Here is a 66,234-nt window from a genome sequence, read left to right on the forward strand (position 1 = left end):
TGGGCCATTCCTATTCCACTTAAACACTTTTTGCACCGTTATCAGAGCAAAACCAACACCAGTCGTCTCCTACGTGGATTAAGTGGCCAATTAAATTGTGCCAACTGATTTAAATTGTGCCAACTCAATCAAATTATGCCGAATCATTTTAATTGTAAATGCACTAATTTGTATATTCGTGGAGTTTGGGCTGGTTGGATGTGCAATGAGGTGGCGCCCCCTTTGGTGTTGGTTTTGCTCCGATAACGGTACAAAAAGTGTCTAAGTGGAATAGAAATGACCCACCTGAAGTGTCTAAATGGTACAAGGGTCACTTTAGGTGCTCAAGTGAAAGAAGTAGACGACCACAGGTGTCTGTCGATGGGTTTGGCCTAAATTCAACAAACTACAAAGCGAAGAGGTTTAGTAAACATATTCCATTCCATCTATCCTCTCGAGGCATTTGTTAAGGTCAATAGCCCATAGTGACTTATATGTTTTCCCGCGTTAATCATCGGGTGAGGTCTAACTTGCCAATATATAATGGTATTACATGTGTATACATATACGTGTACACATCAAGCTCATCCCATAGCTCAATCTTTCGAAGACATATAAAGGTTGGTTAACCTTTTCCGATTTGTGAACTTCTTTTGGGGTGTTTATCTCTTTAATTCTCTTTTGATACATAAAATTTCTTTCTACCCTAAGCACACATTTTTCCTTCACATTATTATATCCTATCCTCTCTCATCTGTCATAATATCTCATTATTTCCATTTATGATCTAATGCGTGTCTATTAAACTTGTCCCATAACTGACTGTCAATTTCACCTCTAATTACTTCACCGTTGTACCCTTTCTTTCTTCTCGTAATAATCCCACTTAAAAGTTTCCACAATTTTCCTTAAGTTCTCGGGAAATTTCGGTAGAGTTTCCTCTATAATTGTAACAATCCCAAACCTGTACACAGCCCAGAAAATACATCTCATGCCTTACAAGGCTATATATAGAAACATATATGATATACAACTCAACCACACAGGGCTGATTACTACAAAAGAATGTAAAATAATAAAGATCGTCTCATAATTCGTACCTGAACACTCTTCCTAAAACTCCATCTTTCCCTTCTACATCTCTTTATCAATCGACCCCCTTCAAATAGGTTTACGTACTCGCGAATCATATACAACAACAACAACAACATCCCCAGTTGAATCCCACAATGTAGGGTTTGGGGAGGGTAAAGTGTACGCAGACCTTACCCCCACATTGGAAGGAAGAGAGGCTGTTTCCGAAAGACCCTCGGCTCAAAAAAAAAATGTGGGAAAATAAGGGAAAGAAGTCAGATACAGACAAGCAAATCAAAACAATGCGAAAATGAGAAATAACAAGAGCAAGGAAGTCATGATAAAACAACATGGATACTACTCGCAAATCATATATTCCTCTTATTTTTCTGGTCTTTGACACTTTATAAGTAAATCTGTATTTACAACTATAATTAGTACTCACATTACCTGACTTACCTATAGCATTCCAAAAGTGCCTAACGATAAACTTTACTTCCTTATATAATTACTCATCTTCTGAAGTTCCACAACAGAAACCCTTACCATAGCCCTACTCGGGAACTCTGATCCGGTACAAATTGGTCCAATGGTAGTTGGGGAAGTTTTTCTTCTAGTTGTTCTCCCACAGGCTGTTCCATGGCGTCCATACCTTCTACAAATGTACCAATTATACTGACTCTCCCAGAATTTCCATTGTTCTCATTTGAGCCTCGTTCTGCAGATACCATCTGTTATATCCCATATTTTTATACATTGGGACGTCATAAACCAAACGTGACAAGTTAAAGACAAGACTATTTTAAGATACGAAGTAGAGACTTTAACTTCCGGTTTCATTTCAAGTCACAAGTTACCTACAAATTTCGTTTGGTATAGAAGCATTAATGGAAAATTGGAATTAAATTAACCATGGTTAGATTATTAAGTGGGATTGGGAAACAAAAATCAGTCCACTAAACAAGCTATAGTGGTCGTGTAAGTCATAGTGGGATGGTCAATAAGCATTGACCCAAAATAGTGAGTGGGACACATGTCCAAATCATGGAGTGAATATATATATTAAAATTCTGATTCATTATCAATTAACTACATCATTTCAACATTCACCAAGTCAAGAAAATATAGTGATAGAGAGGGAAGCTCTCGGCTACAAGCTGGCCGAGAGTGAGGTGTTCCAAATTGATCCAAAAATCCAGTTTTCTTAATCAATTCAACTCCTTACCAAGTGCATAAGAACGTGTAGTAGTTGTTGGAAAGAAACAAGAAGGTGTAGCATGTCAATAATGTTGAAGTTCGACCAAGGTTGAAGAGCAAATTGTAAGGTAAGAATGATCATTTTTCTTGTGTTGTATGATGATTTGAATGTATAATTCGTGCATGTTGTTGTTGGATTGTTGTTGTGGTTGAAGTTGAGGTGAACCGTGAGCTTGGGTGAAGCCATGTTTGGTCTCATTTTGCATGTATTGTTGATGGATTGAACGTGTGTCAACATATGTAAATGAACAAAGATTGTAGAAGTTTGCTTATGATGTTGCATGTTGATATTGGACTGTTTTTCTTAAAGTTGAAGTGGGCCGTGTGTTGTAGACTTAAATGGAATCATGCTTAATCTTATTTTACATGTATTGGGAATGAATTGAATGTGTTGTAGTATGGGTAAATGGATGAAAATCATGAAGTTGTTGTAGTTGTATTGGAGCTGTGTAGGGGGCTGTTTTAGAGGAATTTATGGACTGTTTTGTGTCATGTTTTAATTGTTGTTGTTATGGACATTGTGGTGTATTGTATGCATTACGAATATGTGAATTGAGATGTTAAAGAAATGAATCATGTTGAAGGGGGAAAACAGTCCAAACCGTGGACTGTTTTAATGAAAGGAGTAGACTAGTGCATTTTGAATGTTGGTTGTTGTTATGAATGTATAGTGAAAGTGAAGTTTAATGATTCAAGTTGAAATTGAAATGGGTTGTGGGCTGTTGTAAGAAGTAATATGATGCTAAAACAGTTCCAATAATCGTATAAGTAATGTTGTAAACGTGTTGTTGTCGTTGTAGTTGAAGTTGGAAAATTTCGAAGTAGAAATGGTAATGTTGTGTGTGCTGTTTGGCCGTGAGTATGGGACAATTTTGAATGATGTACAAGCTGTCCAAAATTCCCTTAAGTCATGTTTAAACAAGTTCGGATTGATACATGAAAGAATGACTAGCAATATTGGCTTGTAGCACTAGTTTGTTTGAATGCGAACGAAACGTCGTTTAAATGTTAGAAAGGGATTATTAACGTTAAAATGCGTATTGAATTCCCTCGTAGACTAATCATAGCTCCTAATATATTGATATAGGATAAGTACCATTGGGCAGCAAGTACAAGTATAATACGACTAAACGCTAAAGGTATGTAAAGCCTATTCCTTCTTTCTTTTGGCATGTCCTAGACGTAAGTATGAAATGATATGAACCTTGGGGTAAATTCTACTCTCTAGTTCCAAGCATGACTTATGATTCTATTCATTCCGTAATGTTATTTTCACGAGCCTACTATATGATTGACCAATGAATGATGTATAGAAGCTCCTACTCTTAAAGAATTGCACAACTAGAGGCATACTTGACTTTCAAAAGCTACACCATGTTAAATTGATACATGTACATGAAATCTGAAACGTTTCTTGTTATAGTTGGTTATGAGATTTAAAAAGAATTGAATATGATTATTATCCCAACACTTTAGAGCTGGTTAGTTGTTTATCTATTGAGTCTCAAAAGGGTGAATTGCATATATGTGGTTGCTTATTATTCTGCTCGTGCTTACCGCTATATCCTTCACTGAGTCCCGGGCCAGGACACGTCTTCGTGCGTATATTTACTATATTATTCACCGAGTCCTTCACTAGAGGGCTGGGGCACGTTATATATATATATATATATATATATATATGATATGATGATATGATGATGTGATGATATGATGATATGATGATATGGAGATGGTGGCCAGGAGGGCATATATTCCTTAATTACCGAGTCCCTCACTAGAGGGCCGGGACACGTATATGTTTATGTTTATGATGCTATGATTTTAATTACCGAGTCCCTCACTAAAGGGCCGAGACACGTTATATATGCTATATACAGAATGATTATGCAGCTTTGATTACAAAACTCTAGATTGATATTGATATGAGAACGATACAGATGAAACATGTTCAAAGGTAAGTTTTATGATATTATGATTGTTGCATTGGGTCCTACACACCTTGTCTTAGTATGAGTCTTTTGCTATGTTTCATGCTTTACATGCTCAGTACATATTCCGTACTGACCCCCTTTCTTCGAGGGGGCTGCGTTCATGCCCGCAGGTACAGACGCTCGTTTTGGAGATCCGCCAGCCTAGGATATATATTCAGCTACTTTGGGAAGCTCCTTTGTTCTGGAGCCTAGCTTGTGGTATAAATCCCTTTTGTTGTATATATATGTGTTTGTTCGGGGTACGGCGGGGCCCTGTCCCGTCATATGATACTGTCATTACTCTTAGAGGTCTGTGGACATTTGTGTGGGTCTGTATATAGTTGTTGTTGCGTTGTATGAATATGACTTATGTTTGGGGCGTACCCATTCGTAGTGGCAGCCTTGTCGGCTTGCATATATATATATATGTTTGGGATGTTGCGTGTAGTGGAAGCCTTGTCGGCTTGCGTAGATAAATATGTTGTCGTTGAAAATTTTAACTCCTTAGGAGACAGGTGCCTATGACATACAGAATTGTGACAGCTTTAAAATAACGTCCTGCCTTTTTATACAAATAAGTTCACGATATGCTAGCTGTAGATAATTATAGTTAACAGGTGATATGAGTGTCCAACTCGGGCACTAGTCACGGCCTACGGGGTTGGGTCGTGACACCATCAATCTGGGATTACGCAAATGGTCATCTCCCAATATTTGTCTATCCCTCACCTGTTCAGTGAATTCCCCTAGATATTAGACAGATCTATCTCTATAGAGGACATAACTTCCAATGGATCTGTCTCGATAGAGGCCACATTCTCCAATGGGTCTGTATCCTAAAAATGACTGACTCTGGAAGCCCCTAGACCATCAGCCTTCTTCCCCATAGAAGCCATCTCACAACTACAAAACAATCAGGGTTAGGATTGGAAATATTATATCCTATGACTTAGCTATCGCACGATCTGGAATAAAAAAGAAGGTAACCATCCTAAATGTCCTGCAGCCTCCTATTTGTAAGTGTGGCGCGCAACACACCCATAAACAAGACTCTACTAGACATGGTTTGTAGACAACCCTAGGACAGAACTGCTTTGATATCACTTTTGTCACGACCCAAACTGGAGGGCCATGATGGGCACCGGACCGTACTAGTCAAGTACCATCCGACATACATATGCGACATTAATATAAACATAGGTAGGCTAATAGGGCCATCATATGACTCTCAATAGACTCATAAGGAAAGCATGCCTGCATCGAATAATCTGTAAGACTTATCTGTATGAATATGCTGGACATACTGTATGAGCCGATAACGCTATCATAACTATTTGTGACAACATATGAACTCCCAAGTCTGGACATCATCTGACTGTATATAACTGTCTACAAGCCTCTACTAGAAAACATAACATAAAGTGACCGGGACAGGGCCTGGCCATATCCATACATATGTGCATACATAAATATACATAAGACCATGCTGACTCCTGGCATCTCCGGAACAAATGGAGTGCATCAACCTCATCTAATGAGCTGACATCCTAATAGATGGATCACCAACCTATATCTCAGGACCTGCGGGCATGAAACGCAGCCCCCCAAGCAATAGGGGAGCCAATACGAATAATATACCGAGTATATAAGAGATGGAAACAGTATATACATAAGAATCATGAAAGGAATCTGAGACATGAGAATCAATCTGTGGTTCTGAATGTATCTGTATGACTGTATGCCTGAAAGTGTCTATATAACTCTGTATAACTGAAAGTACCTCTGAGGGCGTGTGATATGCATGCTTTATTTCAAAAATCATATACATATATCATAATATAACTGTTAGTGTTGTGGAACGTACAACCCGATCTATAAATGTTAGTGCTACGGAACGTGCAATCAGATTCATATATCATATCATCCCGCTTCTGGGGTAACATCATAACGTACCCACTGCAGTGGTGTGCACATCTACGTGCCGTACCCGGCCGACTATAGCCAGCTCGGTGTGAGAAAACAGCTATACATATATATAAATGCATGAAAGACTCGTGAAATACCACTCTGAACTCTGGAACTATGCCTGAATGTACATACGAAGCCAAAGGTACGAGTATCGCTAAAGCATTTAGGAATAGAATTCTTTGGAACTTGATCGTTTATTTCTTTCGTTCGTATCATAAAGATGATGCCAAAATGAAAGAAAGGGATAGCCTTAACATACCTGGTCTTAGCTCAACGACTCAAGAACTCAACTCGTATCTGCTCCACAATCTATATATAACAACAATGATACTGTTAATAGTAAAAACGATTCTCTTAATCGTATAACGAAAATTTAACTTATCGTAAAACAAAACGGGCAGCATCTCCCCCGTTCTTCTCATTTTCCCAAAATCCATATATCAACAACAACAACCAGAAGAATCCAGCAAGTATGTACATCAATAACAAGTTACCATGTAGCAACAACAAGTCATAAACATTTCACGACGAGCGACAAGACCGGATACGATTATCAAACACACTTCTCCGATTTTTCTTTCCTTCAAAATACAAATCAATGAAAACAACAACAATATACTTAAGTTACTCCAAAAATTTCCAGCCACAACACAACCCAAAAATATACCTCAAATCAGCCGACACAACAACAATAATAACTTATCTGATTTCCCGCAATTAATTTTGTAGTTCCCATCTCACAATTTATCTATGACCGGGATGAATTTAAATATACCTAGGAGAGAATAGCTCTTACCTTATATTCCAAGAAATGATCTTCTTTCACTTTACTTTTCTTTAAAGAAATCCCGAATTCAACAACACAATAAAAAGGAACAACGAGATCGAAATAGTGAGCAAAATCCGTATGTTGTTCTCGACGAGAATTGTACTTTGTCCTCATGAAATTTTCATGTTGCTGCCTAGAAGGAAAACCATGTTTCTTGATAAAAAGGGAAAGTCACTTTAGTACCAGTACTATTCGTTGCCTATGTAAATTCCTAAAGAACAAGATTGCTACATTTGTGTGCCTTTCCCATGGAGAAAAATAAAACGTTACTGTGTATACATAAATTCCTTGTGAAACCTTTCCATTATATTGGTATATCTATATCCATCCTGTTTTTAGTGGGTGTGGAACCCACTTACACATAATGATTCCATGATAATTATCCTCCACCAAATGGTGACACCCAACCTATGCAAATGCATATTCATTAGTTTCTTGCCTCCTACTGCCACGTGGAAGGATGGTGACATACTTATCTAGTGGCTTTATTTAATTCTTTATCTCCACTACAATTCATCATTCAGCCAATTATACACGTAATTAATTTTTTGATCTCAGTTCACTCAGTATTGATCACTTCTAACACACTTCATTTACTCATTCTAGTCCATAGCCTCACTTGCCACACATAAAATATTATTCCAATCACTGTCATTCCATTTTCAAGTCTCAAATAATTTTGGGACTTCGTCCTTTTATACACCGAGCTCTTGATTTGCATGTTTGAATATGAACAAATCCTCCGGGCTCGGGTAAATTTGCTCATGTTGGACGGTTCATTTTCCTAGTCCAAAAGTACGGGATATTATAGCTTTGACCGTATTTTATTCAAATAAATTTCGAACCTCGACGAAACTTATTTTCTTCAATTTTTTTAACTTCTAATCCTTACGATACATTTGTACCATCACTCTAACCACTTATAAACTTGGGGGATAACCTCGTTTCCATTACTAATGTCATTTAACTCTCACGCTTTCCAACACATGAAAACACAAGTTGTAACAATACTAATATTAGTCGTCATATAATATCTACCGGTACTTAGTGTTTGTATTAATGCTACCTTCCTAAACCCTTTTTAAGTGCAGATTGCGTGCCGAAGACTTCTTCCAGACCTCACATTTAGCCTGAGGCCATTTCCGATTCAGATCAGAGTGTGAGCTCCTAGCCAAGCATGCCGCCTGAAGATCTTTCCTTAGTGATGTCCATTTCATTTCTAGAAACTTATGCTATTTCAGACAATTATTTATTCTTAGACAGCTTTATGTTTTAAAGTCGTTATGCGATGACTTTCAGATCTTTGGGATTGTAATAACTTAGATTTCTGCACTTTTATCTTATTATACCATGGCTAGATAGTTTATGGTTATTTTCATTATTGATGGTTTATAATTAATTTAAGGAATGAGGAATTGGTTAAGTGGATGGTTCGCCCGCCAGGGGGTTAGTGTGTGCCATCACAACGGGTTGGGTCGTGAATGATATGATACTAGATGGAACAAAGGGCACAAAGATACTTGGAAGGACATGGGACGTTTGGATGATGGCTTGGGAAGAGATTGTGGCGACTTCTACACCAAGTGGTTAAAAGCGCAAAGGGCTAAAAGTGCAAATTATGGCTATACGATGCAAATCAAGAAAAATTAGGCTACGATTGAAAGACAATTGGTGTTTGGAAAATGAAGATTTCCACATGAGGGCTATTTTTGAAATTCCCAAAGAAGACTACCAAACAAACAAGGCCCTTGCCTCATTAATGATATTTTTGTAATAACTTGGTCTTCTTTTAGTCTAGGAGTATAAATACTAGACTTAGTTCATTTCATTAGTTAGATTGGATGAATTATCTATTGAATACTCTAAAGGAGTGATAGTTTGTTTGGCTTAATAGCCTTTAGAATTTAGGATAGTTAATAGTGGATTCCATTGTTGGTTTTGAACCTCATTTCCATTGATTTCATGAAGAGTTGTTCATTTGTGGATTTCATTTGAATATCTCTTGCCTTGATTTCAAATAGCTTAGGTTATATTGATTGAATCCAATTGGAAGGGTCTAGGTTTCATATACTTAGTTTTGTCCATAGATTCATTATCCTTAGGGTATAACTTTTATCCTCTATTTCTCATCCCCTTTTCTTCAATTCTCATCCCAATTTCTTGTTATCCTTTAATTTCGCATTTTTATGATTGATTTGGTGTTTCCCCCAAATCGATTCGTTATCATCTGGTATCAGAGCTTAGGCTAAAGGATTGTTCCTGCAATTCTTAATCCTAGGTGCATAATTTGAAAATCCAAAAAAAAAAAAAACTGAAAACTTCAAAAATCCCAAAAAATTGTTGTTGTGTTTTGATTTGAGTGTTTTTGAGATTAGATTTGAGTTCCTTGATATCAAATCTAGCTAGGGTTCTAATTTGAAGGTATTTGGACAAGAATTGGGTCAATCACAATTGAAGATCTCAAGCTTTTGAAGAACACCAATTGGGTCTTGGTGGTTGAGATTGAAATTGACTTCAATAGACATTCGGCTTTATTCTCCTAGCCAATAGGAGCTTAGATCTAAAAGTTGGAAGGAAAACGAGTTGAAATTAAGGTACTTGAAATTTTGAATGTTCTTCATGTTCTTGAGCACCTTCATAAATTCATGTTGAGGAAGAAGACCAAAAAAGAAGGTTTGATAAAAGAAAAATCTAAGTACTAGTGAAAAGTTATTTGTTGGGCTCAAAAGGGTAAGTACTTGGTCGTGTGGGCCCAGAAACATCACTAGATCCAAGACATTCGGCCCAAATTTTGAGAAGAATGAGTTCAACACGAAATCACTGAAGCCATTATACGGTCCAACATACGAGCCATATAAATTTTACGGTTTGTAAAATTGGAGGCCACAAAAGTAGCATTATGTTCGTGATTTACAGTGGAAAAATACGGACCGTAAAAAATTTACGGCCCGTAAATTTTGGTCCGTAGATTTGAGTCCCAAATTTTGAGCTTCTGTTCTTCATTTACGGTTCAACTAACGGCCCGTCAATATTATACGGACTGTATAATAAACAACTCCAACCGTAGAATTTGAGGTACATTTTCAAGTCCAATTTTTATTACATCTCAATTCATTTCTCAAAAATTTCTTGGGCCTTGATTGTTGGTTTTGTGTCCCAAATCCTTTGGTAGGGAGCAAAAAAATAATAATAATAAAAAAATAGAATATAGAAATTTAAAATTTTTAGTGGTTTCAAATTGATTCCTTAGATCAATTGGGGCTTCACGGCCGCATTTTCAAGTTATCACCTACCCGGGCCCGAAATTTTATTTATTTCCCAATTTTAGCATTCTATTTTCTTATGTCTCTCAACTAGTAGCCATTTAGTAGTTGTTCCTATTTGTATTTACTATTTCTTGTGTCCGCATTTCTTTCATGCTAATTTCTTTTAAGCTTTTCTTCGTTTTGTTTCGTTGAAACTTTATTCGCTCTCGTCTGTTGGATTTGAGTCATCCTTTATTCTTTTGAATAAGAATTTATTCTTTTACAAAGACAAGCAACCTTGTGAAATTGATTGGATAAGTTGTTCGTGTCCAACTTTGTAAGAAGCTTTAGGTTGAGAGGTAAGTTTGAGTGCAAATACGAGTGACGTGAGGAACTTTACCACTAATCTTGTTTGCTCGTTTTGTAGGTACAACAAGAGGAGTCATAAGGAGAAGGAGAGATAAGGATGTCATCCCTATCCTCGGGATCTTGTGGTGACAAATTGGAGAGTTATGCCTCTAGCAATGGAGGATATGACTACGATAGCGATGAAGGCTATGACGGAGAAGATATGACTCATGGAGATGATGGTGAGCATCACTATGCTTACAATGATAGTGAAGATGATGGTGTTCATGGGTCTTATGATGGTCCATATGATCATAACCAAGATGAAAGTGAACCTTACTGCTCCGGGGGTAATTATGAGACGAGTGATTCTCATGGGTCTTATGAAGATAATGAAGGAGTAGAGGAGTTTGAGGATGAGTCCTATGTTAAAGAAAAGAGCTATGAAGAGTCTCATGATACACACCATGGACATGGAGGCGACTTGAGGTATATCCCTTCCTCACACTTATGTTATGAGCCAATTGATGGAGGCTTGCATGAAATGGGAAGTTGTGATGAACATGAGCCTTATGGTTATGTACTTTGTAGTGAATATGCTCGTGAGGATAGTGAATTTGAACATGAACCTTGTGAGGAATCCTCTAGTAGATATTCACATATTGAATTGTGATACTTCATATGCTAAGCAAGATGGTATAAGTGTATGGATTGGAGAAATTAGAAGTCGACCTAGGAGGAGAAAAAAGTGTACATTTCTGATGTGCCATGAATTTCGGCACATTTTATGTCTTTTTCACGAGAAGCGTTGGTTGTTTTTATGTCATTTCTTATGTTATTTTGGTCCTTTGTAGGGTTGGTTGACTAAGGAACGAAAATGATAAGAAATACTGAAAAACGGACAACTTGGAGCAAAAGGACGGTCCGTAACTCGAGTTACGGACCGTAACGTGATCCGTACCCTGAGAGGAAGATCCAGTTACGTGCCGCTCAAAAGGGCAGTACGTAACTCATGTTACGGGCTGTAATGTGTACCGTAATCTGAAGGAAATTTCCAGTAAGAAGCCTAAGTATTGTCACATGTTACGCCCAGAAGGACGGTCCGTAACGCAGGTTACGGGGCGTAACGTCATGGCGTAACGCATTGACCACTGAACACTGAAGCCATGATCCGCTGAAAGATACGGACCGTAACACAGGTTACGGTCCGTCGCAAGAAGCCGTAACGGTTGACCTAATATCAAGCTGACGAAGGACGGAACCGAAGGATGGACCGTAACCTATATTACGGTCCGTAACGATGCCGCGAAGGGTGTTTTTGTCCAGAAATTTGGCGCGATTTTTGGCCCTATAAATACTTACATTTAGGTTTTTAACAATTATTCTAATCTTTTGGGAGCATTAACTTAAAGCCTTGGATATTTGTGAAGTTGTTGGAACATTTAAAGCATCAACTTCACCCTCATTCCACATTGTATTAGTATTGTAAGTACATTATGTTAACTTTTAAGCTTTCTTTGTTAAACAAAATTATGAGTAGCTAATTTTAGTTCTAAGGTTGTGGACCCTATGATGGATATTATGTGAATGGGTTTCTACTATTGATATATGCATAATGGTTGGTGGTATTTATTCAATCTTTGTGTTTTAGCGTCGGGTAATGATTGCAAGCATTAGCCTAAGCCATTATACTAAGTTTTCTTGGGAAAGAGAATTAGCATTGGTAATATTGAATAACAATGACTCGGGGCATTAACCCTCGTTTAATAGACTAACTTAGGAATAAGAACAAGTCTAATTAGCATTATTGGTCGCTCTTCGATTTCAACTCTTTCGCATTTGGAAAAATCACAAAGAGGAAATACAGCCTAACTGTTGGGAAACATTAGAAAGTCCTTAAGAGATCGAGTGCATACTCTTAGAACAACCATTAGAAGTATATCACATTGAAACCTGAAGCATAATATCTAATCAAAGCTGGAAACACAACCTTAGTCTCTCTCTCGCATTAATTACAATTCAAGTCAAAGTATTCGTTTACATTACACAACAAATATTTTAAACTATTCGGAATAGGATTAAAGCCTTTAAAGACTAGTATCGCATACAATTATTACCCTTTTCTCTCCATATTCCCTGTGGGATTCGACCCCAACCTTGTTTGGGTTATTATATTTGACAACGACCGCTTAACGCTACTCATAGGTGTAATTTGAGCGTATCAATTTCCTACTTCATGAAATACAATAAATCACTCTTCTTATCCTAATGTAAATATGCCATGTTCTCAATATGATTATGATGTTGGAGGTAGGAGGGAAGTATTGATAGATGAATGAAGTAGAGAAGGCGTAAGGCCTCAAGTAAGAAGTGATTCCCTTCATTCACAACGGGAAGAAATAGATAAATGTATCAAAGTGATGACCGAACATCTACACCTAATAAAGGAACGCTTACTTAAGAAGCAACACATGAAGAAGAAAGCCAATCCTTGTTAGGCTAAAGAAAAGAGTGAAGTGGAGGGTTTCCCTAACCCTTCCCAATGAGGACTTGACATTTGCCCAACTCCCATGAAATTGAGAGGGAAAAGATTGAGAGGAGTAAGGGAGTGAAAAGTGACAGCCCTAGAGTGGAAAAATGAGAGGTTGTGAGGAGTGATGTGAGGGAGTTGTCACGACCCCATTCTAACTCTTGTAACTTTTCTTTCTTCTCTAGTTATTTTGATAATGGTGCAGGTATTCTTGGAAGCAAACCGAATGATGAGCCTCAAACTTTGAGAGTTCATGAGGTAGTTAAAGGCTTCCCGAAGGAGCAAATGGGCTCCAAAGTTGAAAATCATGGTAAAGGAAATACTTTGTGTGCAATTCAAGGTAAAATAGCTAAACTTGACACTTTGAATGATGTGATTGATCATGTTGTTAAATTGAGTGTGAATGATAGCTTGTCCTTACTTGAGCTTAATGAGCCTTTACCTTGTGACAATCTTAGTGAGTCTTCATTGATTGTTGACAATGTAGTTGATATAGGTGGTCCGACACTAGTTGATCCTATTGATGACCATCTTGATTCTTCTTGTGAGATCAATTTGTGTCCACCTAGTGTTGACCCATATGATTTGTATGTTAGTATATTATCACGTGATATGATAGCTCATCCACTAGTTGATCCTAGCGATGACCGAATTGATTCTTCTAGCAAGATCAATTTGTGTTCAACTAGTGTGTACTTGTTTTGATCAATTTGCTTGCCACGATAATCCACTATTTGAGGACCTTTGTGACGTGCTTAATGAACGTCAATGTAGTGATGATATTGATGTAATTGATCATGTGAATAGTAACATTTATAAAAATGCTTTGGTAGATGACCTTTGTCTTTTTGAGAATAGGATTGCATACTTTGACTCTTTGTTGTTCATTGAATCTTTTTCCCTTAAAGATAATGTCTTATGTGAAGTTGACATGACTTGTGGAAATAATGTGCCTAGTGGGATGTATGGTAATGTTGAGCATTTAGTTTCCTTTGGAGGTTATAATGTGTTTTGTAACCCACTATAGGATGAAAATGAGCTTAATCTTGATGACAAGCATGGGGTGGGTGAAGTTCTTGACACCATCCCCGGTGACGAAGGATCCTTCTTGAGGGTTTGTAACCCACTTGATGGACCAACGTCGAATTTGGAAAAGGCTTCCGGAAATAATGAGTGCTTTTTAAAGAAGGGGAGCAATTTGAAGGGATAAAAGCACACTTCTTGGAAGGACTATGCTAGATCGTCTAACCTAAAGGGTGGGGAGATGCTACTCTTAGTTTGGCATAGGTTCAAAGATCCATTTGATGCTTGGCTATATCATAAGAGTGAGCCGTTTAGTGTGTTGATTGCATGCTATGCTCACTTTAGGTATTATCATTTTCCATATAATGATTACCTTTGTATGTTGTGCGAGGATGTGTACTCATACTCTTCTACGTTTTTGCAAGGTTCGGATTCGAGGATGAATCCTTTTGAAAAAGGGAGGATGATATAATCCTAGATGGCATAAAGGGCACAAAGATGCTTGGAAGGACATGAGACGTTTGGATGATGGCTTGGGAAGAGATTGTGGTGACTTCTACGGCAAGTGGCTAAAAGCGCAAAGGGCTAAAAGTACAAATTATGGCTATACAATGCAAATCAAGACAAACCGGGCTACAATTTCAAGACAATTGGTGTTTGCAAGATGAAGATTTCCACATGAGGGTTATTTTTGAAATTCCCAAAGAAGACTATCAACAAAACAAGGCCCTTGCCTCATTAATGACATTTTTATAATAACTTAGTCTTCTTTTAGTCTAGGAGTATAAATACTAGACTTAGTTCATGTCATTAGTTAGATTGGATGAATTATGCATTGAATACTCTAAAGGAGTGATAGTTTGTTTGGCTTAATAGCCTTTAGGAGTTAGGATAGTTAATGGTGGATTCCATTGTTGATTTTGAACCTCATTTCCATTGATTTCATGAAGAGTTGTTCATTTGTGGATTTCATTTGAATATCTCTTTCCTTGATTTCAAATAGCTTAGGTTCTATTGATTGAATCCAATTGGAAGGATCTAGGTTTCATATACTTAGGTTTGTCCATAGATTCATTATCATTAGGGTCTAGCTTTTATCCTCTATTTCTCATCCCCTTTTCTTCAATTCTCATCCCAATTTCTTGTTATCCTTTGATTCCACATTTTTTTGATTGATTTGGTGTTTCTCCCAAATCGATTCGTATCAGTGACAAGGGTAGATATCAATTTTTTTGATGATCTTAAAATGCATTCTAAGTGTTGGACTAACATATATCATATGCTTGTGATGATTTTCCATCTCAACATATTATAACATAAATATGTTGCGTGTAAGATCATGTGGAGTTTAATTTCAAGTTGTGAAATGATATGAATTATTTAAATTGGGAGGTTACATTTAAATATTATCTTAAGGTTTGTGAACCTTTATGATAATTTTAAAGTATGTTTGATAGCTGAAAATTGTGAATTTCTATAGATTTTAATAGATCATTATAATGAAAGCACTCTTAATTCTGTTTATATTATTGAGTCTATTTATTTGTGGCGGGGTAGGCTATTGTTAATATTGATTCTATTAAAAGATTTAGAAAATGAATTTAATTCATGCGATGAATTTTGATGAGTTTTCTAAGTGCTTAGTTTGTGTAGAAGCAAAACATAACGAACGGTCTTTTAAGACTGTCACTAGTAGAAAAATAAAATTGGTTGAACCAGTGCATTCGGACTTAGATAATTTCAAGAACACATTGAGTAGAGGTGGAAAGATATGTTACATTTCTTTCGTGGATGTCATGGTGATAAAGAGTTGAAAATCAGCGGATATCAAAGTTGAAGTTCTATACTAGCCCTGTTGTGAGTTGAAAAGGTAAAACATTTTTCTACCTATCAACCTCAAGAGATGAAAAGGTAAAATTATCTTTTACCTAAAACTTCTTAATTAATGTGTGATATATTTTCATGAGTATAAAATTTTATTCTCAAAATAGTGGAGATTAATGAAATGAGAAAAATATTCATCATGATAAATGTGATTTGCATCTTTGAGAATGCCTTAAAAAGAGTGTTTCAAGTGCATATATTAGTCCTGAAATAACTCACATGTTATTATTTGTATATGATGATTTTTATCTCCAATATTGGTAGATGTGCCATTGTGGGGGAAGAAGCTACACTAATTTCTTTACATTGTGACTCACAGGAGGCAATTGAAATTGCTAAGAGTAGTGTGTATAAACAGAAAAAAAAAGCCACATTTGCATTAGACATGATGTTGTCAAGCAATTGTTGAAGCTTAGAATTTGTAAGGTCCGAGATAAATATGTCGGATCCTTCAACCAAAAATTTGGCAAAGAGAATAATTTTTGAAACGTTGCGGGGGATAGTGCTAAAGCCCATGAATTGAGGTAATATGGTGGATACCCGTTTGTGGTCAAACGAATCCATATAGGCTTTCAATATACACTAAATATCCTATCCCTATGACGTGTGGTAGTGTTTTGTAAGGTTGAGTTTTACTCTTAATGTTTCCATAACCCGTTGTGGTGGTGCTATTGAGAAGCACTTAATGGATTCACCATTTGATATGCGAAGGTTGAGCTTATTCTGCTCCTAATGATTCCATAATCTTAAGGTGGGATATTTGAGATAGACTTGATGGAATCACCTACGTGAGTGGAAAGGTGTGGTCGCCTTTTATAAAAGACTTGGGCCGTCTTTCTAGAGCACTCATAAGACCCAAGGTGTCTGCCTGACCATAAAAAGCACTTTGTTAGTATCGCAGAGTTTGCATAAAATTAAGAATATCGTATGTGTTGTGGGGGTTATGTCCATTTAGTTCAAGAGTACTTCACTTCGTGGATATTAGTTGTTGCCTCATTTCACTATGTGTTAAGTCAAATGGAAAGATATTGACACTTAAGTACATGTTTCTTCCTTTTTCCTAGAAATTAATTTCGTATGATTCTTTTTGAGATATTTGGGTGTTTGTAAGATATATACTTATATAATATCTCAATTAAAGAATAAGGATCATCTTTGAATTTTTAATTATATCTACTACTAACATTGGTCAAAAGCAAAATTAATTATATGTCTTATGACCCTTTTTGAGATATTTGGGTGTTTGTAAGATATATACTTATATAATATCTCAATTAAAGAATAAGGATCATCTTTGAATTTTTAATTATATCTACTACTAACATTGGTCAAAAGCAAAATTAATTATATGTCTTATGACCCTAATGATATCCTCATGATGAAGAAAAATGTTTTAATTTGTCTTTAAGACTTCATTACAATGATCTTTATGGCCTTAATTACTCTTAAAGTTTCAGAAATGTTTATCGATAAAAGATAACTATTTTGCTATATATCTGATCTTATGGGATCAATAGATATAGCAAAAAAGACAAAGTAAAATTCTTTCTTCTTCTCCTTCTTTTTTTGAGCAATTGTGTGTTGTGCAAACTCCAAACTTTCAGTCACTAGTGCAAGTGTTGGAAGTGCTGTGGAACCTTTCTGGGCTAAACGATTTGCACCACAGTTGATCCGAAATCGCTTTCAAGATAGTGGCTTGTCACGACGCAGCGTTTATCCGATAAGTTAATTCTATCATTTTATTCATTTTACTGAATAATATTGTTAATATTTCCAACAGGGCAAACATTAAAGATCAGCGATTTGAGGGGCAAAAATTAAAGACCACCCAAAGATAGGGGCATTCGTGCGAATGACTCGGATAACTCTTCTCACAATTCTCTTCGGGCTTCAGTTTATTTTGTATTTTTCATTGGCTCAATAAATATTGATTATAAATTCTGTTTTGGCTTCATTTTATCTTGCATATCAATTAAGAAGTAATTGACACTTGTACTTCTTTAGTGATTTATCGTCTTATTACAGAGTAAGAAAAATAATTAATTAGGAGGAGCAATGTGTAAATACAATACGTTCTACGTGCAAATAAAAATAAATGAAATATTGCATTGAAGAAAGATGGAACGGAAAAAATTAGTTGTACCGGATATCTATATTAAATTATATTACTTTATCATGATTAATTAATTCGATAAGATGAAACTATATGATAATTTAATCATAAAGGTATTATACAAACACATATCATGCATCAATTAATCTTACATAGACAACCAATACAAATTTTCTTTATTGGAACAGTGTTATGCGTTACAATGAATAGCTGGTCTCATGCGAATTGGAAGAACTCATTGTTGACATCACATAAAGCTATAAATTTAGAAAAATAATAATCACAAAAACAATATTTAAAGACCGACACAAGGAGGAACACTCCGTCCAAAAACGCAGTTATATATATTCAAGGTGTGTGACTTTTTACATTAAAAATTAACATTATTAAGTGAAAATTATTATTTTTCACGTTATTTTTGAATTACGGAAATACATGCACAATTCAAAAATGTTTTAAAAAGGAATAATCCCATAACTAGCTAGGTTCAAAATCATAACTTGTCATTAAATAAAGCACTAATACAACATGCAGAAATGGAAACTTGAGAAGTTATTACAGGGTTGATAAGGAAAATTAGATGCACACACTACAAAAAACATGTTTTATCCAGAAACTAAAGCAGCAACATTATTGCAATTTACAAACCTATTTTAATAAATTAGATTCAATCTGCTTGTTGCTTGTCAAACTCTTGCTATTTATATAGATCAAAGTAAATATGATCATATTAACTTCTGTGATTGGTCATGTCCACTTGGACTTGTTGAGGGAGAAGAGAGTATTTGATATTAAGGGTCTCAAAGATCTTCTTCAACTCAAGGATGAGCTCAGTGATCCTGTGGCTTCTATCCCCATAGTTCTGATGGTTAATGGTATGTTGAACACATAGCATCATTCCCATTGTGTGCACATTCCATATTCCTTTCACTATCACTGAGTGTTTTGGATTCCAATACTTTGGCTTGCTCTCGAGGTACCTATATATATATTTTCCATCAAACACATAATCATATATATGTTGATTTGATATATAAATGAAACCCACAAAATAAAAAATAAAAAAGAAAAGAATTTGTAATGGTCCTAGATCATGGTGCTAGCTTCTCTCTGCTATCCCTACCATTGAATTGTAAGTATCGAGATAAGTTTGGATGTTTGATTAAATATAAACTAGTTTGTTCAGGCAGTCACAAACTTGCTACAACTAAAAATGGAATTTAGTTTCTCACTGACAACATCTTAACGCTGGGAATTTGAATCACTCTAGTCCGGGATCGAGAAAACATATAGAGGTAGTTAACATCTGGTGACGTAAAATCTAATTATAAGTAATTGTCATAAGAGATAGGATTAGTTAAAGAACCCATATTTTGACACAGAACATAGATATATAAGTAAACAATCACTCAAATTGCGCTGCAAATGTGTGGCCTAGTGATTAATGAATTGGGCGGAGAACCATGAGGTCTTGGGCTCAAATTCTAGCGAAAGCAAAAAAAAACTATGTGATTTCTTCTCATCTGTGTGAGCCTTGGTGAAAATAGTTACCCGATATCTATGCTGGTGAGAAGTAACATATATCAGGTGAAAAGTTGAAATAATTGAAAAGTAATTATTAATTAAAGAAAGGGAGGGGGAGGGGGGTTGGATCGCAAGAGTACTTACAGTTGAATGGCCTTTTTGAGGGCAATAATGGTGTCCATAGAAGTGTTGGTATCAATATCAAAGGAAATGGTGTCGCACATTTCAGGGCTTCTATAGAAGTTACTTATTGGCTTTGTGATCAACACTGCATTCGGGTAATATATTTTCTCATTGTCATAACGGAGAAATACTGTCGTCAATATATTCATCTCTTCAACTATCATCTGCATATATACAATAGACATATTTAGAGCTTGAAAGGACCAAATCCATGTGAGTAAAATTGATATTATTAGTAAATTGGTAAATATACCTGAACTCCATCGATAACACAACGATCACCAATGTCGAAAGGATGGACGACAAAGACGAAGATAATGGATTCGAAGATAGTCTTGCAAGTGTTTTGGAAAGCAAATCCCAGAAGGACAAGTTGGGAGAGAAGGAGAGCAAGTATTTGAGTGGACAATAGCCCCATCACTAAAAGTGAAATCACAAGTATAACAAAACTGACTATCCCACTTGCTAACTTGTGAAGCTGTTGCACTGCCGTCTTTGTGTCATTCAATGAGTGTGCCAAGTACTTCCTCTCATAGTATGCACGTACCTGCAGTTATCCAACAACAAAAATCCAAGAATTTAGCAGATGTTTATGGTAAAGAAATAAAGATTGTCCTAACTCAATCTCAAAAACTAGCTCATGAGAGAAGACTTTCCCAAAATCATAAAAGAAGATCACTCATTCATTTATCATGGGCCTAACATTGGAAACAAGAATAGAGATGAACCATGCTCTGATACCATGTAAAAGAAAAGGATCTTGGGCCTAAATCAACCTCAAAAACTAAATCATGAGGGATGGGTTGCCCAAGACCATATAAGGGATTGGTCATCCCTATGTGAGACTCTTATACAGTTTATTAGCAATGTAAAAAAAAATTATACTATCACAAAAATAATTTCGTAAAGAATATATTCTTGAAATTAAAATAATATTTAGTTAATAAACATAAAATATTATCTCAAAAGAAGTGGGGAGGATTGGCGATGAAGGGGTGTGGGGATCGTAGGGAATGGTGGGATGGGATAAGATAAGGGTGTCAAGTGGGCCGGGCCAGCCCGGACCCGGTAAACCCGGCCCACCACCGGCTCGGCCCAAGCTCACTAAGAGGTGTAAGGGGCTGGGCTAGGTGGGTTTTATTAGGGGGCTGGGCCGGACAAGGTGGACAGCCCACCAGCCCGGCCCACCAGCAGCCCGGGTGATGGCCCGCCGGTGCCCGGCCCGGCCCACTTCAAAAAACAAAAAGTACTACATTTATTACTAATAATAAGTATTTTAAAAACATTGTATCCCAATAAAATAGCTGTAGCTATAATTGTGGGATTCTTAAAATTTTGGAAGCAAATATATGAAATATTTATTAATTATTCAAACCATTGTTAGAATCTTACTTTAGTTAATTAAAACTTAACCATTAATTTTAACTCATGTAATGTGTCTCTTATTCAAGTAAGAACTTGGGGAAAATGGAGACAATGAAAATGGAGAGGAGTCGGATCCGTTAATATTTAATTGCTACTAAATGAAAACTAATTAGCTCTCCTTTTTTAAAAAAAAATTAGTGGTCACTGGTCAGCTGAGCCCCACAAAATTAATAAAGTGGGCAGTGACCTTTTCCAACATTTGAAAACTAATTAAAACTAATCCTACACAAGCAGCAACTCCAAGATAAATTTCTGCAAGGAGGGACAAACATTGATCAGTGCCCAAAAGCAACAAGATATTATAAGAGGCTGACAAAATCAGTGAAATGACAAGCCTCTGAAATTGCTGATGCGTGAAATAAATCAAATACCCCTTTTAAGTTACTATCTTGCTGTTGGCTTACACAAGTTCAAAAATATTTCAATAGGTTATACAGTATATAATAATATAAACTATTAGTTATATATATATATATATATATATATATATATATATATATATATTAATAAATTCTTATTAGTTTCAAATATTTTATATATAATAATAATTAAATATTTTTTAGCGTATTGAAATGTCTCCGCCGATGATGGAGGTGTGACAATCTGCACATGACATTAGGACTTGAGATCAGATGAGATAATTAAATTAAGAACTTTGGTTTAGTATCAAAACTCATGTGCATTGTTCCCATTTAGTTCCCATTTAGATGAGTAGGAAATTTAGAGAAAGAGGAGAGTAGGGAATTGTGAGATAATATGGAGAGGAATAAATGGTATTTATAGATTGAAAATACGGCCAAAGTATAATTTAAGGAACTTGATGGTTAAAATAAAGTTGACAACAACTAGATTTTAAAGTATCAAACTTAATAAATTTTAGTATTAATTTTTTTTAAAAAAATAATTAAAATCCGGCTCGGCCCACTCACTAAAACCCGGCCCGGCCCACTAATGAGCCCGGTTATCCAGAGGTGTAGCCCCTATCCGAGGTGGGCTGGGCCGGACACCCTTTCCCTCTCCAAGCCCGGCCCCTTAACTTACGACCCGGCCCCTTGTGGCCCACGTTAAAATGGCCCGGCCCGACCCACTTGACACCCATAGGATAAGATAGACAAGGATATTCTTCATGCATTGGAATATCCCATGAGATTATTTTATCTTATTTTCTATGTGAGAAAACTTATCCCACCATTTATCCTGAGACTAGATTATACTCATTACCAAACGCAAGATAAAATAATCCCATGAATATTCCGAAATTATTATTCTCATCCCACCAACTACAAACGAACAGTGATCTATAGTAAAGTGAATAATAATTACCACCCAATTTCTGAAGGCAGACTTGGTGATCCTTCCGGTCTCTACAGCTCCTTCAAAGAGTGGGAATATGGTGTTTATCTCTACTCTATTCAAAAACCTCATTAGGTCTTCCTCCTCAATATACCTTCACAAAATAAGACAAAAGCCAATTACCATATGTTATACAACTCATTAATTATATCATATTACATCCAATATGTATATGTACTCCATATAAGTACAAGGACGTTTATCAATATACTATATTTTGTTCAAACTTAAATAGAGTTGAGAGAGCGACCCATGCTGAGATTTTGACCCTAAAATTTTATACATTTAAATTAAATTTGTGGAATGTACCCCACTTGGTGTGAAAGAATGATGAGAACATTGTTCAAATTATACCATATATTATACTAGCAGTTGTCAACTTCAACTTCTTAGTATTTGCTATTGTCACTCACTAGTCACTATCAAGGAGTACCTGACAAATTAAAATCAGTTTCTTTCAATAACTCCTTGAATTCTACTATTTATTCTCTCTCGATTTATGTGATATTATTGGTTTTGTGTGGAGTCTAATTACGTACTCAACTTGACCTTTCTATTGTGGAGTAGTATTTGTGGACAATATTAAAATAGTTATTGAGAAATTAGTATATGAATATATAGATAATTAATATATTATCCAAATTCAAATCTTAAATAAACTATTTTTTTTAATAAAAAAATTATTCAACTTAAGGAGTATAAAATAAGAAACTAGTACAAAGGTAATATGGCATGTTTTTCAAAATTTAAATTCCTTTAGATAATAAGGAAATTTTGAAGTTTAATGTGATATTCTCTTAATTAGACTAAAAGCTATATACCAGTTATATAATACACCTGAAGAAACATCTTAAACTTCGTCTAGTGAACATATTTTGAGTTAGAAAGAAGTTGGTTAAAACATAACATTAATGAGGGCGAAAATTATGCTTGGATTGTGACCATATTCATCTCCCCGCTAATCACTATACGTTATAGAATTTTTGTTTGAAGGGAGAAAATGAAATTATCGAATCACAGGTGACTTGCTTTGGCCTTAGCTAAAAGGTGTCCATTCAATCTTTGGTATGTTTAACAAAAATACGAAATTATTTTTAGAAACACGGGAAGTTTGAAGGTTTTAGCTAGACAACTAAAAATATTTACGCTCACCTAGCTATAATCTTTTATAATTGGTAAGTGTATAGTCAATATATAACAAGTATATATAATCGAATAATTAGTGTATAATATATACATACTGATTATCTTTACAGATTTATACTGGGTAAATTCTGTAAAGAAAATAAAAGTTAAGATTATTTACTTAAATGGGCCACTTTAGGCTGTTCTGTGTATTTATAGTGTTTTGGTTCAAAAAATATTTTAAAATAATCTGAAAAATATATATATTTCTTAAAAAGTAGTATACAATAGTATGTAAAAGTTAACCTTCAATGATTGATTGATTATTGTCGTGTGTGTGCGCGACACAAAATCTCTGTAAAGGAGGAGAAGACTTACTTGGCACCATGATTGGCCACATTCTTGAAGATCTTTCTGGAACAATTTCTAGCCTCCATTTCACTAGTAATCTCAGTTGCAGTGTTCCCAAACTCATCCACACTCTTAGAAATTGTTGACAACCCAAAGAACCTTACATAATTAGCCAATCTCTTCACACTCCATGCTGATGACTTGCTTTGCATGCTCAGCTTCTTTAGCTTCGACAATTTCCTCAATTCTTTCAAATTATGCCTTTCTTTGACATCAACTGGCGGACCGGAAAGTGCGTCTAGAACATAGTAATGGAACACACTTTCCTTCATACGATCAGAGTAAGTCGCAACGAAAAAGGAGGAGGCTAAAACTTTGACCAGAATGATCTTAACGGGCCAGATCGTTGCAGCAATGAGTAAGGCCAGTAAAGCTTCGCGTAATTTTGTTAGCATCTTGTTTTGTTTGTTGAGCTTTGAGTTGAACAAGAAATTCAATGACAAAAGGACAAGACCTAACCAAACACAATTTTGGAATCTTTTTCTAAGACCATAGACAAAATATAAGACCTTTTCCCGAAGCATGAAGTTTCTCTCAATGAGGAAGACTAGGAATCGAATGACCAAACTTGAAATAAGGTGACCACTGAAAATGACAAGAATCAGCATGCACCATTTCCACAAGTCAAGCCCCCATAAGGGATTTTCCCTAAGAGGTGAAATTGTGAGAGCACATATTACACAAGATGTTGTGAGTAACAAAAGTAACCATTCAAACAAAAGCCTAAAAGGGATTTTTCTCCTTTTCTTTTTGCACTCTTCTTTAGTCCCAAATATTCCTTCTTGATCATCTTTTCCATGTGCTTGATCATATTCATCATCACTATCTTCATCCTTTTCACACGAGGGCTTTAACGACTCATCAGATTCGTCGTCTGAATTGATAGTGTTTTGGAAGATCGGAACTCTACTATTGAACTCAAAGACTCGAGCTTTTGGTTTTGAGAAAGTAAGGCGACGTATTGTTTGAAATTTTGAAGGATTTTGGGTAAGTTTTGTTTCTGCCATGTTGTTAGCATCACCGGTACTCTTCGTGTGATCTTGTTCGTCCATGAACTGAATCACATGATCAGAGGCTGGTAATTTCTCCATTTTTTGTTTTTTGGAGCTACTTGGTTAAATTTCATCAACCTATCAATTGTCCTTATATAGAATGTGAATGTGTCATCAAATATCAAGGTGATGTTTGGTTGAAGATATGGAGAAGCTAATCGGCTCGTGAAATCGTACATTATTTTATATAATGTTTGATTTCATTTTTACTTTCCAAAATAAAACACATGCTTCATTACACTGTTGGGTTTTAATTTTCTTTTCCTCATAATTAATACCTGATCTAGGATTTAATATTATGAGTTTAATCAATAAGGTTCTTAGCATTGAATTTATTGTTTTTTTTTTAAAAAAATTATGGGTACATATTTAGTATTTTGTACAAATTTCTTAAAATTTTACACATAAATCAGTGTACAGCGTCGAAGGTACTAGGTACATTCAAACCCGACACCAGTACTCTGCATCTGCCTCTGCTAATACATGCATAAGTTATTTAGCAATTTATGCAGGATAAAATATGGAATGAAAATGCGGATATATTATTAAAGATGAACCTTGGACCTAACTCAACTTCAAAAACTAGCTTAAGTAGTGATGATCACTCACGCCATATAAAAGAGACCATCACTTATATAGCCGATGTGAGACTTTTCACACAACCGCACACGCAATGCTGACATCTGAAGCATGAATAATTTAATATTGGGCCCAACATTGGAATATGAGAATTCAAATGGGTTCTACTATGATACCATGTTTAAAAAATGGACTTTGAGCCTAACTCGATCCAAAAATTTAACGTAAGAAATAATCATTGCCTACATATTAGAAAAATCACCCATCCGATCCCTTATATATGATCGATTTGGGACTCTCCACAGATATTGCCAATATATGACTTAAAGCTATTAAATGATCCAAATATCCGTTCATGCAAACCAATATTATGTTATGTCAAGAAGATAAAAACTTATATTAAACTAATACATGCATTATTAATCTCTGCATAGCATATTACTTACTTGCCCAAACGACTCTTAAACGAAATTACGAAACTCATCAAGTATAATCAATAATGTTGTTCACGTCCAACTCCAACCAAGTGTCACATGTGGTACAAATTACAGTGGCATTGGGCCCCATATATTGCAGGCGCATTAGCTTCTCTCATAACCCAACAGTGACGCTGTGACGGTAAGAACATTCGATATTTCGAATTTCAATAGATGGATACTTCGATTTCAATTAGGGGTAATTATTTTGCGGTCTTTTTATAAATTTATTTATAATTTAAATATTTTTGTTTAATTATCTATTATAAACATAAAAATTGAAAATATCACATAAATAGATCTTTGCTGTCTATTCAAATCGCACAGACTATAGTCAATCATTCAGATATTGATTTATTTAATATTATAATTGGAAGTGGTTGGACTATGTTTCTTTCATATTAATAGGACTTCAGTTCATACAGACTATTGCAAGAAATGCGTGTCATAAGGCAATTGGTAGTAGATGTAAACCTCCCTGCATTAATTTCCTTCTCCATTATTTTGTGTGTACTAATGTGAGCGCGGCATGCCCCTAATAATAATAATAATTCAAATAAACGAGAGTCGTGGTAGCACCCATCCAATATAAAACTGGTTAATTTAAGATTACTCTTATCTTTATACAAATATCTTTAAAATGAGAAACCTTATCGAGAAGGATAAATTAAATAACGATCTCAACTTATTCAGAATTAACTCGTGGCTAACATTATAGTAGTGCAATAAAATTGGGACCCGTATACCTCCAGGTGCATTGGCTTATCTCTTCATCCTACAGTTCTATGGGACACATACATCTTTGCTAAGAAACCATTACAAATATCAATTAATTACATGCAGTTAGGTGAAGAGTTGAGTTTGAAAACTCAATAATGATAAGTTTGCATATTTGATAAGTACTTAATTTGGTATATAAAAAATGATACGATTTTCTTTTTATATCAACGGTGCATCGGGTGAGTATGAATACTACTAGTTTAGAATTAAAGTGTGGCTGATATTATTGTAGTACAATAACATTGGATCCGTATATTGCATGTGCATTAGCCTATCTCTTCAACCTACAGTTATGAAGGACAAATAGACCATACGAGACGGATATCTCGATTTCAATTCACACATTTTTATAGTTTAATTTGAAAATTTGATTAGATTCAGAGGTGGACCAACGCGCTGAGGTGAGGCCCTCACTGCGAGGGTGCTGTGCATGGGACCCGTTTCAGTATATACTAGCAATACATGCCCGTGTGATGCACGGGCCGAACATATCTATTCATTTTAATTAGCCAGTCCTTAAAGTTTGTATTTTGAAAATAAGTTATTATATATAACAACATATACAAAATGTATTTTATGTACCATCACTTTAGTTATAATTATAAAATAGAGTTGATGAAATTAAGTCTTTGAGATGGAGAGAGTCGGACTTTTTTCTCATTATCATGACAATGAAAGTTGTTCATCGATGTGAAAAAGAAAATAGTAAGAATATGAGGGAAAATTAATATTTTGATTCTAAATTTTTTCTTTTAAATTCTTTAATATCTTATATGTATACCGACAGGTTGATATCCATTTCAATTAAGTAACTGTTCAGATCCAAACATAAAAACCATTGTTGTATATATTGAATTTTTTAAAAGCAAAACTAATAAAATATTTTTATTAAATTAATTAAAAAATATATTATAATTTTTTATATTAACAATTATAGATAAAACAAATTGTTACAAAGAATCAAAATTAGAAAGATATATGTTATATCATAAATCACCAAATTTTAATTCTAAAATGAAAATATAAAGTAATACATTTTATAAATGTAAAGAAACAATAATCAGAGACTGCAAAGGAGAGTAAATAAGTAAAGTATTGACAAAGAAGGAAAACGGGGATAAAAGCCATTCCCTCCCTTCAATTTTACTTGTCGACGTTAACATGTCAAAGAAAAAAAAAATTCTTCTTCTTATTTTACCCTTCACATTAATTACTCATTTTCAAATCATTTTCTGAGGCTATTGAGACTATACATCAATAAATATAGATATTATCATAAAATATATACTTCGTTTATTAATTCTCAAAGAACATGAAAGTCAAAAGTGAACAAGTTATGTGTAGGAAAATTAAAATAACTTTTGGTCCAAATTTGCATTGCTATTGTTCGTCCTCTTTTCACGTTTAAAGTATTGATAAAGAAAGAAAACGGAGATAAAAGTCACTCCCTTTGTTTACTTTTACTTGTCCACGTTAACATATCAAGAGAAAGAAACCAATATGGTAATTATTATTAGTACGAAACTTCAATTATGTTGATTGTGTATGAAGATAACGACTACGCATATATTATAGGCGTACATATTTGTATACATGTCATCCTTTTTCTTGTATTTCTTTAATCACGGGGACCATCAAGCTAGGCAACGCAAGAAGAGTGGGGAGAATCATGCAGAAGGGGCTAGCCATTAATTTCCATGGAATTAATGAGTGAATATTTGTGTGTTCTTATTATTAATTTTACCCTTCACATTAATTACTCATTTTCAAATTATTTTCGAAAGCTATTGAGACTTACACCAATAAATATGAATATTATGGTAAAATATATACTCTCTCTGTCCCATATTACTTGCCACTTTTCCTTTTGCACGCCCTTAAGAAATAAGAAATAAAAGATGTATTTTACTATCTTACCCTTATCTCTCTCCAACAAATACATTCTAATCAAAATTGACTATTTTCAAGAACATTTATTACTAAGGGTAAGATGGGAAAGATCTGATTAATTTTATCTTGTAATTTTATCTTGGTTTTGTAAATGAACAAGTAATTTGGACATATATTTTTAGTAATGTGGCCAAGTAATATTAGATAAAGAGGATAAGATGTGAAAGATTTAATTAATTTTATCTTGGTTCTGTAAATGAACAAGTAATTTGGACATATATTTTTAGTAATGTTGAGTACTTCATTTATGAACAAGTAAAAGTGCACAGAGGAAATAAATATGTGTCGGAGAATTAAAATTGAAGTGACTACTTGTATACATGAGCAGAGAATAAATATTCAGTACTTCACGTGGGATAAAAAAGTAATTTAGTAATGTCGCCAAGTAATATGGGGATGGAAGGAGTACTTCATTTATTAATTCTTAAAGAACTTGAAAAGTCAAAAGTCAACAAGTATAAGTGCACAGAGGAAATAAATGTGTCAGAGAATTAAATTTGAAATGCATACGTGTATACACTACTAAAAAAAAAGGGTGTTTTCGACCAAAATATTTCGACCACATTTTTGGTCGAAAAAAAATCGACCACGCGTGGTCGAAAAATCAAGAATTTAATTTTTATTTTATTTTCAGTAGGATTTCGACCACACGGGGTCGATTTTTTAAAATGAAAATAAAATTTCGACCACGTGTGGTCGAAATTAATTTTTGTATAAATAATAAATGGGAAAAATTAAATTAAAAAAAAAAAACCAATTTTCGACCACATGTGGTCGAAAATTGGACCACATTTGTATATACACACTTCTTTGCAGATCTGTTCAGCACCACACTTGACCACATTTTTATTTTTTCTTTCTCTCTCTTTCCTCTCTCCCTCTCCTCTCTCCCTCTCCTCTCTCTACCCACACACACCACCTCTCTCCCTCTCCTCTCTCTACCCACACCACCAGCCCACCGCCCCACCAGCCCAGACCTCAACCCACCGCCTCCGACCACCGCCAGTCCACCGTTGGCGACGCAGGTACGTTTTTTTTTTCCAATGTCATGAACACTTACCAATGCATAATAATCTCATGTTATTAGCTACATTACCTTCTATATTTAGTAGATTTAATAACTTTATTTAGTGTTCAATATTTGTTTTAGGGTTTATTTTATGTAATTTTGTTTTTGGATTTTGAGTTGAAATTGAATGTTATTTTTTGGGTTGTTTTGATCCCTTTTTTTAGAGCTATTTTGATTCTTTATTTATGTGCTATTTATTTATTTTGGAACTGTTTTTGTTAATTTTTTGGACTATTATTTTGGACAGTTTTGAGACTGTTTTTGTTAATTTTTTGGACTGTTTTTTTGGACTGTTTTTTGAGACAGTTTTTGTGGACTGAAATCATCATGTTTTGGTTTTTGTTTTGTCAATAAAAGAAACAGAGATAGACTCCCTTTCTCTGTTCTTGAAGGATATAATTTTCCTCTAGGCAGGTAATGGTGTTTCAAGATTAATCATTAGAAGCTTAACATGTTACTACAAAATATATTTGTGGTCCTATTTCGTTTATCATTGGCATGTTTGCTCTAAACTGTTTTGTAATGTACATAAGCTACACATATATGTTTGGACTTTGGAGCTATATTGCTTGCTATTCATCAAAGTAATATTCCAGCATTTAGAAGTTAGATTACATTATGTAAAACGACTGTGTCAGTTCATGTCAAGTGTGCCTACTATAAAGCTGCTTATTTTGTTTTTGACAGGGTTTTGCACCATCAAAGGCTTCACCTTCCCGTCCCAGGTATCAAACCCGCACGTCTTTAAGGGCAGCCCTTGGTCGGTGTAAGTCTATTACTGTGACACCAAGGTCTCCAGTTCGACATGTTAAGGTACGCTATTGAAACTTTTTCAAACTCCCTTGATAAGTAAGATTGAATTTTCATTCGTATATTGTAGCACCAAGAAGGCGCTAAATATGCAATGGCATATGGATGGGCAGATTCATCTCCTATCGATATGTACAGCCAATTTTTAAAGAATATTCTTCAAGTAGGAGAGTCTATCATCTGAAAGCTTTGTCACATGTGTTCAATTTTCTTAACTTCATTGTGGGAGAAACTCTGTCTACAAGACGTATAAAAAATGTCGAAAGCTTACACCCATATGATTCCCTACAAAAGACACCCAGTCAATATATACTGATAGGATTGTCATCAATGTTCATCTCATAATTTACTCATAATTTACTCATCTCATAGATGTTGCTGATGATGGTGCAGTTGATCCTAAGGAGTATGAAGCTATGAAGCATCAAGTTGCTCAGCTAACAAGAACACTTAATTCCTCGGAGGCTAGGATGTTGGGTATGCAAGCCCAAATTAATAGTTTATGATGGATATGTGTTAAATGGATATGTATATTATCTTTAAGGGTTTGAATGTAGTTTTAGTTCGAATTAGAAGTACTTTTAAGTTTATAATGTTTAAGTGTTTGAATGATGTTTATGATGTTTAAGTGTTTGAATGTAGTTTATGATGTTTAAGTGTTTGAATGTAGTTTTAATTTTAAGTACTTTGAGGTTGAATTTGATTGTTTATAAGTGTTTGAATGGACAATGTTTAAGTGTTTGAACATTGTTTATGGTTGTTGTGTTGCATTGTTGATGAATTGGATGGCTGTTTTGGTTGATGAATTTGACTATTTGGAAATTGGCAGGTGGTCGAAAATCAGCCCAGATATTTCACAATTTCGACCACATGAGGTCGAAATTGTACCCAGAAAAAATCAATTTCGACCACATGTGGTTGGAATTCTGGGCCCAATTTACAATTTCGACCACATGTGGTCGAAATTGAATTTTTATTTTCTTTTTATATTTAAATATAAATAATGTTTTCGACCACACGTAGTCGAAAAAGTTAAATATAATTTAATATAAAAATAATTTTTTTGACCACATGTGGTCGAAAATAATTTTTCCCTTAATTTCGGTAGAATGTGATTTCGACCACATGTGGTCGAAAATTTCGACCACACGTGATCGAATTTTTTTTTCGACCAAGCTGTTATCGACCTACGTGTGTGGTCGAAAAATTGATCGAAATAAAGGCTTTTTCGACCTCGTGTGGTCAAAATTTTTGGTCGAAAATCCCTGGTTTTTTTTAGTAGTGATACATGAGAAGAGATAAATATTCAGTACTATGACATATGACCACGTGGGATAAAAAAGTAATTGGTTAAAATGTACAATTTATATAGCTTGTGGTGCAAATTTCTATTGTTGTGTTAGTCCTCTCTTTACACCTATATATATATATATATATATATATATATATATATATATATATATATATATATATATATATATATATATATATATTAGATTAGATTAGAAATACAAAAGAAGACAAATATAGAATAGAAAAATAGACATATATTTTTAGTAATGTGGCCAAGTAATATGGACGAAGGGAGTACTTCATTTTTATTTATTCTTAAAGTACGTGAAAAGTCAAGTATAATAATGCGGCCAAGTAATATGAGACGAAGAGAGTACTTCATTTATTAATTCTTAAAGAACGTGAAAAGTTAAGTAATGTGGCCAAGAAATATGGGACAGATGGAGTACTTCATTTATTAATTCTTAAATAACGTGAAAATTCAAAAGTGAACAAGTAAAAGTGCACGGAGAAAATAAATATGTGTCGGATAATTAAAATTGAAGTGCATATACATGTATACATGGGAAGAAAATAAATATTCAGCAAGAACGTGAAAAGTCAAAAGTGTATGGAGGAAATAAATATGTGTCGGAGAATTAAAATTGAAGTGCACACGTGTATACATGAGAAGAGAATAAAGATTCAGTACTATGGCATATATCCACGTGGAATTTATTAATTCTTAAAGAACGTGAAAAGTCAAAAGTGAACAAGTAAAAGTGCATGGAGGAAATAAATATGTGTCGGAAAATTAAAATTGAAGCGCACACGTGTATACATGAGAAGAGAATAAAGATTCAGTACTATGACATATATCCACGTGGAATTTATTAATTCTTAAAGAACGTGAAAAGTCAAAAGTGAACAAGTAAAAGTGCACGGAGGAAATGAATTTGTGTAGGAGAATTAAAATTGAACTGCATAGATATGAGAAGAGAATAAATATTCAGGAAGAACACGAAAGTCAAAAGTAAACAAGTAAAAGTGCATGGAGGAAATAAATGTATCAGAAAATTAAAATTGAAGTGCATACGTCTATACATGAGAAAGAAATAAATGTTAAGTACTATGACATATGCCCACGTGAGATATAAAAATAGTTGGATAAAGTGTACAAGTTATATAGCTTATGGTACAAGCATTCATTGCGTGTATAATTTGTAAAGCTTATCTTAAAGAGTAAAGCTTATCTTAAAGAACGTGAAAAGTCAAAAGTGAACAAGTAAAAGTGCACGGAGGAAATTAATTTGTGTAGAAAAATTAAAATTGAACTGCATATGTCTATACATGAGAAGAGAATAAATGTCAAGAAAAATACGAAAAGTCAAAAGTAAACAAGTAAAAGTGCACGGAGAAAATAAATGTATCGGAGAATTAAAATTGAAATGCATATGTCTATACATAAAAAAGAAATAAATATTAAGTACTACAATCACGTGAGATATAAAATAATTAAATAAAGTGTACAAATTATATAGCTTATGGTATAAGCATTCATTATGTTTATAATTTGTAGAGCTTATGGTAAAAGCCGGAGGAGGTGTGTTCGTCCTCCCGCCCTGCTTATATAGAATAGAAAAGTGTCAAACGCCACATTGGATGGGACAATGTGCTGCACTGACTTCGCTCCGACGCTCAATAATGAAAACAAGATTGATTTTGTCTAATTCATGATTTCTTTCTTTTGCATGTCCTGTCCTACGAGGTAATCATTTCTTCCTGTTTGTATTTCTATTTCCTTTCTTCTTACGTCTTCTTTGTTCATTTGACTTTTCCCTCTTTCTATTGGTAAAAAAAAAAAATCTTCTACAGAAAAATCAGGAATAGGAGGTAAACAAGGAATAAGCGCTGCATTGACTTTTACTTTGAAACATTGGGCAAATTCAGAATTTTAAGGACGGTGAGGCACTATTACGAAGATATGAATTTCAGGATTTAAATTTGGCATGTTTAACCTTTAGGTTCTTATCATTGAATCGAATATGCTTTTATATTATATGTTCCAATTATTATTTTTGAAATTTAGTAATCTTTACATATATATCTAATCTCCATAACGAAAATATTGGGATAATCCATTGCTGCTAGTTTTAAACTTTTAATAGAGACATTTGATTTTGATGATGTCAAATTTACGATGAAAAGGAAAATAGGGATTCAATGTGCCAGACTTGTGAATTTTGAAGTAACAAACCTAACGAAAAAAGGGAAAAAATGTACTTAATTAAAACGCAAAAGTAACACCGGACATACCTATCCCCCATTGGTCGTCCCAATTCTTCAAAAATGCAAAAGTAACAAGACTAACATGGTATTTGAACACCCGATCTCACTTACAGAGGTGCATCTAATAATAATTACATCATAGGACTCTTTGAACCTGGGTGCACGTGGGCGCGCGCGCACAAATGTGTGTGTTATTTTGAAGATATTTTTCTTAACTGAGCATTTTATTCATCTTTCAAAACAAGAGATTTACAATTATATGAGCTAGCTGAACATAACTACAAGCTCTCCTAATATATCATATATACTTGAAAAATAGTTTGAACTATCTTCATTACAATGAGATATATATGAAGTAAATGTAATTAGTAAGAGGAAGATAACCGCTATACAAATGGAGGAGTTCATCCTCAAAAATATGTCAACAGTTGCAGTAATACATTCAGGGTGGATCAAAGACAATTTCTGCTTTCTTACTATTTGATGTGATTATAGCGGTATCCCCCATCTATTCATAGTCATAAGACCTCTGACTTGTCATGGTAATTGCACAAAGTTGTTGAAAAGTTGAGATTGTAAGTAACTGTGGTTTATCTTCTCTAAGGCCTAAGCAGATGAGGAATATTTTTGTATAGAGCGGGTCCAGTTGAGTTGCTGTAGCTAATATTTTGCCTAAGACACTGGACCCTCTTTGCTTCTTTGAGCCTGTTTGGATAGGCTTAAAAAAAATTAAAAATAAATAATAATAATAATAAGTTGGGGCAACTCAATTTATTTTTTTTGGCTTATAAGTTGTTATTAGCTTATAAGCTGTTTTAGATAAGTTAAGCTAAACGGACCCAATTATTTTTTTTGAGCTTATTTTAAGCACAAATGGCTTATAAGCTGGCCAACCAAACAGTCTAAAAAGCTGAAATCAGCTTTCAGCAACTTATAAGCCAATCCAAACGGGCTCTTTGTATATTTGTGCAGAACTTGCATTAGCTTAATTATTATTTATGTGCAGTTGTTGGCTGCGTACTGTAACAGAGGGTGGTTTTATATATGCTCCCCTCAGCTTTGTAATTCTGTTTTCTTGATGTAAAGCTTATGACATCATATGACGATAATTTTTAATTTTAAAAAAAACAAACTAAAAAAAAACTATGGGTTTATAATCTCACTGTAGCAACGCTTCAAATTGAAGTCTGAAACCTCCTTGAGTTCTCTTAACTTACATGTACATCTGTTCTCCTTGACAGAACAGATGTACATGAAACTATATGCCTCCTAGGCTCTGTCCTTCGCGCATGTATTAATATAGCTCATTGCGTCAAGCCGTCAAATGCATGTCAAAAAGCACTTTGTAGAAGATATCGATCGCCATGCATTAATTTCCTTCTCCTTTATTTTATTTATATTTGTGAGAGTTTGTTCTTATCTTCGATTCTACATCTAGATAAAGAAAGGTATAGTAACAGATCACTAGGGTAAAGTTAATCAATTCATGTTTCAGTGAGCTGTGAGGAGTTAGGTAAGTGGGGAATATATGGTACAAGAAGAGAAATATGGTGCAAGTTCAATGGTTAAAATCCATTGTGGACCAAATGCTTAGATAAAATTTTGGAGGTTTCTTCCATATGGTGGGTTAATCATTTAAGCCTGCAGCTTTTTACGTTAAATGGACCAACACTTGCTAGAAATAATCAAGGGATTCATTCGTGCGAAATTCTAAAAATTCCTAAGTTTTAGAATATTTACCTGCGGATAGTATTTTCCAAGGTAACTCCACAAGTAAATTTGGCGCCAAATTATTCCCTACGGATTTATTTGAAAAAATAATCCCCAAGTATCATTTTCATAGGTAATTCCGCAGGTAAACAACCAAAAATAAAAGAAAATTATTTTCTTTGTGAATTCATAGGAAAATCCCCATGTAATGGTACTTGCGGATTTACCTAGGGATTACTTCTTGGGGATTTATCTGGAAATTGTATTATCTAGGAATTTATTTGGGGATTTTGTTGGTACGAATTTAGCTGGGGATTATTTTTCTTGAGGATTTACTTTGAGATTTTATTACCTAAGGAATTACTTGGGGATTTTGTTGCTGCGAATTATCTAGAGATTATTTCTTGGTGATTTACATGAATTTTGTATTACCTAGGGAATTACTTGGGGATTTTATTACTGCGAATTTAGCTGGGGATTATTTTGTGGGTTATACCTAGGGATATTATTACAACAGCCTAGTGAAATCCCACATCTTGGGGTCTGGATACCTAGGGATATTATTATGTAGGGAATTATTTGGAGATTATATTGGTGTGAATTTAGTTGAGAATTATTTAGAGATATAAGAAATTATATACTCCCTCCGTTTCAATTTATATGAACCCATTTGACTGGACACGATATTTAAGAAAGAGGGAAGACTTTTGAAACTTGTGGTTCAAAATAAGCCTTGAAAATTTGTGTGGCTGTAAATCATTCATAAAGTGAATTTGTTTCCAAATTAGGAAAAAGGTCATTCATTTTGGCATGAACTAAAAAAGAAATAGGTTCACACAAATTGAAAGAGAGGGTGTATATTTTTTACCGGTTACAAAAGTAAAGAAATAGGTTCACGCAAATTGAAAGAGAGGGTGTATAGTTTTTACCGGTTACAAAAGTTAGTGACTGTGTGCGAATTAAATAATTTAAAATTAACCTCCAAATAACAAAAGACAATATTCAAACAATGTCCATCGATATTGACTTTATCTGTTTTATATTTATTGATTATTTATACATAATATATTTAGTTAAAATGTCGATTCCATATGACAATCAATGATGTGAAATTTGCTCGGATTAAACTATTGGGCGTATTATGGTTGGTATTAATATTTTGTTGGACATACACTTTCACTCTAATAAGGTCTTGAAAAGAAAAGGTTTAAAGCAGTAATTTTGACATAATTATTAATAACATCATCATGTTTAGTTAATTTATTTAGAGCAAAAACCATTTACACTTTCAACTTTACTTTAAAAATTAAATTCTCCCCTCAACTTTGAACACATTCTCCTCCTCATATGTCAATTAAATTATCTTAACGCTTATTTTAATCTTATATTATCAACTTTTGCCCTTTTCTTTAACTTTGTTAAAATCATGATCTATTTTTTTTTTAAATCTATGTAACAAATCTACAACAAACCAAATGTAAGTAAATGATGTTCCTTAATGAACAAATGAGCAAAAAAGGAAAAACAATTAATAATAATAATCAAAACTCTAATACCTATTTAGATAAGTGAAATAACAAAGACTAATAATTTAAAAACATATTTCAATGCAATAACCAAAAAAAAAAAAATCAAAAAGAATAGAGGTAGATTTTACAATAATTCCTAAAATATTATATTGCAAATAGATTTTAAATTATAATTTACAAAATATTCTATTAAAGAAAATTAAATTCATTTATCCATACAAACAAAAGAGACTAAGAGAGAAGTAAAACATGAATGTACACACACATACATGCACCCCCATACATATATTTATAATGTTAATTAATGAACTTAAATAAAAATCTATAATAAATATAAATTATCTAAACATAGGTAAAATGCCTAGGTAAGAGAATAAAATATTTCATATCATACAAATAAAGATATTATAGATGGAGGATTGAAAATGATAAAGATAAAATAGGCATTGCATCGGATAAGGGGGAAGAATAACTATTATTAAAAAAGATAATAAGTGAATTTTAAATTTGGGAGATACAAATGTTTTGCACCCATTTATTTATTGATAGCAATGTCATAAATATTTATTATTTAAAGTTAATTGTAGGTTAAATTCTGTCCAATACCTACTGTATCATTTTCAAACAAAAAAAAAAATAAACAAAATAAATTAATTTACAACTTGATTTAGCAGCGAAGTCAATCCCGAGGTAATTTGTCAGATTGGGCTTCTCTCCATTTTTCCCAAGTTCTACCTTGGATTAGAGACACATGACATGAATTAGAATTAATGGCTAATATTTAATTGACTAAAGCAAGACTCTCTAACCATGGTTTACATAATTAATAACTTATCCATAAATATATTAAAAACAATTCTCTCTCTTCCTATTTTACTTTTCCTACGCAGTAAATTATTATTTCTCCTTTACCTGATTAGTTTTCCCACTTAATATTTTTCCCTACTCAAAAATAGACCCCATTATTCAATTGGTGATATTTTCCAAATTTTTTTTTCCAATTATGATGCTTACTAATTCACATAATATAGACCCCATTATTCAATTGGTAATTGTATATTTCTAAAAGACTTCTTTATATTTCGGAGAATATCACCATTAAAGAGTTGTCATAAGTGAAAATTTTGAAAAAAATGAAATATTAAAACAGGAAGAGAGAGAAAATATTTTAATATATTTATGGATAAGTTATTAATTATATAAACCATGGTTAGAGACCCTTGCTTTAGTCAATTAAATCTTAACCATTAATTCCAGTTCATGCCATGTGTCTCTAATCTAATGTAGAACTTGGAGAAAATGGAGAGATGGAAAATGGAGAGGAGCTCAATCCTAATTTGTCTATTTCCGCTGACTCATAAGTTATAAACTTAAAAAAAAAAAAAAAAAAAAAAAAAACTAAATTTTATTGGTGGGTTGGGGGTGGGGGTGGGGGTTCTTATCACACTAATTTCTTGCGAACTTTTAAGTTTTTTTTGCAAGAATATCTGCAGGTAATTTATATGAGGTTTCAAAATCCCCATCTAACTTATCTGGGGATTTAAAAATCCACAGGTAATAATTACCCGCGAAAGTTTTTCCATCGAATTTTTTTGGTATGAATATCCACAGGAAATTAGGTTACCTGCGAATTTTCTTATTTATTCTGCCGGAAAAATCTCCATGTAATTTTCACTTTTCTAGTAGTGATTTCTTATGGTTATAAAATTGCTCTGATTAGAAAGCAAGTTAATAATATCATAAGTTGAACACGCGCATAAAATGAGAGTCTTTTTGCCGCACTTACTGGAGAGAAGGAAACATATTCTCAATAGTAGCAAGGTCATTATCTCTTTATTAGTGCCCCATCTATTTGGTTTTGGTTTGATTGCATATTTAATAAAGCAACATGATTAGTTTGGCTTCTATTTAGATAAAACGAAATTAAATTAAATGAAATTACAAAAAATAAAAAGATAAAAAAAATTCATTGTTTGGATCTTGAAGATTTAGTACTAGGAGTAATATTTACTTTTTAAAGGAAAAAGTAACATAAAATGTTCTTCGCAAGGCTTTGTTTTTTAAAAATAAATTTGATGGCATTTAGTTTGCTTAAATGTTATTCTAAATTATTTATTTGCTTCGATTAGAAAGTGAACAAGTACAATCATTTTGAAAGAAAAGTCCAAATGCCATTATATATTAGGCAGATATCATAGGAAATTCTATCGAATGTGACTTATACTTGTGGTGCTCCTTTTATATTTTTGGGAATTATTCCTTCTTCTGCCTGTCTAAATATGACACCTTATACAATATCTTTCGCTATCATCCTAATAAACTCACCACGCCACTCACTGCCAAATTCACAATTTCACTCAGACGACCCAGAGATATTACACTCTCACACAGCACTTTCCACAAACAATGGTGGGATTCTATTTGAAGAAAATTTATTGCTCTAATAAGGTCGATTCCTTATCCGTCACTATTATTTTCTGATTTGGTAGACAACCTTTAGATCCGCTTGATTATTTATATGCGTACTTACAAAATATCATGTATTATTTTCAGGTGAAATGCCTCGAAAGAAATCAAATATAATTGGAGACCGTTCGAGGATAAGGCCCTAGATGTCGGGTAATGCATAGTTAGAACAATTTAGCAATTTTATTTTATTTATTATAAATTTAGACTGGAAACGAATAGTTTTTCTTATACCTTGCATGCTTGTATTGTTTGGTCTTAAACTGCATGCATTATAGAAACCAACTTAGGTCACGTGAGCAATCGTGTCTGACACGGCACTCAAAGGGTGCCTAACATTTTCCCTCGATAGAATCTCCCTAAATTTTTGTAGCTCACCGGTAGGATTAGTTCAAAAATGATTTCTTTAACAAAAAATTATTTTCAAGAAAAAGAATTAGATGGCCTAAAACACCTAAAGAAATAACAAATATTAGGTGCGATTTCAAAAAAATAAGAAACCTTTTGAATTCAATTTTTTCACTTTGATATTTCAAGAACCCTTCCCTTATGACCATTTTTAAAAAACTTCAAAAGAGGAGGAATTTTGAATGGGGGATAAAAAAAGGGGGTGTGACATCATGTTCAAGCTCTGGAATAAAGGAATCCTATTGGAAAGCATTTTCCCCTTAAGTAAAATTGATGTGACGTGAATCTAAACAAATCATGGTTCAATTTGATTTAGTTTATACAAAGACAGAAACCAAATAAATTATGTTAGTTTATTAAATATGCAAATGCCACAGAGTTATATTTTGTTTTGAAATTTGTCGTTTTTTTTTTTTTTTACATATTATAAAAATTTATTTCATTCAATTTACTAGAATTAATAATTGAACATTGACTCGGTCAGATAACACAAATGAGAGATTTGAGTATTTTTGGAAGTTGTTTGTCCATTTAACGCAAAAGCGGCAGTTAGGCTTAAATGAGTGTGAAGTGCACAAACACCCGTTTTTGGGGCCGCCATTTACTCCTTCCGTATTAAAGTAAGATTTTTAAAACTTGTGGTCTAAAAAAAGTCATAGATATCTATATGCTATAAATTATCACATTAAGGGGTAAAATGAGAAGTTTAAAGTTAAAATTGTCACTAAAGATAGAAAGGTGTCATTCTTTTTAAGACTGACTAAAAAGGAAAGAATGTTACTTAAATTGGGACGGAAGGATATATCCGAAGTTAAAAGAAATTGTCAAGTTTATCTGCATCAGATACAACTTCAGATATTCGTGTCTGCAGTTGTGAAATTTGTGCCTGATTTCAGAACTTTTTTCCGAAGTGTGGTCTTGTGAAGATCAAACATTAAACATTTTTGCCTGAAGTTTTGTATGGCCCGCAAAGGCCAACTTCGAACAGTTTGTACTGTAGTTAATTGTAACATTGACAAAGCCTAATTTCATATATTTGACAGTTGTGGCCTTCAATAATAAATGTCTGAATGCAATACTAAGGCAAATTGAAAAGGTCAAGTCAATTAGAACAAATAGAATAGAAGCTCCATGAATCAGTTACAGGAAAAAGCGTTTCTATTTTCTTTTCTTCTTTTGGTGGATAAAATATGTTTCATACTCTCTGTGTTGAACCAAGAAGACGTAGGACCTAGAAAAGTACAAGCTAGATTAACTAATTAAGAGAAATTTCTTTAAAAAATAAACGTGTACTAGTAAATACAGACGAAATATAAATATAGATCAAGCTTTGACGGGAGACTGATAATGAAATGGGAGTACATTGAGAACATCTGGTGATATGAAAAGGCTTCGGATTGTCAGGGGTTGCTCTAAATTTCCTATCTTATTTGGATTATATCATAATTGTGTTTTACTTCAAAAATAAATTTCTTGGTAGAAAACTTTCTGTTGGTGATAATACAATGAAATTACAATTATAACTGAAAAATAAAATGAAGAAAAAAATATCTTCGGCTGAGGCTCAGATATCTCACTCTCTTTAAGGAGATTCAAGCCCACTGCAGCATATCTACCGGTCCAGCAGTAATCTTTCTGACTTGTCCCCTGCAGGATACAACAGCCCGATCACGTCGTATAACTCAACAAACTCTGGACAAGATGTTGAGTCCAAAGCTCCACAAAAAAGAAGAACACCTTCCTTCAACTAATAAACTCTTTTTTTTCTTACTTTACAAGAACTCTCCGAAGTATATATTTTTCTCTCTACCCCCAAAATCTAAGGAAGACTTCTATCTATAGTTTAGAAAATCATCCTAGAATTGAATAGGACATGAATGGGGTAGTAACATAGGTAGATAATGGAAGAATTATTAAATGGAGGTTACATGAGTTACAAAGGAAGAATAGTGGCCATATTCTTACCACTAACTGATGTGGTTTAAAGGAAAATTAAGGACAAAAAACGGAGAGGCCACTTCTGCCTATATGACACTAACTGAAAGGAGTAAATGTGATAAATGGATAAAGGAGTTTCAAAGGCATTAAACTCCACATTTTGCCATGAACTGAACGTGGTCATGGACCATTTCAAAGACACTTTAAAAGCAACACTTTAATATACTAATTTGTAATATTAAAATGCTAAAAAACACTTACACTTTCTTTGTAGAAAAGGACTATGTTATATCTATCCTTTTTTGGAGGAGAAGTTTTAGACTTCTATAAATAGAAGATTTTTTCTTCTCATACATAACATAATAACATTCACAATGTAGGCATTTAGATAGTTTTGTTTCGGGGGAGATTATTCCTTTGATAGTTTTTATGCTTTCGCTTTATGTTAATTTTCATATGTAGGCCAATTGACCAAATTCTATTAAAATATTATGTCTTTTTAGTATATTTTCTTTATTTTTCTGATTTATCGCTGTTCAAGATTTGCAATTGTAAGCTTCTAAATGACGCCCTGTTATTTTGATACCAACAAGTGGTATCCAACTTCAGACAAAATGTTGAAGTTGTGGCTTCGACATGACCTAACTTCTGATAATTTTACTATGTCAAGGCCAAAACTTCAGAAATTTTCAAATGAGGTCAGGCTGGCTAAACTTCAAACACTACCGCATAAAGTTTAGGCGAACAAAATTTTGCCCAAAATCAACAACTTGTTCTTCAAATTTCAACAATCAAACAAGCAAGTCAACACCCGAATCTACCTCAAATTTGAAACATAAGTTTCATATATAATAAGGAACGAACCCCAATCATCAATTTGCAAACAACAAATATAACAAACTCATTTTGCAACAATGGTGATCTGCCATTGTTTTCAAGCTTTTCAACCACATGAACTTATTATTTCATATAAATGAAACAAACCCAATTCAAATACGAGATCAATTGTTAGAAAATATCTGGTAATCTCAAATCTTAGATAAGAGAAGAAGTAGAATAATTAAGAAGAAGCGGAGGAAGAAGCAAAAGAAGTCTAATACATGTAATCATCAAAGCGTAATAGCCATTAATCTAGTGTTTGCAATCATAAAGCATACAATAAAGCATGAAACATTTAGACAACACAATGTTTAATCGAAAGAAGAATTTATATTAATAACTCATCAACAACACTTCAAATTCGTAATCCTAGAAAATGAGTATAGCTAAACATACTAAAAGAAAAAATAAACAAAAGAAATTTAAAAATAGTCATAAATATAATGCTAAAAGAGGAAGGAAAATTTCGCAAAACCAATGTGAAGTCACCAAGAACCCTGAGAAGAAAGCTCAAAAGTTTCTTAGTACTACTCTCTACGACAAAAGTTCTTTAATTAATAAAACATTATTCTGTTTATACTTTTGGGTTTAATTAAGACGTGTACAATGACTCAATTACGATTTTTGGATTGCTTTTAGTGATTGTATTTTGCTAAAAGCAAATTGTCTTCTTCCCTCTAAACATCAAATTCGCGAAAGGCATCCAAAGTTGCTGTTAGCGATTTAGAATCACTATTTCTATTAGTAGCGATTCAGCCTTGTCAATGGCGACCCATATTTGCTATTAACGATTCAGCCTCTGTCAATGACAATTCTAATCTTCTAAAAGTGGTCACTTGGCCAACTTTTTTGCTTTTCGTTGCACCATTCCGCTTTTAGCGATTTTCAAATGCGATTACAGATCTTCATTAGCTAATGGAACTTCTCAATTAACGTCCAAAGTTGTGTAATTGTGGCTCTTTTACTTATTTGATCTTCATTTCTTTCTGTCTTCTTAACTCTACAACTGTTGCAACCTGAAATCATGCAACCTATGTAAGAATCTAATAATATTCATCACTTAAAGACAACAAAAGCTCATGTAAAGATACAAATAAGTTGGTAAAATCACATCTTATCAACCATGCTTCTCATCTTGATGATATCGACAATAATGTAAGATTCGTAAATAGATTTGTTTTATACTATTTACTAGGGTAGCCTATAATAATCTTCCTTTGTCTAGACTTAGGACAAACAATAGGAGCAAACAACACTAGCATAATTAAAATAAAGGAGAATGAAATTAATGCATGGCGGAGACTTGAGAAGTTAATAAAGGGTTGACAAGGAAAATTAAATGCACACACCACAAATAAAATGTTTTATCCAGAAACTAAAGCAGCAACATTATTGCAATTTATAAACCTGTCTAAACTAAAGCAGCAACATTATTGCAATTTATAGACCTGTCTTAATTAATTAGCTGCAATTATCTTGTTGCTTGTCATATAGATATCAAATAAAATATGATCAAAGAGTGCAATGGCATATTTTATTTTATTTTAAATTAAGCAAATTCACCTAAAGCTAAGGCTTGGAGGTGATGGGGTTTTGGCTTGATCCCACCTTGTTTATTGATTAGTAATAATTACATAAATGGAGGGGGATGTGAGCCTAACCTCCATAACACACAAGGTGAACAAACTCACCTATAATAAAATTAGCAAAACTCTATAGTGCCACCATTGTGTCTCAAAGAAGTATGACTAAAACAGAGACACTTAAGCATGAAATTAGTCCTATACATAATATAGTGATGCTATACAAAAATCTGGGAGAGTTACAAGAGCAAAGTGTTCTTCTAATATATGCAAAACAAAAAAATATCTCCCATGGAAAGTGATGAAAGAACTGAATTTAACTGACAAACAATTGGATTTGTCATAGCAAATCCTGAAACTTGGTAACTGCTATTTGTCAAGGTGGTAAGGTCCTTTGGAGGCCTGCGGTAAGCTCTTACATTGCCTGATAACCTTCTTTAAGCATAATAGCCAACTTTTCTAGTCCATCAGCAACCAGATTAGCTTCCCTATAGCACTGAACTACCTCAATGTTTTACCTCTTGAATGACATATTAATTTCTGAGATTGGTCATGTCCACTTGGACTTGTTGAGGGAGAACATAGTATTTGATATTAAGGGTCTCAAAGATCTTCTTCAACTCAAGGATGAGCTCAGTGATCATGTTGCTTCTATTCCCATAGTTCTGGTGGTTAATGGTATGTTGAACACATAGCATCATTCCTATTGTGTGCACATTAGCTATTCCTTTCACTATCACTGAGTGTTTTGGATTCCAATACTTTGTCTTGCTCTCGAGGTACTTATATATATTATATATTTTCCATCAAACACATAATCATATATATGTTGATTTGAGTTGAATAAATGAACCTCAAATCCACAAAATAAAAAAAGAAAAAGACAAGATTGCCATCCCATCCAGTGAACTGGCAATATCAAGACAAGTTTGGAATGGTGGCTAATGTAGACTAGTATATCAGGCAATCACAATTTGCTGAAGTTAAAATCAAAACTTAGCTTCTTACTCACTGCATCTAAACATTTAGAATCACTGTGGTCCGGATCAAGAAAACAGAAAGAGGTTAACTTCTGCACACTAATAGACTAATTTTTTTTATATCATCAAGTTACCTAAAAGATAGTTATAGATAACTGTTATAAAAAGCAGGATTAATAGCTTGAGAAATAAGACAAGTTTTGAGGTGGATATAGCCTCATTTGTGTGGGTTTAGCCGAACCAAGTATTTTGACACAAAATATAGATATATAGGTTAAGAAAACCACATAAATGCATTCAAGGTGTGGTCAATAAAGTGGTTGAAGAACTATGACGTCTCATGTTCAAATTCTAATGGAGGCAAAACGCTAGGTGATTCAATTTCTTCCCATCTGCCCAAGCCGTGATGGGCAGAGTTACCCAATACCAGAAATAATTGAGGTGCGCACAAGCTGACCCGTACAGTCCACAAAAGTTAACTTGAAAAAGAAATTATTAATTAAAAAAAGGGGTGGGTGAAAGTGACAAGAGTTCTTACATTGAATGGCCTTCTTGAGGGCTATGATGGTTTCCACAGAAGTGTTGGTATCAATATCAAAGGAAATGGTGTCATACATTTCAGGGCTTCTATAGAAGTTGCTTATTGTCTTTGTGATCAAAACTGCATTCGGGTAGATATTTTCTCATTGTCGTAACGGAGAAATACTGTTGTTAATATATTCATCTCTTCAACTATCATCTGCATATATACAATAAACATATTTAGAGCTTGTGTAGGTTATATTATTGTAATTAAATAATTGATAAACATTACGTGTTGACAAATAAGATAGAATAAGAAATATTATTTGCTACATCAGGTTAAAATTGATCCTAAACTCCATTGACAACACAACAATCTCCAATGTCAAAAGGATGGACAACAAACACGAAGATGATGGATTCGAAGACAGTCTTGCAAGTGTTTTGGAAAGAAAATCCCTAAAGGGCAAGTTGGGATAAGAAAGATTATTTGCTACATCAGGTTAAAATTGATCCTGAACTTCATTGACAACACAACGATCTCCAATGTCAAAAGGATGGACAACAAACACGAAGATGATGGATTCGAAGATAGTCTTGCAAGTGTTTTGGAAAGAAAATCCCAAAAGGACAAGTTGGGATAGGAGGAGAGCAAGTGTGTGGACAAGAGTCCCATCATTAAGAGTGAAATCACAAGTAATATGAAACTCACTATCCCACTTGCTGACTTGTGAAGCTGTTGCACTGCCGTCTTTGTATCATTCAATGAGTTTGCCAAGTACTTCCTCTCATAGTATGCTCGTACCTACATGCACTTAAAAATTAATTGATACCCATTAAAACTTTCAAGAAGTTAACTTTCAGATTTTACACTATGCATGGTTGATTTTCGTACGAAGGAAAATATTTTTTTTTTCAAAATAAGTAATTTCTTATTTATTTTTAATATTTAATATGTAAACATAAAATATTTTCCCAAAAAGAGGTGGAGGGGATAAGGGGTAGGGATGAGTTGGGGATTAGGGGTGGGGATTGGCTGAGTAGTTGGCGATGAGGGAGTAAGGGGGTTTGTATGCTGGTGGTGGGGATGAGGGTGAGAGGCAAGGGGTGGGGGTTGGAGGTTGGGTGTGGCTGTGTGGGAAAGTGGGGTTGGGACAACATGTGGCGTTTTGGGGTAGGGGGAAAGACAATAAGCATGCAAATGACTTATGGAACTTGTTTTCTCTAGTTCTATCAGGGAAGTCGTTTTTCTGATATTTAGAAAACTTTTCAAAAAACCATTTTAGCCAACCTAACATGGAAAAATTGAATGCTGGGTCTTCATGTTCAAATGATTTTTGTGAACTTTGTGGAGGATCCCACTCATGGGAAAATTGTTCTAAAATTTGGATCATACAGGATGTGTTGTGTGACCCTTCTAAATTTTATGATTGGAACTTTTGTAAATGGTGTGGTGGTAAGTGGAATGAGTGTCCTAACTGTTGTTCTAGCCTCTCAAATGATTTTCACAAAGTGGATATTGTAAATGATACTTGGCTATTGGTTCGAGCTCACCGATTAGAGGTATGGGAGGATTATCTTGATGAAATTACAGGTGACATGGCATACTTCATGGAAGAAAGAACAAAGCTCAAACAAGAGATAGACCAATTTGGCTCAGATATTCATGACCTGCAGGCTCAATAAATAAAAAGGTTGAGGCGTCTGATGCCCAACTACCAATTGTCGTGGATAGTGGCCAGCATGTGTAGCAGATAGAGGAATTCCAACCATTTGATCAAATCTTTGTTGATGATGCCACTGTTGAGGAAGTGTACAAAAGTGAGGATATAAAAAATAATGCAGTTTTAGAGTTGGGGCGTGTTGGTCCTCATTCTAAACATTTTTCTATATTATGTTTGGTCGGCGACATGAAAATCAAGCCTTCCACGCCGATGAAGAAGTGTAGAGATGAGGAACAAGAGCCTTACATCCTGAAATTTGCCACACCAAAAAGACAAAACGACATTCCTCACTTAAGGGCCAAGAAGTGAAAAATGCAACACCTATTGTTTGGTTCCTTTATTTTTACAGCACTGCCCCAGAAGCATGATAGAAAATTTGATGCAAAATTGGGGGTACAATTCATAAGTTCGAGGTGGAGGAAAAAGTTGATTCACGTTGTGTCGCGACGTTAAATCAAGCGCTTGCTGGGAGGCAACCCACCTTATATTTTATTTTATTTTATTTTTATTTTTATAGTGTCACGCTTTGTTTTATTTTTATTTTGCAGATTAAGCGAAGTCTGAGTACACGAAGTTGAAAGCTAAGGAGCATGTTTGGGCTTAAAGTGTGGGGTCATCCTGACCCTTAATGTTGAGGATTATGCTGCTAGCTAGGCCCTAGAGGGTCTCAGGGAGTATTTCTCACCCTTGTTTTAATTTTTCTCTACTATTCATGCATCAAGGACAATGCATATTTTTAAGTGTGGGGTGGGTACTTTCGATTTTTGAGGTCAAGGATGATTATGCTATAGGATTCTTTTTATTTTATTTCTTAGCCATATATATTAAAAAAAAACAGAAAACTAATAAAAATTCAAAAAGATTTTTTTTTCTTTGTTCGTTCTTTTATTTTTCTTTTATAGCTTCTTTTTTCTCTTTTAATGGCATAGATCATCCACCCCTTGGGTTTTCTTATGGCCTCAGTTCTTTCCCGAGAGGGGGGGGGGGGTGCTTTGAACTGGGTAATTTTTTTATTTTTAGGATTAATGTTTTTAGGAGTAGTAAAGGAGAGAGAAGAAAGACCATTTTGACTTGTTTGATACTAGCATATTTAGGCCTGAGCTTGAGTAATACGTTCCTGTGAGTGCTTGAGTAATGAAAAAGATAGCAGACTTTCTGACACCTAGCTTATGGTTGTGATTCTGTATATAGCTTGTTCTTATTTGGTAGTTCGTCATGATCCTATCTGTCTTAGAATAGAATTGGTCCATCTTGATTGACACTTGTGCCATGTGTGGTGAGGATTTTCTACATTTATTCCATGTTTTGCATCTTAATCTAGAACTTTCCCTGCATGTTATTGAAACGAAATAAAAAGTGTTGCCTTGTTTAGAAGATGATAATAGGCTTTCTTTGATATGTCTTGTGAATTTTAACCTTTTCAAAAATTGTATCACTAGTTAGCCCTTTGAGCCTGTAGTTTGCCTTGATCCTTTTGTTGAATCTCTAGTTTTTGCACCCTGCTTCCTTGAGCACTGTAGCTTAGACTGTGTTATAATTGTGAAATCTAAAGAAAAGGGATGGTCAAGTGAAAAAAATGGTGACCAATGATAAGCTGCAAAGTGATGAAAAGGCTCTCTTAGAAAGAATGTGACATGAAAAAAAATGTGATTTTTTTTTGAAGCGTTCTTGATATGATGAGAATTACTAGTAAAAATAATTGATGAAGAGAGAGTTGAAAAATAAAGTGAACAGGTGAAAATAATGGGTGATGAAGTCTAAAAGTGCAAAGTGCTTAGGGAAGTGTAAGTCACTATTATATATAGTTTTCCTACCCGTCCCCTAGCCAACATTACAACCTGTTAAAGTCCTATTTGATTCTACTCAAGCACACTTGATTAGTAGAGATGTACATAATGAGCATGCCTATAGTTCTTTGTGCATACATGTGAATTTTTTTTAGAGCGAGAGTTGTGCTTTGATGCTAAGTTCTTAAATTACATTCAACTCTTTGATTTGAGTGTGTGGATAATTTCTTGTGAGGGAACTTGTTTTATGATAGATAGGTGATGTTATTAGCTTTATTTGGCAGAGTAGGTGAGCGAGCCGAAATTTGATGAGTTATACAGTCCATCTTTGAGGTGAGAAGTTTGTAGTTTGATTGTGCTAGCTTGTATATCTTGCATAATGATCGGGAAGTGTACTTGATGTTGTAATTTGCTATAGGGCCTAATTGTTGGTATCAACCAAAGTGGTGGCGTTGCTAAGCTTGATTTATTGAGAGTGTTTTTAATGCTTACTCGAGGACGAGCAAGAGTTTAAGTGTGGGTTGGTGATGTTCGGCCTAAAATACATATATTTATTCATTGGATGCCTCACATTTTACTTCAGTACTTTTAATTATCTTTTGAGTATTAATTATAATGAGTTGTGCTAATATTATATTTTTGTTATGTAGAAATAAAGCGGTGTGAAGATAAAGGGACTTGGAGCAAACTTAAATAAAAAGTGGGCAAAATAAACAAAGAATGAATCAAGGAATTTAGACGTCAAAGAGGAACGTCGCAGAAAAGCGGAGGATGTCCTCGCGCACAGTGCTTATTTTCTAGTTTTTCCTATTTTATGTTGGATTTGGTTATTTTGTTTGGGTTTTTTTCTACGCCTATAAATAATCCATAAAATAGGGGTTTTACATAACTTTGGAAAATTTGAAACCCTTAGTTTAGAATTTTGGACCTAGAAAAAGCTTGGAGCTACTGTGGAGGCCGTAGTTACAGGGTTTTATCCTCTTCTCTGTAATACTTATTTTTACGTTTTTTTTATTTGGATGATTTATTGTTTTTCCTCCATGTCTATGTGGAGCTAAACTTTATAGTTTTAGGGTTTTGACACAAATATGAAAGTTGACTTTTGATTATCGTTTATATCTATTGATTTTCCATCTTTGGGTTATTTATTTATTCTTGATCTTAATTGTTTGATTATTTGACGAAATAGTTAGACACTATCTGTGGCGTGTGAATTGAACTAGGGATAGGGAATTTGCATGCGTAATAAGAATAAATAGAGCTTGTTCGATATAATCGTTTCGCTAATGAGGATAGGAATATACCCTTTAGCCTTGCATAGTTGAATACGGAGAAGTAAATGTGTTCTTGTTACCTCTAGCGACCATAGGAATATATGCGTTATAGTAGCATCTACGGGCTTGTGAGCAACTCGGAAGATACTCATAAAGTTATAATTAAACCGTCAACTAGTAACCCATAGGTAGAACGATTTGAAGACTTAACTGGATTGTTAGTGGTCATAGCCCTAGATCTCTCTTCTCCGATAGAAATATGCTCTTTCGTGGTTGGAGTTCATTGTTTGCTTTATTTTTATTTTTATTTAGTTTATAAATATAAATTTGGATTTTATTTCTTGTTTAGATTATTAGCATCAGTTTAATTTAATAAATAGTTAATCTTAAGTCCCTGTGGGTACGATATCTGGACTTTAAAATCCTATATTACTTGTACGACCACATATACTTGCGTTTGCGTTTGGGAGCAACAATAAATATATAAAATTGTAACAAGTGTATACTATATACTCACCGGCGATACACATAATATACAGAGTGATTTTACTGATTATATTGTTTAGGAAAAATAAATATAAAGGTTATATATTTTAAAATCACTTTAGGTGGTATTATACAAAGTGCTTTTACTGATTATATTGGCCACGTTCTTGAAGATCTTTCTGGAACAATTTCTAGCCTCCATTTCACTAGTAATCTTCAGTTGCAGTGTTCCCAAACTCATCCACACTCTTAGAAATTGTTGACAACCCAAAGAACCTTATATGCTTAGCTAATCTCTTCACACTCCATGCTGATGACTTGCTTTCCGTACTCAGCTTCTTTAGCTTCGACAATTTCCTCAATTCTTTCAATTTATGCCTTTCTTTGACATCAACTAGCGGACCTGAAAGTGCGTCTAGAACATAGTGATGGAAAACACTTTCCTTCATACGATCAAAGTAAGTAGCAACGAAAATAGACGAAGCTAAAACTTTAACCAGAATGATCTTAACAGGTCAGATCGTTACAGCAATGAGTAAGATCAGTAAAGCTTCGCGTAATTTTATCAGCATCTTGTTTTAATTTGTTTGTTGAGCTTTGAGTTGAACATGAAATTCAAAGACAAAAGGACAAGACCTAACCAAACACAATTTTGGAAGCTTTTCCTAATACCATAGACAAAATACAACACCTTTTCGCGAAGCATGAAGTTTCTGTCGACGAGGAAGACGAGGAGTCGAATGACAAAACTTGAAATAAGGCGACCACTGAAAATGACAAGAATCACTACACACCATTTCCACAAGTTAAGAGCCCATAAGGGATTTTCCCTTAGAGGTGAAATTGTGAGAGCACATATTAAACAAGATGTTGTGAGTAACAAAAAACACCATTCAAACAAAAGCCTTAAAGGGATTTTTCTCTTTTTATTATTTGTGCTCCTCTTTAATTTCATCATACTATCAATCAACCTTATATAGAATGTGAACGTGTCATCAAAGGTTAAGGTGACGTTTGGTATAAGAAATGGAGCAGCTAATCGCCACATATTACCGTGCAATGTTTGGTTTCATGTTTTACTTTCCAAAATAAAACACATAATTCATTCCAATATGTTGGGTTTGAGCTAGTTTCCCTTTTCCGTTTAACTAATACCTGTATAAGTTATGAAAAAATTATGAATTATTTTATGCGGAATAGAATGTGGAATGAAAATATTAAAACTATTAAATCATCAAATAACCCTTCATGTAGATCAATATTATAGTTTGTGAAAAGATAAGACTTACTTTAAAATATACATTGAATATATAATAACTTTTAGTGCAATATACCAAACATCTCTTATATTACTAATTTATGCATTACTAATTTTTGCACTTAACCAAACGACTCCTAAACGAAATTCATTATGTTGAATGTTGTTCACCTCCAACTCCAACCAAGTATCTCTTGTGGTACAAATTACAATAGCATTAACAAATTACAATATCATTAGACCCCATGTATTGCAGGTGCATGCATTAGCTACTCTCTTAATCCAACAGTGAAGGAAGGACGCATATATTGAAGAGTTAAAAAGTGGTCGACCAAGTGCAATAATGTAGTAGTAATTCACAGCCAACATTAATGGCATTTTAGATATTTTGCTATAAGTTGATTGTCATCATCCCTACTTGCTGAGATAGGGTTTTTTTTGTCATTGTAGACATTATTAGCTTTAAAGTTATTGTACCATATGGAGTTGTTAGCGGATCATTTTGCACTTTCGTCCCTATTCTGTGCCAAGTTTTTGCTCGGATTGACCTTTATGCGGACTGATCTTTATTTTTTGCCCCTCAAATTGTTGGTCTTTAATTTTTGTCCCTGTTTCTCATTTAATGAAATTCTTTTGGCCAAAGTACTCTTATCCGCTGGTCTACAAAAGAAGAGATTCTGGGTTCGATCCCCAGCAGAGGTAATGAATTCGTTGTTTTCTTCTCATTTAATTCATGAACTTTGCCTTGTCCGGCATAAGTTATGTAGGAATTAAATTATCCGGCATAAGTTATGTAATAACTAATTCGCAAGGTATAAGTTTATAGAAACTTTGCCTTTTCCAGCATATAATTTCTGCAGGAATTAAATTTTTCGGTATAAGTTGTGTAGTCCCTACGCTGTGCCAAGTTTTTGCGTGGATTGACCTTTATGCGGACTGATCTTTAACTTTTTCCCCTCAAATCGCTGGTCTTTAATTTTTGCCCTTGCTTCTCATTTAATGAAATTCTTTTGGCCAAAGTACTCTTATCCGCTAGTCTACAAAACAAGAGATTCTGGGTTCGATCCCCAATAGAGGTGATGAATTCGTTGTTTTCTTCTCATTTAATTCATGAAGTTTTCCTTGTCCGACATAAGTTATGTAGGAATTAAATTATCCGGCATAAGTTTATAGAAACTTTGCCTTATCCGGCATATAATTTCTGTAGGAATTAAATTTTTTGGTATAAGTTGTGTAGTGCCGAGTGAATTAGTTACTACACAAATTATGCTGGGAAATTTAATTCCTACAGAAATTATGCCGGACAAATAGAAACTTTGCCTTGCGAAATTAGGGTCAAAGATAAAGGTGGACCGATTTTTTTGTTTTGTTTTGTTTTGTTTTTTCGATGTCAGGGATATTTTTGATCATTTTCTTGTTACTTAAAGTCCCGAAGGGCATGTAAGATATATACTTATATTATTAATATCTCAAATAAAGAATAAGAATCATCTTTGAATTTTCTATTATATCTATTACTAAATTTGGTCAAAAGCAAAATTAATTATATGTTTTATGACCTTAATGATATCCTTCATGATGAAGAAAAATGTTTTAATTTGTCTTTATGGACTTCATTACAATGGTCTTTATGGCCTTAATTACTCCTAAAGTTTCAAAAATGTTTATAGATAAAAGACAATTATTTTGCTATACATCTGATCTTATGGGATCATCCATTGACATAGCAAAAAAGATAAAGTAAAATCCTTTCTTCTTCTCTATTTTTTGGGCAGTTGTGTTTGTGCAAACTCCAAACTTCCAGCCACTAGTGCAAGTGTTTGGAGGTGCTGTGAAACCTTAGGGAGCGACCTGGCTAAACAATTTGCACCACAGTCGGTCCGAAATCGCTTTTAAGGTAGTGACTTGCCACAAGGCAGCGTTCATCCGATAAGTTGATTGTATCCTTTTGTTCATTTTACTGATTAATATTGCTAATATTTCCAACAATTTCAATCGATTTGTTTTATACAATACTGATTAGTAGCATATGGAGAGGTAAAAAAAAAATTATATATATATTTTGGTGATGAAAGGTAAATTACATTTATTTCCTCTCTAAGAATGTGGTCATGGAAAAAAAAGAAGAAGATGAGAAATCTATTTTGTCTAAAAAAAAAGTGGGAAATTTTGGCATTAATAAATTTGAGTAAGCGTATGATATAACTGTTGTGGTTATTTCTCAAGTGAATCTTGTGTCTAATACAAGCGATTGAGTTTTAGACTCTTTTACTCCTAGGCAAATTTGTGCTAACAAAGTTAATCTTGTGTCACCCAAGTTGAAGAAGAAGAATGATTTATTATGTTGGTGATTCAAAACTACTCAAGTTCTTCTTAAACTTGTTATTTAGAAGAAAAATGGAGTGAAGGTTTTATTTGTGTGTGATTTATTGTGTCAACCTAAATATTATTATTGATACTTACTATCTTATTTATCTGTGGTAACCACTACTTCTTTTCTCTCAGAATGCTTTATCAGGGGCTTTTTCGCTTTCTTTAGTTGCATTTTCATATTGCTTTGAGCTATTTGTGCTTATCTGACCTATTCTTGTCATGTTTTCTCTTGAGCCGAGGGTCTTTCGGAAATAGCCTCCCTATCTTCCGAGATAGGAGTAAGGTCTGCGTACACTTTAACCTCCCCAGACCCGACATTGTGAGATTTCACTGGGTATGTTGTTGTTGTTGTTGTTGATACTTACTTTTCTCATATTGTTTTCTTAAGATATTTGTTGATGATGACATAGTGTGAGTAAATTTTACATGATTATTTGGATGAAGTTATATTATTAGCTTGTTATTTATAAGATGAAATGGCTTATGAGAAATTAGAAATACTTCGTATGAGCTATGAAAATATTATTCCCCTATATTAAAATTTTGAAGATGTGGGGGTTACGGTATCTTACTAGAGTTATGGTGAGAGAATCTTATAAAAGTGATAATATTTCACTTAGGTCTTGCAATTCAAAGTGTTCTGAAAAAGAAAAAATTGAGGGAAAAAAATAGTAGCTGAATTTGTCATGGAATATGAGTTTGTAATATTGAAATGATTAGCAATGAGGTTGAATGGTTACGAAACCTCTTGATGAGTATTCCCTTAGGATTTAAACCGACATTTTTGAGTCGACGAATTGTTATTGTCAAGTCGTAATAGCCATTGCAAAAGATAAATCTTGTGATTGGATGATGATTAATAGAGAACATTTTGTTTTAGATAACATTATGAATATAGTGCTAAAAAGGAATTCTAGCAAGTATGCTAATATTTATCTCATAATTTTTGTTGCTTATAATGATAATGCAAGTTGATTGGATGGGTGTTATATATATCTGAAGGAACTCATGTATGTGTTGGAGCATGACATTTAAATATTAAATTATCATGTTAAATTAAAGTACATTATTTTAGTGGATAGAGAAAATAGTCAAATGCCCCCTCAACGTTTGTCCGGTTTAATTATGACGCACCCAATCTTTGTGGGCATCCTATTACCCCCTGGACTTATTTTTTTGTGTATTTTTGTACCCTTTTTAGGCCATTTTTACACGACCCCCACTTTTTTAGTGTTAGGTGAGATACACGCGCCCAGGAAACAACTAGAGTTTCTACACAAAATAAAGCTGCGAAAATGGTTTAAAATAGGCCAAAATTTGATCAAAATCAATTTCAAATGTCTCAAATTTTGTATTCAGCTTCCTCAAGATGTTTCCAAGCTATTCAAACAATACCCATGATTTTGAACTCACTTTTCAGATTGTGATTCTAAACTCAAGCTTAAAACGGAACTTCCATGGCTGCACTTCGAGCTTTTCAGATTTTCTTTGTTGTTGTTTGTCAATCCAAAGCAGTAGATAAGCTCAAAACTAGCTTAGGTATTCAATAATAACCCGGTCTCGAACTCATTACCCACACAAATTTTTAAAACTCGTTGTCCGGTTCGGATCGAGCTTGAAGTTTGTGCTTCAATGGTGGGTTTTCAGCTACAAAGCTATTCCCAACAATAAACTCACACCTGCTATTTCAAACTTCAGCCAATGAATCAATTCATGACTTCACATTTTAGCCCAACAATAACCCAGTTGAGAAGCAAACATCAACAAATGGAATCCGAATATTTTAGATTTCAGATAGTCGAAACAGTGATAATATTTTAATTTCTTTTTGGATTCTCAGATTTTTTTTTTTTTTTGAATTTTCAAAATCACTGAAACAATTGAATATAAGAATACCCCAATTATCACAAAGCTCAGTCACTTAATTTCAATGCCCCCACCGCAACACCAGTTCCACCACCCAGTCACCCACTTAATTTTTGTTCAATTGCACTTTAAAATTTTAAAAATTTCATGATTCTTGAACCCAAATAGGTTGATTTCTTGAAAATACATGTACAATTGATGATGAAATTGAATGTGGGTGTGTTAATGGAGGAAGAAAATAGATTTTAATTGAGAAGGATAAAGAAAAGAAAAAAGAAAAAAAAATCATCTTTCTTGAACCCAAATAGGTTGATTTCTTGAAAATATATGTATGTTTGATGATGAAATGGAATGTGGGTGTATTAATTGAGGATGAAAATAGGTTTTAATTGAGGAAGATAAAGGAAAGAAAAAGAAAAAAAAATCATGATTCTTGAAACCAAATAGGTTGATTTCTTGAAAAGATATGTATGTTTGATGATGAAATGGAATGTGGGTGTCTTAATGGATGAAGAAAATGGGTTTTGATTGAGGAAGATAAATGTGGGATTTCACTGGGCTGTTGTTGTTGTTGTTGTTGTTGTATTGAGGAAGATAAAGGGACGAAGATAAAATTGAAAAGATATCTTCCGTTAATTATAGAAGATAACGGAGGTGGCGGCGGATATGGTCTTTCAAGTGAGATGTGGTGGTGGACTTTTTTAGGGATGAAGGAAATAAAATTATTGGATGATTTTATTGGTTAATTAGAGTTTAATTAGTGTAAATATAATTAATAAAAGAAAAATCAAATGAATAATAAGGAAAAGACTAAAATTTTAAAAAATTCTGACATGGCGCTGACGTGGCCATGTTAAAAAATGCTCTCACGCGCTGCTGCTTCGTGTTGACATGCCCATGTAAGAAATGGCCGAAAAAGGGTACAAAAGTACAGAAAAAAAGGCCAGGGAGGTAATAGGACGCCGACAAAGGTTGGGTGCGTCATAATTAAACCGGGCAAACGTTAAGGGGGCATCTGACTATTTTCTCTTAGTGGGTATGAATTGATAAGAAATGGGTTAATTATTCCCAATTTATCAAAGCTGTGAGCTTATGATTGAAGGAAAGTATTGTCTTCATACATTTCTCTTAGTCATGAAGTAATTTTATTACTGAGATGTTCACTTCGAGATCTTGTTTAATTTCATGTGCAGTTATCTTCATCAAATAACCTTTGGAGACATGCTAATGATAATAATAACATAAACGATAGGCAGTGAGGCTAGCTATGGGAGATTTGAACGGAAACGAACCCGAGACAACAATAATTTTCTTTGGGAATGAAAATTGTCATATTTCAATAGAAAGACATAGACAATTTCAAAGTGCAAGAAAGAAAGTTGCAAAAATCAGGTTCCATTTTCTTACAACTCCTCTCTTATTTATTTATGAATCTACCCTTTTGTTTCTTATAAAATACTAGTGATATAAGTGATTAGGGTTATAACGACTCGTTAGGTTGTTATGTATGTTTTGACCATTTTACCCCTGCTGATCCATATCCGAGACTAGGAGCCAGTCTAGTGAAACCTTAAGGAGCTAGAATCCTTAAGTGAAGGAATTTGACCAATAGTTGACTTTTGGGTAAACGGACCTTTTTCGGATTTCCGTCGATTTCGTGAGGTCTGGAGGGTCGATTATAACTTGGCGGGGCGGATGGTTCGATTTCTGAGATGCTTGTTTTATTCCATTGGGGGTTGACTTAGTAAGTTAGACATCCGTTGGGAATTTTAAGGTCATGGGTGAGTTCGTAACGCATTTTTTACCTATGTGTGCATATCTGGTTTGTGTATGTGGAGCCTCGGACTCATGTCGGGATTTTGAGAAAACTTGGTGAAAAATCAGAAGTTTTTGGTTCTGGTGTGACCGCCTTAGAGGGCATGGTGCCGCTACAGCGGGACCGCCACATCAAAGTGTTGACTACCACCGCGGTGAGTTGGGTTTTGGGGAAGTCCGCTATAGCGGAACGCGGGCCGCCGTAGCGGGACTGCTACGGCGCGGTCTGGACCGTTATGGCGAGCCGTGCCTTTTAATGAGGTACGCCATAACGGGGTGTCTGACTGCTATAGGGGGACTGCTGGGGCCGAAACATCAACTGCTGCAGCAATCATCGGGAAACATTAACCCATTTTTATATTGCTAAGTACGAGTCATTAGCCATAAACTCCCCTAAACATTTCCCAGAGAAATAGAGGCGATTTATTTCATTACTTTGGTGGAAGCATCCTTAAGGGTAAGTCCTAACCATTACTTTGTTCACTTTCATTGCTCCATTAAGTTCTTATGCCAGTTATAGATTCTCTAATGGTGTAAGAAAATCCTAGAACCCTAGTGTTGCACCTCGAAAATTTGGGTTGCCGTGCTGTGAGTAGTCTAGAGTAAGCATAAGGAAAGTGAAGTATAAGTTGTGTTTGGGAAAGGTTCTGTAATTATCGAGCTAATGATTATTTAGTAAGGTCTTGAGGATGAGTTATAAGGTTCCTTGGATTGTTAATGAAGTGTTAAACAAGTTTAAGAAGGTTCCATAAGGATCGGAGATCAAACAAATCGACGAGAATAATTTCGGAAAAGTGGAGTTATACGACCACTTATATAGTCCCTATAACTTTATACGGTCCGTATAACCTTTACAGAAAAGACAAATCCCTGATGGTAGTATACGGTCACTTATACGGACCATATAAAGTTATACGGACCGTATAAGTGTCCGTATAACTCGATCGGGTCACTTTTTCTAGATTTTTCTATTTCAATATATATATGACCCATGACCATTTAATTCATTTCTCATCTTCTCCAAATCACTCAAAACCTCTAGAACCTTCTCCAATCTATATCAAAACATATCCAAGGAAAAATCAAAGATCAAACACCAAGAATCAAGAGAATCAAGTGTGTGGATGCTCACTAGGGTTGACACAAGTCAAGAATTTCTTGAGTATTGAAGTTGGGGTTTTTGTCAAGTGGAGTACCTTCATCCAAAGACCATTCCTACATAATCAAAGGTGAGTTCTACACTTATTTCATGATATTGAATGTATTGAATGGTTGAAAGACTTGGATTATGGAAGAAAATAAAGTATGAAGTGCAAATATGGAAAAAGGGGAAATTCTTGAATGGTAACATAACATGAATCATAGTTCTTGCTATGCCATGAGCATAATCTTGTTATGAATGATATTAAGAATGTTGAAGAAGCATTATAAGTAAATGAATCTGACGTGGTGTTGTAATTATGTTATGGATACCCCTGAAGGGAAATTGTGAGAATTGAATAATGTTTAACTTGAAGAAGTTTATTGATTATGATGTCTTGGGTGTTGTTAATGATGTTTGGGAGTTGTTTATCATATGGAGAAAGTTGTAGAAACAAAGGAAACACTGCCCAATTTTTGTTAACCCTTAGTTGTTTTAGTTGAGGCCTAAGTATGTTTCCGGTTATCTAATCTTCGTACAAATTCTCTTGAATGTAGAATCGTAAGCTTGGAAGGAGAACGTTATTTGTTGAGGAGACGTGAAGGTATGTAAGGCTAATCCCTTCTTTTCTAAGGCATGGTTCCATGTATCTTTCCATGATTTTCTTACATCCCGAAAGCTACAAGTCTATGATTATTAAGAGCTTCTCCTGAGATAAAGATAGAGATGCATTATGATAATGATAATGATGATTCTATGTCTAGAGATTCTAAAGCTTATGAAAGGATGCTACTATGGGGTTAATGATCTTGATGTATGATTTCCTTGATTGTTATTTTGTATTGATAGTCTCACCTTATAATGCTAGTTCCTTCAAGGTGAGACATGACGATCATGATGTCCCATAATGTAATCGGAGGTTACCGACCTTACGTCACTCCGATAGAGTTACAACTTTTACTTGAGCTCTTATGCATGCTTCTTGTTAAGTAAATGATGATGATTATACCGTGTCTATATGGCACGGGCAGCACCGCTAAGGCGGGCGGCTTATGGATGATAATGACAACACCACTAATAGGCGGCGTGAGATGATTACCCCAGACGCGGGAGACCCGGACGCGGGCTAATAATGTGATTAATTCAGACAGTTTATGTATGTATGTTTGATATGTTTTAAAGGTACAAGTGAGCATGCATGATTCCGCCTCAAGAGGCAAGCAGTTACAGTTATCCTTTCTTTTTATGCTTTCTATAGTTCCTTATTATGTTATCATATATGCCTTACATACTCAGTACATTGTTCGTACTGACGTCTTTTCTTTTATGTACGCTGTGTTCATGCCCACAGGTTGACAGAGAGACGGTATAGATTCATAGGAGCCTATCAGCAGCTACATAGGAGCACTCCACTACTCCGGAGGTGCTATTTATTGGGGCATGGTGGGGTCTTGTCCCATCCTTATGATCTCAGTACTCTAGTATAGGCTCGCAGATACATATGTGTGGGTAGTAGGTGTTATGTGATCTTATCAGTGTATATTCTGTGTATCATTTTTGTAGCCTTGTGGGCCTAAGCGTACTTATATATATATATATATATATATAATTTGGGAGATATTGGTGATCATTTCATAGTAAGTTTATTTTGAGGGATTAGTTATTTGAGATGAGTATGAAGGTTAGAATGATATATGGTGCTCGGTAGTCAGCTCCGGGTACCCGTCATGGCCTCCTAGTCGGGTCGTGACACCTAGAATCTGTAAACCATATTTTAAATTGTGGATTATTGATTATGTTACTGTTTATATTATCTAGAAGTGCAAGTTATCACTTTTTAGGATGGAATTGCTTAATTATTTGGGATTATATGTTGAGACTTAGGGTTTCACCCAAATTGGGGGCTTTTTGCCTAAATTCTGATATGAAGAGTTTAAAATGATTAGAAACCTATATTTTGGAGGATTATGATTGTTTGGACTGAGGGTAGAATAAATTCACCCGGAACTTCTGGTTTCGCCCTTTTGGATTGTTAGGGGCATTTTGGGTATTATTTCTCAAATGTTGTTTCTTATTTGATTAGATGGTCTGTTGGTTACTTAGCATTATGTTGCTAGACTTTGAGCATTTCGAGGCGTTACACAAGGGAAAATCTCACGAGGAGTAGCTTGTGTTCGTTCCAGTTCTGCATTAAGGTAGGTTATGGTTTACTTGAGTTAGACTTTGATTAGTAGCTTGTATATGTAGTAGAATTGACGGGAGAAAGCATGATTAGGCTTTCGGGCATGAAGTCTGGTTGGATACTACTTAGGTTGGTATGACTTCTGATTATGTGAGCTTGTCTCCATTACTTTATGTATTGGACATGAGGTGTATTTGTTGTGAATTAGAAGGAAGAGGTTAATATATACTCTTCTTAATATTTGAGATAGCTTGTATGTTCATGCTATTATTGAGTTGATTTATCTGATCTTGATATGACTTGTGGCATGAGGACTTGTATTCGTTGACAGTGGTATTATTGATTGATAATGCTTCATATTGAGTTCTGGACTTGAATCACGTTGAGATTCATCTTGTGATCGCATATATATATATATATATATATATATATATATATATATATATATATATATATATATATATATATATGACCTAGTTATGGGCTCGTGATTCGAGGTCAATTTTCAGAGCGAGTGGTACATGTTACATCCTGTACTTTTGTATGTTGAATTTGTCGTAAGTGAATCGACATAAGTTCAACGACAAGATGATTTTGGGGTTATAAGTAGTTATGCTATGTTTAACCAGTGATAAGGAAGTGTCATAAGGACTGGAGGTTAAACGAATCGGAGAAAATAAGTTTCGTCGAGGTTCGAAATTTATTTGAATGAGATACGACCCAAGCTATAATATCCCGTATTTTTGGACTAGGAAATTGAACCATCCAACATGAGAAAATTTACCCGAGCCCGAAGGATTTTGTCATATTCAAGCATGAAAATCAAAAACTCGATGTATACAAGGAATGAAGTCCCGAAATAATTTAGTATTTAACAAGTGTGACGACGGTGATTGAGAATAATATGTGGTGTATGTATAAAGAGGCTATGGACTAGAGTTATACCACATTATTATAATAATGATTATATGAAGTGTGCTAGAAGCGATAATATTGAGTGAACTGAGATCAAAAAATTAATTATGTAAGTAATTAATTAAATATCAGGATTAAGTGGAGAGTACAGAATTAATTAAGGCATTAATTAGAATTAAGTGGATGAAGGCTTTTGGGTGGGCGGCCACATGACACTTATTAAGCCAAAGGTGGCACTAAGTGGTCATTAATGAGTCATAGCACCTAAAGTGCATTGTTGACATGTGTAAAGGCAAGAAAGATTCTTTTAAGTCTTTCATTTCATTCTTTCCTTGGCATTGTGGTATATGAAACGGATTTCTTCGTAGTAAAGTAAGGTGGAAGAAGATTATTTCTTGGAATATAAGGTAAGAATTCTCCTCTACTAGATATATTTAAATTCGTCCAGGTCATAGTTAAATTGTGAGACGGGAACTACGAAATTAATTGCGGGAAATCGGATAAATTGTTATTATTATCATGTGGACTGTTTGGTGGTTGTTATGAATTGTTTGGTGGGCTGGAATATCGTGAGATTGGCTGTAGTTGTTGTTGTTGTGTTTGTTGTTATACTATGTATATACGAAAATAAAGAAGTGTATACAAGTATCGGTATAGGAATGTATATTGGGCTGTTTTGGAGGTGATTTAAGAATAGATTTGATTATATTTGGATATGTATTTATTGATATTGTTGTTGGTATAGTGATTGATATTTTGGCTAAGTTGGAATCACGAGGATTATTATGTTTTTAGGGAAGATGGTTCCCGAATATCGTTAGATTTCTAAGTAATTAAGGTTGGTTTGAAAGAGTATCCTAATTTGATTATTGGCATATTTGGTATTGTTGTGACAACCGAAGATTAATTGGAAGTTCGGGTTAGGCGAATTATATAGAGGAAATGCTGCCCGATTCACATTAAGTTCTTAACGAATCAAAATGCTAATCAAGGGGTATAAACTAAGGAGTGATTTCCATAAGTGATTGGTTGTAGGTTTATAAGTGGGAAGTCGTAGTTTATTAACAATAATGTTACTCTCATATTAATAGGCTAAAGGGGCGACAAGCAAGCTTGGTTACAGTTGATCTACGACAGGTATGTAAAGCTAACCCTTCTTTCTTTTTGGCATGATTTACATGAACTAAACAAACGACGAATGTATAAGTTCCTATTCTTTGAGACACTAGGGTGGTTAATATTCTTGATCTCCATAAGTTATTTCATATTGTCTCGGTACGCGTCTATGACTCCTGAAGTTCCATTTGACAAAATTTATAATGATGTTCGAGAGATACTTGACATGACTGTCTCCGTTGATATTCAAGTGTTAGTTCATTTTATCTATTCTATCAAGTCTCAGATGATGATTTGATTTGCATATGGTTACTCACTACTCCGCTCGTGCATACTGTTATTATATCTTTCACCGAGTCTCGGGCCGGGTATGTTCTCGTGCACATTTCACTGCATTGTTCACCGAGTCCCTCACTAGAGGGTTGGGTACGATATATGTATATATATATGATGATATGATGATGTGATGATGTGATTATGGCGCCAAGGAAGGTATGTGATGACTTTATTCACCGAGTCCCGTAATGGGCCGGGTATGATATATGATATTGATATCCATGATTTACATTTCATAAGGCAAGTGTATTGGTATTTTGAATGTCATACTTGTCTCCTGTGATCCCTATTTTAGTCGTGATCCTCTTTATTGTATTCCATGCTTTATATACTCAGTACATATCTCGTACTGACCCCCTTTCTCCGGGGGGCTGCGTTTTATGCCTGCAGGTACAGATACTCGATTTGGTGATCCTCCAGCTTAGGATTTCCACTCAGCTATCTTGGAGAGCTGCATTGTTCCGGAGCTTAGACTTTTGGTACAGATCTTTTGATGTATATATATGTTTGTCCAAGGGTACGACGGGGCCCTGTCCCGTCATGTTTCACTGTTGATACTCTTAGAGGTATGTAGACATATGTGTGGGTTGTATATAGATTATGATCAGCTGTGTCTATATGGTTTGTTGTGGATATTTCTGTTTGTTGTGGCAGTCTTGCCGGCTCACATATTGTATCAATATGTAGTGGCAGCCTTGTCGGCTTGCGTAGTATACTGACATGTAGTGGCAGCCTTGTCGGCTTGCACATAATGGTATATAGTGGCAGCCTTGTCGGCTTGCGTATTTTATTTGTTGTGATTGGTTATGACTCCTCAGGAGACAGGTTATCATGATATGTGACGTTGTGAACCTTTGGGTCTTTGCCACTTCCCATATTGTTTATAGTTTCAATCTGATTATGTCTAACAGGTACTTATACGAGTGTCCAGCTCGGGCACTAGTCATGGCCATGGCCCACGGGGCTAGGTCCTGTACTTTTGTATGTTGAATTTGTCGTAAGTGAATCGACATAAGTTCAACGACAAGATGATTTTGGGGTTATAAGTAGTTATGCTATGTTTAACCAGTGATAAAGAAGTGTCATAAGGACTAGAGGTTAAACGAATAGGAGAAAATAAGTTTCGTTGAGGTTCAAAAATTTATTTGAATGAAATACGGTCCAAGCTATAATATCCCGTATTTTTGGACTAGAAAAATTAATCGTCCAAAATGAGCAAATTTACCCGAGCCCGGAGAATTCGATCATATTCAAGGATGAAAATTGAGAGCTCGGTGTACAAAGAGTTTGAGGTCCCGCAATAATTTAGGACTTAACAAGTGTGACTACGGTAATTGAGAATAATATTTCATGTATAGCAAATGAGGCTATGGACTAGTGTTATATTACATGATTATGGTAACAGGTATATGGCGTATGTTAAGG

The 66,234-nt window shown here is 34.3% G+C and overlaps 2 protein-coding genes and 1 pseudogene across 2 annotated transcripts; 1 reads left to right on the plus strand and 2 right to left on the minus strand.

Annotated features, from left to right (window-relative positions):
- Nucleotides 1-18,685: 18,685 nt before the first annotated feature.
- Nucleotides 18,686-25,397, minus strand: LOC132635412 (mechanosensitive ion channel protein 10-like). Its single transcript, XM_060351790.1, has 5 exons — nucleotides 24,212-25,397; nucleotides 22,679-22,802; nucleotides 20,184-20,477; nucleotides 19,892-20,094; nucleotides 18,686-19,203 (listed from the first exon to the last, which is right to left on the minus strand). The coding sequence occupies exons 1-5, from the start codon at nucleotides 25,333-25,335 to the stop codon at nucleotides 18,954-18,956; spliced, it is 1,995 nt and encodes a 664-aa protein (XP_060207773.1). The 5' UTR covers nucleotides 25,336-25,397; the 3' UTR covers nucleotides 18,686-18,953.
- A 4,059-nt stretch (nucleotides 25,398-29,456) lies between these two features.
- Nucleotides 29,457-31,616, plus strand: LOC132637214 (uncharacterized). The gene is made up of 4 exons (XM_060354337.1): nucleotides 29,457-29,466; nucleotides 29,898-30,106; nucleotides 30,838-30,963; nucleotides 31,333-31,616. Exons 1-4 carry the CDS (start codon nucleotides 29,457-29,459, stop codon nucleotides 31,378-31,380), a joined length of 393 nt encoding a protein of 130 aa, XP_060210320.1. The 3' UTR covers nucleotides 31,381-31,616.
- A 13,833-nt stretch (nucleotides 31,617-45,449) lies between these two features.
- Nucleotides 45,450-52,855, minus strand: LOC132637215 (mechanosensitive ion channel protein 5-like; annotated as a pseudogene).
- Between the last annotated feature and the right edge of the window lie 13,379 nt (nucleotides 52,856-66,234).

The sequence above is a fragment of the Lycium barbarum genome, chromosome 4 (assembly GCF_019175385.1).
Source record: "Lycium barbarum isolate Lr01 chromosome 4, ASM1917538v2, whole genome shotgun sequence".
NCBI classification, from domain to species: Eukaryota; Viridiplantae; Streptophyta; class Magnoliopsida; order Solanales; family Solanaceae; genus Lycium; species Lycium barbarum.

Coding starts and splice junctions, on each gene's coding strand:
- LOC132635412 (XM_060351790.1), bottom strand. CDS start 25,335: ATGGAGAAATTACCAGCCTCTGATCATGTGATTCAGTTCATGGACGAA. Junction 20,095..20,183: donor GTGTTATCGATGGAGTTCAG/GTATATTTACCA, acceptor GTATATATGCAG/ATGATAGTTGAAGAGATGAA. Junction 19,204..19,891: donor CTCAAAAAGGCCATTCAACT/GTAAGTACTCTT, acceptor ATATATATATAG/GTACCTCGAGAGCAAGCCAA.
- LOC132637214 (XM_060354337.1), top strand. Junction 30,107..30,837: donor GTCCACCGTTGGCGACGCAG/GTACGTTTTTTT, acceptor TGTTTTTGACAG/GGTTTTGCACCATCAAAGGC. Junction 30,964..31,332: donor CTCCAGTTCGACATGTTAAG/GTACGCTATTGA, acceptor CTCATCTCATAG/ATGTTGCTGATGATGGTGCA.